Raw genomic sequence first — 69,054 nt, 5'->3', positions numbered from 1 at the left:
GCCCCTTAGTCCATGTCCCTCAAGAGGAAGATGACCAGGAGGAGGAGGTCGCCACCATGATCCTGGAAGACGACTCCTGGGTGCAGGAAGCTGTGCTGCAGGAGGATGGCCCTGAGTCGGAGCCCTTTCCCCAGAGCGCCGGCAAGGGCAGCCCCCATGAGGAGGTGGCCGGAGGGCCACAGGGTGCCCTTGGCCGTCTTCGAGAGCTCTGCCGGCGCTGGCTGAGGCCAGAGGTGCACACCAAGGAGCAAATGCTGACCGTGCTGCCAAGGGAAATTCAGGCCTGGCTGCAAGAGCATCGGCCCGAGAGCAGCGAGGAGGCGGTGGCCCTGGTGGAAGATTTGACCCAGACCCTTCGGGACAGTGGTGAGATGCAGAACCTCGTAGGGAGAGGGTGGGAGCACCCCTCTGAGATGGAAGAGTGTGGTGTTTGCAGAGGAGGAGAAGGTGGTATCCAGGTCTGAGTTCGGGTCAGCCCCATCCCTCTACTCTGTCTGCAGGTGATCAGCACATTGTCACCCCCAAATGCCCTGGTTGTGTGCAGTGACAGTTCCAGAATTTCAGTATAAGAGGGGCTTAGAGGACTATTCTCAGAGCTAAATTTACGTAGTTAGCAGTTTTTTTGTGTGTAGTTGGAGCGGTTGGGAAGCTGATGGAGGTTATGGGGTGAGGGGCTGAAGACCCCCATAAACCACCCCTTGGCACTTTTCACCCGGTTGTGCAATAAACTTCCAAATATTTAAGTTCCAGCAATTAGAAAAACCAAGTCCTGTTTTAAAAAAGTGATTATTTTTGTGAAATCAAGGTGAATGACGAGTAAGCCAGCTAATAACTAGGGACTTATCTGTGGTATAAAGTCATCCCAGGCTCTTAAAAGAGTAATTCCAAACCTGAGCTTTTTGCAACAGTTAATATGTTTGTCTCTTGTGTTATTAATACGTTGTGGGACCCATGCACTCCGTTCAACCACTCTGCCTCCATTCTGGTCTTCAGTTGTAAACTGGACTGCCTTGATTACCAGATATTTACTTCAGATCTACCTGTGCCCCAGGACTGTTTCAGGACCCCCGGGAACCAATGGCTGCCTTTGTGAGGATGTTCAGGGAACGGAGTGGGGAGAGGAGAGGAGAGGTCAGAGAAGGCTTCACAGAGGATGTGACACTTGAGCAGGAGTTGAGCTGGAGGGGGGTTTGGCAAGGCTCAGGGCAGGGGGAGGGTGTGGCATCCCAGTGGAGCTGAGGCTCAGAAGGGTGGACCGGTGTGGGATCGTTCAGATGACCATAAGGAAGGCTGGCTGATTGGAGTGGAAAGTGTGTTTTTAGGAAGCGGTAGGAAGTAGGGTCTGGGGGAAGACTGGGTGAGGCTTAGACCAAATGTCTTTGGCCTCAGCAAGTTCTAAACTAGGGCCCCAGGGGCATGGGAGGAAGCTGAGCTTAGCAACAGGATGCAGGTTTGATTACAGGAGGGAGAGGCCGGAGGGAGGAGAGCAGCCAGGAAGCCGTCTGGATGCTGGGTGGGCAGTGATAGGGGTGGGTCCAAGGTGGGGACTGCAGGGGAAGAGGAGGAGACTGGACGCGTGTGAGAAAGAACTAATAGTAACCCTAGCCAGCATTGATGGATCCTTTTTGTGGGCCAGCCAGTGTGCCTAGCATCTGATATGCAAAACTCACGTAAACTCTCAGAGAGCCTGGCTGGAGAAGACTGAAGGTCAAGGTTAGAAGCCTGAGTGATTCCCCCAAGAACGTGGATGATGGCCTCGGAGGTGCCGAGAGTAACCACTCCCCTGAGCCCCTTAGTCCAGGTCCCTCAAGAGGAAGATAACTAGGAGGAGGAGGTCGCCACCATGATCCTGGAAGACGACTCCTGGGTGCAGGAAGCTGTGCTGCAGCTTGGAGACAAGCGGAATTATCATCACCAGGGAAGATAAGTGACTCCCTTAAGATCGCGCAGCTAGTATGAGGCTGAACCAGGATGCCAGCTCAGGGGTCTGAGGACATGGCTCATGTTCTTAAGCATTTCATCACATCTGATGCAAAGTCATAGTTCCTGGTGGGATGTTGGAAAGGGGCTGCAGATGAGGACTAAGAGAAAGGTGACTAACTCAGAGGCATCTAGTCTAGAGGATTCAGAAGGCTGGAAAGGGAAGGTGGTCTGGGGACAGAGTTGTAACAATGCCCAGGGACTTGGGAGATGTGAGTATAAAGCTGTCCTTTGGAGAAGAGGGCAGTCATGGAGGGCCACCTGTGAGCCCAGGCCTTCACTGAGCACCTTACATGTCCATCTCGCTGATAATCCCATGAGGTGGGCGGAACTGTCATTTTACAGATGAGGAAATGGAAGTTCAGCAAGGTCAAGCTCTTCCTTGAGGTCACACAGCTGGTGAGTGGTGGAGCCAGCATTCAAACTCCAGTCTGTTTGCTTCCACGTGTGTTTGGTAGATCCCAGGTTTTATTTGAAGCAAAATACCTGATTTTCTTTGGCCCTGAAAAATAGCTTTTAATTTTACTCTTCCTACTTAAAAAAGCGAAAGCCTCTCATCCTATTTAAAAACCTTGTTTACTATGTAACAAGTTTGTGATGAACCTCAGGCTCTTCAGTGAGATGCTGAAGAGAGGCCAGAGGGGTGGAAGGCTGAGGAGAAATCTCTGGGGTTACTGTTCAGTTGGGGAAGTCACAAAGCAGGACGTCAAGTCTCATCAGGTGTCTCTGAGAAATGACAGGCTCCCACTGTGACAGCCCTCCCCACCTGGCTTGCTGGAGGGGCTTTGTGCCTTTCATCTTTCACGGGACATCCCGGATGGGGAATGTCCCAGACTGAGTGGGCTTGTCAGTGCTCTCATTTCTGCCATTGAGATCGTCTTTGTTGGTTTTCATTTGTCTAACACATGCTCCTGACCTGCCTTGTGATTACTCAGAGGAACCTCTGCAGTGGTCTCCATCCCTTCTCAAACATTTACTCAACATAAGACCACTTGATCTCTAGTCTGTTTGTCCAGCTCGGGACCTTTGGTCACATTTACCCAGCGCATTTTCAAGGCCTGGTTAGACAGTGGTTGTTTAATATTTGACTAGCAGGCACCTCTGGGTGTTCACAGTTAAAATATCTTATGATTCCAGTTGAGATTGGACCTATATTAATAGTTTAAATGGCAAAGCTCATCTCTCTTTGTGTCTCCTAAGGGCATGTTGATCCCCATACCCAGCCCTATTTCAGGCTCTTGGTATTTCACCTGAACTCTCGCAGCAGCCTGCAAAGGGAACCTGCCTTCAGCCTCTTTCCCCTGCATTGCTCCACTCCTACCTGAGTGATCGGGCACTCTGCTGCTTAAAAATCTTCTTGAGTTCCCCAGTGTCTCCAAATCAACCATGACCTCTTTGTTCTGCTTGCAGCCCGTGGCCCTGTGTGACCTGGCCCAGGTGCCCATGGCTGGTCCTCCTCTGATCCCCTTGCCACAGCTCTTGCTTCATTCAGACCAGATCTTGCTGTTTCTTGAACATAACCTGTACTTGCTGGCATTCACCTGTGCTCCTGAGTTTTGACTTGGAGTGGCCTTGTCCATCCCTGTGTGATAAAATCCTGGTCTTCCTTTGAGTGCACACTTTTGGAGACGTGCTCCATAAAGCTGTCCTTACTTCCGGCCCCTCTTTCCTGTCCCCAGTTCCACCCGCCTGAGAGCATCTTTGATGACCTCTGCTAGAAGTCATCTCCCCCAGAACATTTGGATTCTCCTCCGCTTTTGGCTTTGTATCGTATTCCGTCTTGTTTTCTATTTGTATGAATACTCATCTTATTTCTTCTAGGAACCTATAAAATCCCCAAAGTCAAGGAACCTATCTTTTTCTTAACCTTTTTCTTTTTTTTTTTTAAGCTCTCACAGTACCCAGCACAGTGCCCTATACATAGTGGGGACCCAGTAAGTATTGTCGGGATGAGGAAATGAATCCTTCCAGCCTCCCTGCAGGTGTGGAGAAGCTCACCTGCTGGGTCCATGAAGGAGGCAGATAGCTGCTTCCTTCCAGGCTTATCTGCCTCTCCTTGAGAAAGCCAAGCTAAGTTTTGTTTTAAAACAAAATGGGGTCGGGACTTCCCTGGCGGTCCAGTGGTTGGGACTTCGCCTTCCAATGCTGGGGGTGCAGGGTCAGTCCCTGGTTGGGGAGCTAAGATCCCACATGCCTCGTGGCCAAAAAACCAAAACAAAAACAGGAGCAATACTGTAACAAATTCAAAGACTTTAAAAATGGTCCACATCAAAAATATCTTAAAAAAAAAAAAAATAAGGTCAAGCCCAAAGTTGGCAGAACGTAGCCAGGGATATTTCCAAATCTAGAAAGGGAGACTAGGTAGGACTGCGGCTTAGACCTGGGAGAATTCTCAGGCCGGTAGGCAAGTCAGGCAGCTTAGTCCAGCAAGAGAGCACCTACTCTTAGGTTTTTGTTCTTGGAAACTCTGTATTAATCCTTTGTTTATATTCAGCAAACTCAGTGATTAATCCTTTGTTTATATTCAGCAAACTCAGTGAATATTATCATATTTATGCTGTTAACAAAGATGTTTTTAAACATAGAGAACATGTTTCTGAGTATGGAGGTGGGTGCTATTGCCATTTCTCAAATTCCAAAGGCTCAAGGGTACCTCCCTTCATGGCCTGAGAATAAACCAGTAGGTGGCCTTTTTCACCTGTTGGTATCCAGCCAAACTGGTAGGAGTAGTCCATGGGACTGGCAGCATTTACTTGAAGGGACAAGCTTTGGATTTGGAAGCCTAAGGTATGGTGAATCCACACCCCAGGGAGGACATTTGCCTGGAGGTCTCTTGCACCAGGGAGCTGGTCTTGGATGTAGCCACCAGCGCACAAATGCCAGAGAAAATGAAACTGTTGTGGGCTGGACGTGGAAGCCGCAGTAGGGCATCACTGGTCCTGTGGAGACCATCCATCCAGTGATGTGCTCTTTCTTTTTATTTTTTTAAAAATAAATAAATTTATTTATTTATGTTTGGCTGCATTGGTTCTTCGTTGCTGTGTATGGACTTTCCCTAGTTGCGACGAGCAGGGGCTACTCTTCGTTGCGGTGCATGGGCTCTAGGCACGCAGGCTTCAGTAGGTGTGGCTCGCGGGCTCTAGAGCGCAGGCTCAGTAGTTGTGGCGCACGGGCTTAGTTGCTCCGTGGCATGTGGGATCTTCCCGGACCAGGGCTCGAACCCGTGTCCCCTGCGTTGGCAGGCGGATTCCTAACCACTGCGCCACCAGGGAAGTCCTACACTCTTTCTTTTTAGATGAGATTGGCCCACATGGTTCATGTCTGGCAGCTGTGTTTTTAGCCTGTGTTTCACAGGCCTGTTGAAAGACGATTTATGAAAAGCACTAGTTACCTGTGTTGCTGGCTACAAATTACTGATGTAAAACCCAATACACTTCAATTTTTTTTCTGGTGATTTTTTTCTGGTGAGAATGAGAACCCCAATTTTCCAGGGCAATCTTGAGTATAAAATATTTGTCCTTGTAAAGCATCAAAATGTCTCAAATTCCAATAGCTGGCAGCCAAACTATACTTCTCAGAATGTCTCACATCGGTCTGTAAGAGGCCTGGGCCCTGGGGCCAGAAGTCATTTCTCAAATTGTATGGCCTAATTTTCGGTTCAGAAAGTATAGTCACTAGAGTTGAGACAGCTTGTCCTTGAACTGTTCTCTAATTGCTCTACCCACCCTCATCTCACTTTCTGTATGAAGTAAGCGGAAAAATACCTTTAGAGCCCAGAGACCAGTGGACTCATGCCACAGCAGCCTCCCCAAGATAACCCCAGACCAGTGTGATTGCAGCATCAGGCTGAAAGGGGAAATGCTCCTCTCCTAACAGATTCTTCTTTTTTTTTTGGCGGAATAGCATGGCTTGCAGCATCTTAGTTCCCTGACCAGGGATCGAACCCAAGCCCCCTGCAGTGGAAGCTCGGAGTCTTAGCCACTGGGCCGCCAGGGAAGTCCCTAACAGATTCATTTTATCTCATAGAAGCCCCACCACCCGAAAAAGAAACTGCTGCCATCAGAGGGGAGCAAAGGGGAAATTATGGGGCTCAAAATTGATAGATTCATGACATATAAATCCTCTGACCATTAGTGTGGGGTCCCTGTGCCATCAGCATCATCTGGAAGTGTGTTAAAAATGAAATCCCTGGGCCTCCCTTCAGACCTACTGAACCAGAAACTCTGGGGGCAGGGTCCAGCACGAGGGTTTAACAAGCCCTCCAGGTGATCATGATTCAGCCACCAGTTTGAGAACCACTGTGCTAGACCTCTGGTTCTCAGACTTCTCACTGGGGTCCTGGAACCCACTCCAGGGATTCTGATTTTCTGATTTAGTTGGCATGGGGTGTGGCCCAGGCAAGGGAGTTTTGAAAGCTTCCCAGGTGGTTCTAAGATGCAGTGAAGTTTAAAAACCACTGCTCTAGAGCCTTGTTACTCAGAATGTGGTCCATGCACCAAAAACATAGGTGTCACCTGGGAGCTTGCTAGAAAGGCATACCTCAGTCTCAGCCCAGCCCCACTGAAGCAGAATCTGCATTTAGCAAGATCTCCAGGTGATTCATATGCACTATGAAGTTCGAGAAGCACTCTTCTAGACCAGTCAGGAGTGGAGATTATCAACTTCAAACCTACTCTTGTCCAACAGGTGAGCTGAGAGTCACAGCTGACCTCTCCAGCCATCCTCAGCATCACACCTGGCTTTTGGTGGGCACAGGCAGCAGCTTACCTATTTTGAGTTTGCTGGCCCAGCAAAAATGCTCCCTTGGTGACAGCAAATGAACAAATACTTTCATTTTTGTTAATAAGGGGAGTGAAGAGCGGTGCAGGGTTGTAAAGGTATATGTCTTTTTAAAGCCACGATTCTCAGTTTCAAAACAAAATCGCTTTCAGTTCACTTAAATATTTGAAGTGTATACCATACAGAACTCTCAGAGAGATGTAACATTATAACTGTAACTGTTTGGCAATAATTCATTTAAACTGATAACAGCTCCTTGCTGTTTTTACCAGCGCTTTGTCTTTCAGGCAGTCAGAGCTCAGGGGGAACAACAGTCCCAGTCACTCAGGCGCTGTCAGGTTCCCACCAGTCTTGGCAGGGCAGCGCCCCGGTAGGGAGAGCCCCACTTGGACATCAGCTGTATCAGAATTACAGACCCACTTCTGCATTTTAGACCAGTGGCTCTGACCATGGTGTTGAGACACAGTGGTATGTCACAATCAGGGGGGAGGAACCTTACAAGAATTCTGAGCTTAACACACATTAAAGCACCAAAGTTTGTGACCAGTTATCTCATTGTTATAGATAAATTACAGCAAATTCAGGCTTATCCCCATATTGACAGCAATTTTCCTTACACTTATTCTGGTATGCTTTCTAGCATGGGAGAGAAAGCAGAGGCCTCTAGCCAGGCAGGGGGACACACGTGGCCCTGTGCATTCCATGGGAATGTGCTGTGCATGTGAGTCTAGAGCCCATGTCGAGGGCAGGAAAATACAAGATCCATTGATTTAGACCAAGTTGCAATTGTCTAGTAACCAATAAGGGCCCTATGGCAATTCAGGAATCGTTCAGTGGATGGACCGTTCAGTGGATGGTGTTTGGACAGTGGTCTGACCCTTTTGAAAAAACTAAAACTGGATCTCTACTTCACAAGTTACACAGAAATCAATTCCAGATGAGTTATACATCTATACTGTAAAAGATCTGGAATCACCTATAGGAGAGTATTTTTGTAATCTTGCAGTGGGGTGGAACTTCTTAATCTTAAACAAGACAGATCGTCAAAGCTAAATTGGACTCATGGAAACAGAAAAAAAGTCTTTTATATTAAAAAGATACTGTGGGGATTTCCCTGGTGGTGCAGTGGTTAAGAATCCACCTGCCAATGCAGGGGACATGGGCTCGAGCCCTGGTCCGGGAAGATCCCACATGCCGCGGAGCAACTAAGCCTGTGCGCCACAACTACTGAGCCTGTGCTCTAGAGCCCGTGAGCCACAACTACTGAGACTGCATGCCACAACTACTGAAGCCCACATGCCTAGAGCCTGTGCTCCACAACAAGAGAAACCACCACAATGAGAAGCTCGAACACCGCAACGAAGAGTAGCCCCTGCTCCCCTCAACTAGAGAAAGCATGTGTGCAGCAACGAAGACCCAACACAGCCAAAAATAAATAAAATGAATAAGATACTATGAACAAAGTTCAAAGACAATGCACAGACTGGGAGGAAATATCTGCAACAAAGTCTGCAGTGTAGCAGATAAGAGTCAAAATCTTGCTCTGTAAGAGCATGTACAATTCACAAGAAATTGTCAACCCAGTAGAATAGAAGGTAAAAGATATGATCCGGCAACTTAGAAATGAATAAAAACAAATTATATCCATATGAAAAGATGTTCAACCTTACAAATTACCAGGGAAATACCCATTAAAGCAAGATACTATTCTTTTGCCTGTTAGGCCATCAGAAATTGAATAGTGTTTCTAAGAATTCTCTGCCTTTTTGAGCATTAACTTCATCTTTTAAAATTAATTCCAGAATTTTTCTTGTAAGTAATATATCAACTATTTTAAATTTGGTAAGAGTACATAAAATGATATATAAGAGCCATAAATTCTTTTTTCTTGTTATGGTGGTAAAATATATAACATAAAATTACCATTTTAACCATTTCTAGGTGTAGAGTTCAGTGGCATTAAGTACGTTCACATTGTTGTGCAGCCGTCACCACTATCTATCTCCAGAACATTTTCCTCTTCCCAAACTGAAACTATACCCATAAACAGTAACTCCGGGCTTCCCTGGTGGCACAGTGGTTAAGAATCCGCTTGCCAATGCAGGGGACACGGGTTCGATTCCTGGTCCAGGAAGATCCCACATGCCTCAGAGCAGCTAGACCCGTACGCCACAACTGCTGAAGCCCGCGTGCCTAGAGCCCGTGCTCCGCGACAAGAGAAGCCACCGCAATGAGAAGCCCGCACGCCGCAACAGAGTAGCCCCCGCTCACCACAACTAGAGAAAGCCCGCGCGCAGCAACAAAGACCCAACGCAGCCAAAAATAACTAACTAGCTAAATAAATAAAATCTATTAAAAAAAAACACACACTAACTCCCCTTCTCTCCCCACAACCCCTGGCAACCACCATTCTGCTTTCTGTCTCTATGAATTTGCTCTAGTAGTTTCGGGGGAGATCAAAACATTTAGAAAATGAGACCCCTTCTTTCCTATTTCCTTAATGCCTGACTCATCTCTGAGTTTTCTCTACTGGAGATCTGGCTGTCCAACCGCTTGCTCACAAGCCTGCTTCCTCAGAAGCCTTCCTCCCTGTATCCAGTCTCATCCACAAAATATGCTCATTTTGAAATAGCAAACACTCTTTCTACTGGTGAAGTTCCTTTTTAAAGAAAATTCCCAGCTCCTACCATCTCATCCCATCTCTACTCATTAACATGTTGATGAAGTTATTCCCCTTTTATCTGACCAAATCAGCCTCTGAGTTTTCACTTTCTTAATTGACCACCAACAAAAAAAAGGAGAGAATTGCCTGCAGTTGAATGTACTCTATACTCTTGATTTCACCAGTGCCAGCTTTTCTTGAGGAGGAGCTTGGAGGAACCAGGATCCCTCATCCTTCCCAGCTCAGTGATTTTTTTTTTTCCCATTTGGAGGCCCTTGTTAAGGCAGATCGCCCGAAGGGTGCTCTTTTCTGTCCTTTAGAAAGGCTCCCGTGCCTCTGTGTTATCAGAGATCAACCTTAAAAGAACTCTCAATCTTCCATTGGCCTTCGCTGGAGTATAACAGTCTTGAATCTTTGTCTACATAAAGGAGGATAGGACTGGTCCTTAAGCAGCAGACAGTGAGGGGGTTATTGGGTCTGGGTTCTGCTCAGATGGGCCTCTGCAGTGAGGTGACAGAGGAAGATAATCACAAATTAAGCATCATGTTTAAAGGCCTCCAGATTATAAAGGAATTCTCTCATATTCTTGTCTAATAGTTCAGTACTAATTTTTTTCCATTTAAATCTTTGATCTATTTGAGATTTGTCCTAGTATGGGTCCAACTGAAATTTTTCCATTTGACTTAACTGGTTGTTCCCAGCATCATGAATGCTGGTGTCTTTTGGATGTGGTGTCTTTTCTCCATGGATTTGAGAGGCTACCCTTATATTCAACATATGTTAAATTCCCATGGTCATAGAGATTTTTTTTTTCTGTTCCACTGGTCTGTCTATTCATGAGCCACCTGAATTAAATTCTGAATTCACATGTCTATTGAGTCTATTTCTGGAGGTTTGGTTTTGTTTCATTGGTTTGATTGTCTATTAATGTTTTAATTACAGTAAGTCCCCTACATACAAACAAGTTCTGTTCCGAGAGCATGTTCATTAAGTCCAGTTTGTTCATTAAGTCCAACAAAGTTAGCCTAGGTACCCAAATAACACAATCGGCTATGTGGTATTGTACTGTAACAGGTTTATAATACTTTTGACACAAATAATACATAACAAACAAATAAACACAAAAAATAACATTTTTAATTTTAAAGTACAGTACCTTGAAAAGTACAGTAGTACAGTACAACAGCTGGCATCCAGGGGCACGTTCATGTCTTTGAAAGTTCGTAACTTGAAGGTTCGTATGTAGGGGACTTACTGTATTGAGATTTTATGTTTTAACATTTGACAGAGATAGTTGCTCCCCGCCTTACTCCCCTGATTTCAGTCAGTAATCTTATCTACAATAATGTTTATTTTTGTACTGTTAAAGACTCTTATACTTCAGTTACATGATTTGCCTGTTTTAAATGATAACCTTGGAACTCCCAGGTATACAGATGAGGCAGTTAATGAATATATCCTGTATCCCAGTTTCTTCCCCACAACCCCAATTTTGGTTAGCATGTCATTTCTACATAGCTGTGTAACGTTTACATTCTCTTTCTTCACTCTAATCCCCACAGTAGTTTTAGACATTGTTCTAAAGTTAAATGTATCTGTTCAGCCCCAGTCCTTTTGCTCTAGCATTGCCTTTGTCTCGTGGTTGACCGAAATTCATCTCCCAATAGTTTCCTCAAGAAGGGTCATAGGAACAATATTCTGCGAACTTGTGTATATTCAAAGCTGTTGGCCTGTAAACTTTATGCTTGAAGGACAGTTTTGTTGAACGTAAAATCCTTGACATCCGTTTTCTTTTCTTGCATGTCTTGTAGCTCTTGCTATATGATCTGCAGGGATTGAATGTTACCAGAGAGAAATTTGAGACTGGTTGATTTTCTTCCCCCATATAAGTGATTCGATCTTTTTACCTTGTTGTCCCCTGTCTCATTAGTAACCACCCTGGGTTAGTTTTCCTTGGCACACAGTGTACCTTTCAAGGGTTCCTCTATCTTTTTTTTTTTTTAATGTATTGATGTATTTAATTTTTTGACCACGGGGCACATGGGATCTTAGTTCCCCAACCAGAGATCGAACCTGCTCCCCCTGCATTGGAAGTGCAGAGTCTTAACCACTGGACTGCCAGGAAAGTCCCATCAAGGGTTCTTCTATCTTTATAGATTATACTTGAAGGATTTGTTCTATTCCTTTGGCTTAGTTTCCTTTTTTGAGAACTCTAGTTATATATTTATTGATTCTCATTTTATCTCACTTTGGTTTCTGTCATTCTCTTTAATTTTTTTTTTGAACTTTATTTTCTTTTTATACAGCAGGTTCTTATTAGTTATCTGTTTTATACATATCAGTGTATACATGTCAATCCCAATCGCCCAATTCATCCCACCACCACCACCCCGCCCCACTTTCCCCCCTTGGTCTTTAATCTTTTTAACTTCTTTCTTTGTTTCCATCTCACTTCAATTCTCCTTTTCCCTTCCTGTGCTTTCCAAGGTGCCTATTTTCCTTTGTGTTCCTCCCCGTTTTGTCTTCATTTCTCTGGATTTTTTTCCCTTTTTCCCAGCTCACATTTCCTCTCTTCCTGTTGTCTCTTCCTCAACTTCTGCTTTGTGGTCTTCCTTCATAGAGGCGGTTGCTTCACTTAACATTTTTTAGGGATGAAAAATGGTCACTTTTCTCAATAACAGTAATTCCCGTGATTCACTTGGCAGAGTCAAGGCTCTCTCCGCTGCTTTACAGAAACAGAAAGCTTCCTGCACACACAGCTCATCTGTGTGATTCTATATAATTGTAGCCTCACCTCCCTTGCTTCTCCGAACCAAGGAAGCCAGCCCTGCTCACCCTAGTTCCCAAGTGTACCGATGCACTTGAGGGTGAGTCCCTGACCCTCAGTAAGTGATTTTCTGCCTGAGCTTTTTGAGACACTGCCCCCAAGAGCGCACCCCTCCTACTTTCCATGCTTGTTCTCTTCACTTTTTCCCTCCTTGGCTTCTGCCCGGTCTCTGCTGTTTTTGGAAGCCCTTACATGTATTTTGTTGTCTGCAAATTAATCTCCCTCCTTATCTCACTGAAAACGAAGTCTGAGTTTTTGTTTTCCCTGTTGCTTCTGAGCTCAGCCTGGAACATACCAGTTCTGATTTTAGGGCAATGAAAAACCTTATTAACTACTGTCCTTATTCGAAAGAGAACAACTACTAAGGTCATCACAAAAGGGTTTTGGGTCATGTTAGCTTGAAGAAAACGAATCAGGGCCTCAGCCTGGAGGTTCTTATAGAAGAGATAATAGCAGAGCTCTGTGATAGAAACTTGCAAAAGAGCAGTCTTGCAGGACGTTGAGGAAGCACAGAATTCCTGGCCCTAGCCAGGCGGGAGCTTGCATGGTGCCCCTCATTCCTGTATCCATCCCCTGGAGATCTGGGGGAGGGGGGCCAGAGGGCAATTATAGGAGTCCACAGATTACCAGCGGCATATATGTCAGTGTGAACATGAAATGTAATTATATGCTTAATTGCAAGTTTAAGTAGATCTTATTTTGACTAAAGACATGAGTGGAACCTAGGTTCAACCTGAGAGATGCAGGCCACATTGTATCATGTGCATATACGGAAATATACATTAACTTACAGAGACTAATAATCACTGAATTGAGCATCTAACCTTAAACAGTTTATCAGCATTAACAATGGAAATGTCACTAGGTCTTTGTGTAATTATTTTGCTAATTGTCTTCCTTGCTATGAATGGAACTACTTTCTTATGAGGTCTAAGGTGTGATGTTAGGTCTTAGTAATAATCAGGCTATCACCTTTATCAATAAAAGCATTGACTGACTTCTGTATACTCTATAGAATTTTTTTTTTTTTTTTTTTTTTTTTAGCGTTCTAATATTTCCGAATCTTTGCCAACACTTGTCACTTGTTATTTTTCTTTTTCTTATTTATTTATTTATTTATTTATTTTTGGCTGTGTTGGGTCTTCGGTTCGTGCGAGGGCTTTCTCTAGTTGCGGCAAGCGGGGGCCACTCTTCATCGCGGTGCGGGGACCGCTCTTCATCGCGGTGCGCGGGCCTTTCACTATCGCGGCCCCTCCCGTTGCGGGGCACAGGCTCCAGACGCGCAGGCTCAATAGTTGTGGCTCACGGGCCCAGCTGCTCCGTGGCATGTGGGATCTTCCCAGGCCAGGGCTCGAACCCGTGTCCCCTGCATTAGCAGGCAGATTCTCAACCACTGCGCCACCAGGGAAGCCCTATAGAATTTTTTAAAAGGGTTGAAGATACCTTACAGAAATAGAGCACAAAGAAATTATAGTAAAGAAGAAAATATTGGGAAGGAAAAAATGAAATGAAAGAACACAAATTGCACGCTGTAAAAACATCCAGTATTCCTGCTCTGAGCTTTTGGCTCCAAGCTTCTAAGCAGGCAAGGCAGAGAAGGAGCCACAGTCTGGGGCGTGAGGCAGACACAGATCACTCAGAAGAGCAGCTCCTTTTGATATTTCCATCAGAGAGAAATTTCCTCCTCTGGCCGATCAAGAGGATATTGTGTGGTATAAACAATGTCGTCAACAACTTCCTGGCAGCATTAATGTTCCTGACAGCTGCTGACTTAAAAAAATGCACAGTGTGAGAGTTGAGGATTAAGTTTTATTTGGGAGAAAATGAGAACTATAGCTCGGGAGACAGCATCTCAGGTAGCTCTGAGAAACTGCTCCAAAGACGTAATGGGGGAGGTCAGTATATATGTGATTTTGGTGAAGGGGGAGTATATGCAATCAAGCACATATTTTTTTGCAGAAGGTTTCTGCTAGTCTCGTGAAGGTTACTGCTAGTCCCGAGGAGCAGACGTCACCATGAAGGAATTGAGTGCTTTTCCAGATACGAGGAGATGCAAGAATTGGGCTCATAAAATGGTCTCCTGAAAATATGTGGCTATCTGAAGACCTGTTCTGCCAGTTTTTCCCAGAGCACGGAGGGCCTCATTTCTGCTCTCCACCCTGAACTCCTTTCAGGGGGAGTTGAAAGTCAGCAGCTGCAGCAGCATGTGATTTAGTCCTTGTAGAGGTAGATGGCAAGTGCCAATTCGTAGCTGACACAGCCATTGATTTCTTTCTTTCTTTTTTTTTTTTTTTTTAACTTTTTTTAATATTGATTAACAATGTCGTGTTAGTTGATAGAAGTTCATTTCTTTTTAATTTTTTACTTTTTGGCTGTGCTGTGCGGTATGCGGGCGCTTAGTTCCCCGACCAGGGATCAAACCCGTGCCCCCTGCAGTGGCAGCACAGACTCTTAAGCACTGGACCACCAGGGAAGTCCGTGATTAATTTCTAATGACCCTTCTTAGAGTGTTCATCAGTGTCAGCCAGAGCCATTAAACCAACACGCAGTTCAGTGAACACAGTTCTGCCGGTGTCAGAGCAGTGTGATCCAGGCCCACAGCTCTGCTGGCTTAATCCTGGGATAGACTTTAGAGTCTCTCATTTAAGGAAGGGAATGCATGTTCTTCCAGCAGTCCTCCCTCATGATTTGTTTCACCCAAACGTTTGCTAAGTATTGGGCAGTAGTTTGGCAAGTTTCTGGAAGGTAGATATTTTGTATTACCGATGGGAGATCTATCTGTAGACTCTCACTGCAGGTAGATTTGAGGGCTCTTTTTTTTTTTTTTTTTTTTTGGCTGTGTAGCATGTGAGATCTTAGTTCCCTGACCAGGGATCAAACCTGTGCCCCTATAGTGGAAGTGCGGAGTCCTAACCACTGGACCGCCAGGGAAGTCCCCAAATTTGAGGGCTCTTTTAACTGCCCACTTACTTGTTTCCAGTCATGTGTATACACACCTAGAGTCCTTGTTGCTGGTGCCCTGTCATCTTGTCTGTGTCTTACTTAAATGCCAACTAAAAATATTATAAGCATCAGACATTTTAATGCACAGAATTATTATATAAGCTCCATTTGAAAGGAGACTGAGCTTTAGGGGAATATCTGTGGTACCAATAAGAAACTCATTCATTCATTCATCAAATTTAATAGAGCACCTACTAAGCATCAAGCACCATGGTGAGTATCAGGGACTGTGTACCCTGTTGCTTTCCTTTGATCAGGAATTTGAAAATTCCCACCTGATCTAATTTCCTAGTTGAGAAACAGGTAGAGACCTGGAACCCACATCTTTAAGACTTAGAAATTCTGGGTGATCACCATAAAGATATGAGACCTGGCAACTGGATAACCAGTTAGAAGGAAATAAACCTGTTTTTTTATTTTAAGTTTTGAGGGTTCTCTAGCCTTTTTATTTTCACTCGAAGTTTAATTCATTTTAAATTTCCCCTTTGGTTTTCTTTTCTCATCATTACAGGAAATTGAGTACAAATTGTACAATTTTCTTCATTGTTTCAGATTTTGAGATCCAGAGTGAAAATGGAGAGAACTCTAACCAAGACATATTTGAGGATGTTGAATCACATGAAATGTTCTCCGAAATGCCTGAAGGGGAAGGCATTCCACAATCTGACTGGGAAAGTGACTTGGAGAGAGACTGCAGCTCCCGGGGGCCCCGGGGAAACACCCCAGGGGAGGACCATGGGGAGGTGCCACCCCAGGGCAGGGAAGTTGGACAGCTCATAGGCCTTCAGGGCACCTACCTGGGTGAGAAGCCCTATGAATGTCCCCAGTGTGGGAAAACCTTCAGCCGGAAATCCCACCTCATCACGCACGAGCGGACCCACACAGGAGAGAAATACTACAAGTGCGACGAGTGCGGAAAAAGCTTTAGTGATGGTTCCAACTTCAGTAGACACCAAACTACTCACACCGGGGAAAAACCTTATAAGTGCAGGGACTGTGGGAAAAGCTTCAGCCGGAGTGCAAACCTCATAACCCACCAGAGGATTCACACGGGAGAGAAACCCTTCCAGTGTGCCGAGTGCGGCAAGAGTTTCAGCAGGAGCCCCAACCTCATCGCCCATCAGCGGACTCACACGGGGGAGAAACCATACTCGTGCCCCGAGTGTGGCAAGAGCTTCGGCAACCGGTCCAGCCTGAACACGCATCAGGGGATCCACACGGGAGAAAAGCCCTACGAATGTAAAGAATGCGGTGAAAGCTTTAGTTACAACTCCAACCTCATCAGGCACCAGAGAATCCACACAGGAGAGAAGCCGTACAAGTGCCCTGACTGTGGACAGAGGTTCAGCCAGAGCTCGGCCCTCATCACCCACCGGAGAACTCACACAGGAGAAAAACCTTACCAGTGCAGCGAGTGCGGGAAGAGCTTCAGCCGCAGCTCCAACCTGGCCACGCACAGGAGGACCCACCTGGTGGAGAAGCCCTACAAGTGCGGGGAGTGTGGGAAGAGCTTCAGCCAGAGCTCCAGCCTGATTGCACACCAGGGGATGCACACGGGTGAGAAGCCCTACGAGTGCCTGACATGTGGGGAGAGCTTCAGCTGGAGCTCCAACCTCATCAAGCACCAGAGGATCCACACGGGTGAGAAGCCCTACAAATGCAGTGAGTGTGGGAAAGGCTTCAGCCAGCGCTCCCAGCTGGTGGTGCACCAGAGGACCCACACGGGTGAGAAGCCCTACAAATGCCTCATGTGCGGCAAGAGCTTCAGCCGGGGCTCCATCCTGGTCATGCATCAGAGAGCCCACCTGGGAGACAAGCCATACAGGTGTCCCGAGTGCGGGAAAGGCTTTAGCTGGAATTCAGTCCTCATCATACACCAGCGAATCCACACCGGAGAGAAGCCCTACAAATGCCCCGAGTGCGGCAAAGGCTTCAGCAACAGCTCCAATTTTATCACACATCAGAGAACTCACATGAAGGAGAAACTTTACTGAAGGGGCAGAGAGGGAAGGTGAGGGACTGGCCCAGGAGGGCACTTGCCACTCTGCCCCCAGACAGGGATGTGTCTGTAGAAGAGTCATTCTTCCTAAAGGCTTGTTGGGGATCTTTGCCAGAATCTTACCCCTGCTCACCCTCATTTCTAGGATCCCATCATCTTAGTGGTCAGTCAAACCCCGAGAACAGAGCGTAGGAATGGAAGGTCGGAAAGCTGGGGCTTTTTCTGTCACGTTTCTCGACTTGATTGGCTCCTTCTCTCTTGATCCTCTGTGCCCCAGTTTCCTCTTTGGTAGAACAGGGGGGATATTTCTCTGTGTGGAACGGAAGACAGCATGGCCCGCATTTTAGAGAAATACCAGGAACCTGTTGGTGTTGGCTGGTCGTTCTGCTGCCAGTTGTTGGGCTAAGGTGCCTTCACCCGAGCTGCTAGCATCCCAGGGCCCCTGCCATGGCAGAACTGGCCCTTCCTGCCTTTGTGTCCTGGGGTTTGATTTCGGGTCAAGGTGGTGGGGCTTCTCCAATTCTGAGTCATCCGCATGAAGCTAAAGCCCTTTTCTCGTTCTAGAAAGTGTCAGGAACACCAAAACACGAGGGAGTCTGGCCCAGAACCAGTGTCCCAGTACCTTTCCATTGATAGGAGTTGCCCAGGGCCTGCCAGGGAAGCCATAAACAGAGGAGATGTATGTGTTTGCTCTTGTCTCTGCTTACTGTCCTGGGGTAAGTCGGCTGTGGGTCGGCGGGGACACATTTATTCTTGCAGGGTTTCAGTTTTTGACTGTGAGGTGAAGTCAGAGCCGCCAGCTGCCTCCCCCGGTGGATGGTATTTCTGTCTTGTTCAGGGTGAAACCATCCTGCACTCTGCAGGGTCACCTTGTGTCTTTACCCGCCAGATACATGGCCCCGTAATCATCACTCTGTGCACTTGTCGTTTTTATCTTACATATACAGATCTAGAATTCTGTCTGGTAGCTTTTGTATACAAAGAACGTTATTTTTAAGGAAGTGTTGATTTTGAGGACACATCACCTGTACCCTGGAGAGATTTGGGCTTGAATCAAGAGTTGTGCTACAGATGTCGCCCTTGATCTTGGGATGCTACCAGGGCTTTGTTCTTGGGTCCTTGAGCTGTGAAACAGTAAAGACAGGATGATAGCAGGTGAAGGGGTTTGTTAGGAGGGAAGAGGAGAGTAAATAGGCTTTTCTCTCCTACACAGAGGGCCTGCACTCAGAAGGCACCTTGGTTCTTACAGGGTGGATGCTCCAAATTGCCTAATAAAGTAGAGTCCCATTCTTTTCCTGAGTCTGTCTTTTCACATGTGTTAAAAACCCGAACTTGACAAACCCATATCTCACTTCCCCACCCCACCCACCTCCTGCCCCAGGCTGGAAGTGGTCCAAGACCTTTAGGGGGAAAAAAATCACTTGCTTCAAAGAGCACACCTTTGGGTGAACCTAGTCCTGTGTGCTTGACCAGTGCACACACCTCTCCACTGCTCTTTGCTAACTCTGCATCCAGTCTGTCAACCAACACTTGGAGCGGCAGCTTTGGCTAAGGTGCCAGATGATTCCCAGTGGTCTCCTTGGGAGGCCATCTCCATCCAGAATCAACTAAGTTAGACACAAGGAAGCTCTGGGCAGTAGCAGTTGTTACACCAAACCATGTAGGCTGTGAAATCCCCGTCACCGATTCCATTCCTTCACTTATAGGGCAAACATTTACTGAGGGCGTGTGTACCATCACCATGCTAGGTGCTGGAGAAAGGTTGTGAACAAGAAGTTCCGTTACCCGTCGTCATGCCGCTTTACTAGGAGAAAGATTTCCATCTGTCTGGGAAGATACAAGAGCTGCCCTGCCTGTAAGGGAGAGTGGACAGGAGGGTTTCCTAGGTGGCGTTCAGTTCTGGAATTTGGGTTGTAGAAGATAGTGGTTTTTCTCTTTCCCTTAAGCTCAACTTGAGAAAAGAATTGATATTAAGGTTTTTAAACCTTTCTAACTAAATTTCTTTTTTTATTCCTCCCTACCTGGTATAAACACAAAATGTCCTGGAAAAAAAGGAAACCAGATTAGCTGAAATTGCAGAATTAGACTGGAACCAGGTTGGGGAAATGACAAATGGTGGTTCTAGAAAGGTTGAGAGCCCATTGCTTCCTGTCCTGCTTGCACCTAGAGGGGGTCTGCAGAGGCAAGGAGGGGTCTTCATGCCGGATGTGTTGGATGGAAGGACACGGCCTTCTTCCCCTAAAAAAACGTCAAGAAGCCCCAGCTCCCCCGGCAGATCTACCTCTGCCACATCTTTGTTCACAACTCAATTACACCTGTGTCTCTGTAACAAAGACGATTTCCCCTTCAAGGTACATATATTTAGGGACTGAGTTTTTGTTACCAGTTTGTTTCTAAGTTCATGGGAATAGCCTTGGGACCGTTAAAAACCTACAGTAAATGGTTTTTTTTAAAGGCATCTGCTTTACCCTCAGTGTGGCCCCCAGGCCCACCTCAGCAAGTCTTTCATGTGACTGGTCACTTCCTCTCCCAGGCCCCGCAGTGGCCACCCTGTACCCATTGGCCCTCAGACCCACGCTAGCCCCCAGGCTCTGCTCACCTCTGAGAACCTTGAACCTGCCAAGTGTGGCCTCCCTCAGTGTCCCAACCAACAAACTTCTGTGTATCAAACCCTGTCACTTCCTTGCCTCCGGGCTCAGCCTAGATGTGTGCTTTCAGTTTAATAGTCATCTATCTCCACCAGTCACTTGCCTCCACCTCCCTCCAGGACTCAGGACCTTGCTCATCTGCTATTTCCTCTCTCGATTTCCAGTCTATCCCTCTACTGGCTTCTTCCTGCAACTTACTCACCTCCTGCCCTTGTTCCTAGAGCCTCAAACTTGCATGTTCAGAACTCAAGCCCCCCACCTGCCTCCCTTGATCAGGGTGCTGGTTCCACAGGTGTGTTTCCTCGTTGTGAGTAGCACTGCCATCCACTCGGTGTCACCCAACCCAAAAACCTAGGAGTCGTCCAAGACTCTTCTTCCCTCGAATCCCTTAGAGCCGTTTGGGAACCAAGCCCTTCTCAACTTTTCCCAGCCCCGACCCCCCTGGCCTAGTTCAAATCCCTGCCCGACACTGCAAAAGCCCCCTTCCTGGTGCCCCAAGCTCCCTCTGGCCCTGCTTCCCGCTACTCCATCCTCCATGTTGTAGCCAGAGTGAGCGTCCTTCCACAGCAAAGAACTGAGCCTGTCACTACCTAGCTTAAACCCTCCGGGGCTCCCCCATCCCCCTAAGGAGGCCACAGTCCTTGGAGGGCAGATGAGGTCTTCCTGATGGGGGCCTCTGTGGAACCTCACGTTCATGCCTGGCCTTGCCCTCGTCACCACACCTCTATGCCCTTGACCATCCTGGCCCCCTGGCAGCTCCCCTCAATGTGCCCGGCTGGGCCTCGTCTCTCTGCTCACTCTGCTTCCTCTTCTGGATTGCTGGGCTGCCCTGTCTGCCCAAGGCACACCTGAACATCTTTGAAGACTCAGCCTGGGTACCACTCCCTTCGTGAGGTCTTCCCTGCACTTGCCTGGCAGACGTGACCCCGCCCACCACACCCCTGAGCTCTCCAATTTCGGTGCCTGTGACTCTCATTGCATTGACTTGTTACGTGATTCTGCCCTGTCCCTCTTCGAGTTTTTATGCTGACACCCATACTGAGGTTCCAAACTCTCTCTCCAGCACTCAGAGCAGGGCCTGGCATGTGATAAGAAGTCAATAAATATTTGCCAATTGGGTTCTCTCCATACAGGTGTATGTAAATGCAAGAGGCGGATGGAGCCCAAAATTCTGACCCGGAAAATGGGTTAGGTTTCCTACACTTCCCTTTGGTAAGATGATTAAGTTAGTTTTAACTTCAGTGACCTTTCACCTCAGTTACAATTTATTGGTATCAGTGAATGGAGACACAGCGAAAGACATTTATAAAAACCAACCCACCGGGCTTGCCTGGTGGCGCAGTGGTTGAGAATCTGCCTGCCAATGCAGGGGACACGGGTTTGAGCCCTGGTCTGGGAAGATCCCACATGCCGCGGAGCGACTAAGCCCGTGAGCCACAATTGCTGAGCCTGCGCGTCTGGAGCCTGTGCTCCGCAACGGGAGAGGCCACGATAGTGAGAGGCCTACGCACCGCGATGAAGAGTGGCCCCCACTTGCCACAACTAGAGAAAGCCCTCACACAGAAACGAAGACCCAACACAGCCAAAAATAAATAAATAAATAAATAAATAAATAAATAAAATTTAAAAAAAACAAAACAAAAACCAACCCACCAACCAGCATCCTAACGAAAAAGCTTTTATTTTCAAAATGTCACAGATCATCAAAACTCAGTGAAAAACATGCATCCCCTTTCTTATAGCTGAGTCCATAGTACACCATCTATTTCTCTTCTCTCTGGGTAAGCAGTGAAGCTTGGAGACTTTATTCTTACTCTCACCCTTTTAATCCCAGGGTATTCGTATAACTATATCCTGAGACAGTTCTTCTTGTTTTAACTTTTTGTTGAAACATAACACACAGTGACTTCCCTGGCGGTTCAGTGGATAAGACTCCGCGCTTCCAATGCATGGGGTGCGGGTTCAATCCCTGGTCAGGGAACTAAGATCCCACAAGCTGCCCGGCACAGCCAAAAAAAAAAAAAAGGAAATATAACACATAGATAAGTGTACAGCTCATAATTTTTACAAACTGTATACACCTGTGTAACCAGCACCCTGGTCAAGAAGCAACTTAGCAGCACCCCTGTCAGGTCCCCTCTGGGTCAGTAATTTGTCTTCTCCTGACCCTGTTCTGAAGTTTGCAGTGGGGCAGGTGGAGTGTTGGGAGCTGAACCGACCTGGCTCTAGACACACTTGTGCCACTAACCACACACCCTCACTTTTAATAGAGATTTTACATTTTGAGGCAGGTCATCATGAGACTTCCTCTTGTTTTTCATGGAATTTTATTTCCTTTTGGGTTGCATTTCTGGTTTACAATAAGCCATAGTAGCTTAGTGTAACACAATTTATGGAAGGGTTACTCTGCACAGGCACTGTGCTAAGCTCTTTCCACGTGGGTCTCAATCCTGACAACAACCCTATGAGGTAGGTAAGTATCCCTACTTTACAGATGAGGAAGTGGAGACTCAGAGGAGAGGTTCAGTATGTACCTTGCCCAGCACCTGTAGCTTAACCACTCTACTCCTGAAGTCAATTAACCCCGCTGCATTATTAGAGCCACGAGAAACACCTAAGGAACAAATGGAAAGAATAACAAAACATTAAAATAAAAACAGCATATTGGCTACTCCCCTAATATCAAGATGATCCACAACTGTAACCGGTCCTTCCTTGCACGTGACTGGTGGTCGCCCTCCCCAACCCTTTATCCCTGATGGGGAGTCCTGTCTCATAACCAGGGAGCTGTGCAGGGGCCCGGTGTGCTGGGCTTGCCCTTCCCACAGTCTCTCACAGACCTGGAGTTTTTCAAATGCAGGGCCATTTTAACCTCCCTGCTGCCTGGCCCTGTTAAGCTATTTCAAATCTCTGGACAGAATATTAGAGTCTTTCCTTTCTCTCACTCTCTCGACTTGATAAAATAGCCCATGGCCACAGAGGAAGTGAAAGTAGAGTCGCACGGATGATGCTCAGATTTTGAGACAGAAGGTTGCAGAGCCTGGTGGAGAGTAGGGCCTGTGGTTAATTCCCTTCGGCTCTCCACCCAGTCACTGGTGCACCTGAGCTCTTGCCTCTGGCATCAGCAGAGGCTGTGGCTCCTGGGCCTACCTGCCCCTCACTCCCTCTCCCCTGCTCACTCTTCCCAGTGTCCCAACTCTGTGAATTTTCCATGCATTCAAAGGCCCACGGCAGCTGTAGAAGAATGGCTGCTGGGAGGAAGAAGGTCTGGCTCCAAGGAAACACTTTGCCCAGGCCCCTCACAGCTCACAGGCCTTGGTAGGCACAGTGTCTCTGCCGTTTGTTTACACTGTCGGTGTCGGGGCAGGAGGCCTGCCAGGATGCCTTGGGGTGGCACATCTTGGCAGATTTACCACTCACGAGTTCCAGTCCCCAGGTTTCGTGGTGCAGGCACCCAGAGATGACCAGACACTGGGTGGGAGGCTCCTGGTAACTAAAGTTCCAAGAGACCAATACTCCAGAAGCCCAGTTATTATTCATTTACATTGGGGATCTCCAAACCCAAGCCACTTTCAGAGCACCCCTTGTTCCTGGTCTCCAGTGACTGAAAACTGAAATGGTGGCTTTGTGATCAGACGGTGGCTGGTGAGCACGGATTGAAAGAAAGGGGTCATGTGACACACCCCCCTCAGGTGATGAATGCTGCACTTCAAAATCCCCTTCTCTTCCCTGCCCCCCAGCGCTGTCAGCTCCGTGCCCAAGATTGCCTCATTAACTCTTTTTTTTTTTAAATTAATTAATTTATTTATTTTTGGCTGCGTTGGGTCTTTGTTGCTGTGCGCAGGCTTTCTCTAGTTGCGACGAGTGTGGGCTGCTCTTCGTTGCCGTGCGTGGGCTTCTCATTGTGGTGGCGTCTCTTGTTGTGGAGCACGGGCTCTAGGTACGCGGGCTTCAGCAGTTGTGGCACGCGGGCTCACTAATTGTGGCTTGTGGGCTCTAGAGCGCAGGCTCAGTAGTTGTGGCACACCAGCTCAGTTGCTCCGCGGCGTGTGGGATCCTCCCAGACCAGGGCTCGAACCCGTGTCCCCTGCATTGGCAGGCGGATTCTTAACCACTGCGCCACCAGGGAAGCCCTCGTTAACACTTTTTTCCAGGTTTCCCTGATGAACACGCCCCCTTCCACAGATAGGTTAGTGTCACTGGTTAAGTTGGAGTTAAGTGGACAATCCAGTGGGCTTAGGAGACAGTGGTCTCCACTCAGTACATGTGGCTGTAATTAGTTGAATTCTTAGAGGATACGCTTATTTCTTTCATCTCAAAATCCTTGTCTCCTTACACACTGCTTGTAAATCCCTCTGTGCCATGTTTTTCTAAACATATCAATGGTCTAGAAACCACACTCTTGCTGAAGAGTTTCAGCACTATTGTCACCTGCCTCTCTCAGTTGTCCCATGTGATACCGCCTTTCTGAGTCACTAGCTCCTGCTTGTCTCCCTCCTGTTCCTGTCCTGAGATCTGTGGCGCAGCGGATTGGGTATTGGGAGCCAAAGACACCTGACAGGCCTGGTTCTAGACACCCCTGTGCCCCTAACTAGCAGCACGACTAGGGCAAATCACTTCTGGAGATCTCGTTTTTCCTCACCTGCTCAGCTGATGCCCGTGCTTGCCCTTCCCATTCCAGAAGGCTGCTCAAAATCACTCGGTGTGGTGGTGAATGTCGAAATCCTACTGTCTGTGGTAATATTGATCACTCAGATCAAATGGAACCTGCTTTCACCAAAGAACGGAACTTTCTAGGTTTCTGAGACCAACTGTCCTCTGAGGGACCAGAAAGCTTTAGCTGGGAAAACATCTCATCTGTGTAGACTCTTCGGGGGCCTCTAGTCCGAGTTCTTGGGGAGTGTGGCTCGCAGCTCGAGGGCACGTATGCAAGTCTTCTCGTTTGGAGGACTGGATGTGGTGTTGACGGTGAAGGTGATAGGAGCTAGGTTTGGGATGACCCTTTCCAGGTTTGATTTTGCTTCCAGTGAAAGTTCCATTGGCTCAGGAGATCCCTGAGTTAAGGGAATGGCACATGGAATACTTGGATTAGTCATTTTCAGTTTTCTTTCTGTAACAGTGGAACCACTTTTTCAAGTGAAATCTTGCAACAATAGAAAACATGTGAAAGCAGAGATGCTCTGGTGACTGGATGGTGAGAACCCAAAGCGCTCTCCCGGGCTGGGTCTTTGCCCCACCTCACTGGTCCCTGAGGCAGCTCTCTGGAACTTCTGGGCTGGGCTGGTTTGAAAGCTAGCTGTGTGTGCATGCTGAAAGCGCTGGCCTGAGTTTTCCACATTAGCCCTCTTGGAACTAAAATCAAGAGGCTAGAAGGAATCTCCATGGCCCAGACTTGTAACTGGATTTAGGACTCTACGGAGAGCCCCTCTTGTTGTTCTGTCCTTCCCTTGCCCCACCGCAGGCTGTCCCTCCTGGGGAGGATTGTAGCTTCACCCACCTTCTGTTGAGTTTTAGACCTTTTATCGGTTAAATAGGGAGTGAGACCTAACTATGCAAAATTTGTTGTCAGAAGCAAACCAGATAAAATATGCAAAAGTGAATTATAGTTTCCTGCCCCCTTTCCCTGAGGGTACACCTTCTTTCCCCTTGGGCTCTCCCAGCTGCTCTCCAGTATTTCCTTCCAGTCATTTACTTTGAAAGCACCTCCATTTAGCACTTATCACACTGCATTGGAGTTGTTCACCATTTCATTTTAGAAAATGCATTCTCTGCCAGACTGCACTCCTTAAGAGGAGGAAGTGTTTCGCTTGTCCCAAAGTATATGCTCTACAATTGATTGTTAAATGAATAAGCGTCAATGATATTCATCTTGAATCACCCAGGACCTTGCACGCAGGAAATGAGGAAGTGTGTGTGTGTGTGTGTGTGTGTGTGTGTGTGTGCGCGTGTGTTAGGCAAGGGGGAGGATAGTGGTGAAGCATTACCACAGTGGGCAACTATGCCAGAAAAGTCCTTTAAGAGGCAAAACATCTGAATTGGAGTCTCAACGCCACTCTAAGAGAGACCTGGGGTCCAAGCTGCCTGGGTTTATTCACCTGTATAATAGGATTAAATATGGATTAACAGGGATAAACACCCGCTTTCAGCTGTAAGGGAAAACGCTTTGGAAAGGGTCTCTCTTTCAGTGGTCCCCGGGCGGAGTAAGGCGAGAAGCCGCCACCTCCCCAGATTCTCACGGAGGTAGGAGAAGCAAGGCAGGACTACACCCGCTCCACGTGCGACGATTATAGTTGCGGCTCCGCACCCCCAAATCCGGCGTGTAGGAAAGTCCCACCCATCGTCAATGATTCGTCTGAAACAAATGGGCACCCTAGCCATCCGCATAGATTACTGGTTAATCCTGCTGTCAGTCTGCAGGCCCTGGTGGAGGTCTATGGGAAATGTAGTCCTGCCAAGCCCCAGTCTTTCTGGGGCTCGCATTTCCGCTCCCGGTATTTATGGCTGTCCGAAGCTCCGGACTTGGGGTCTGGGCTCGGGGTGGGAGTGTCGTGTGGGGACTTTGCGTGCCCACAGAGAAGGTACCGCGGAGTCGGGGCCCTCCAGTGGTCGCAGGGCCTCGGCGGACGGGAGCGGCTCTCACCTCGGGCCTGGGCCCGCGCAGGCTGGGCGTGACCGGGCGGAGACCCCGGGTCCCCCGTCCCCGCGAGCAGACCCCGGGGCAGGATGCGCACCTCATGCTGGCGGCGTCCTCCTTCTCCCTGCCCACCTGGCCCGGCGGGGATGACCCTGGCCCCGTAGCCAACGAGGCGACCCTGTCCCCAGGGCCCGCGCGTTTACCCCATAAAGCTTCCAGAGAAGGTCGCCCGCGGAGCAGAGTAGCCTTCCAGTGTAAGTCACGCTCTGCGGGCCAGTCACCCGGTCCACCGTCACCGGGCTGAGCCACTGCCCATTTCCTGCCAGCTTTGTGACCTTGGTTAAGGTCCTGGGGGTCTCTGAGCCGTGACTACCTCAGCTTTGAGGGAGTTGAAGCCTGAATATCTCTTAACTTCCGTTCCAACTGTAACATCCTGTGAGTCTGTGATCTTATTATCCTTGCTGTTATATCTTGTAACCTTAACCAGGGTAAATCTCCCTGTTTGGGAGAGAGTTATGATGCCAAGACTGAGGAATCCAGAGAAACAAATCTGAGAACCCACCCAGAGGCGAGGACAGTTGAGGTTGGAGCCGATGAATCTCCGAAGCTTAGAGCGGGCTCCACTCAGGCTCTGCTCTCCAAGATGCTGCTACCTTGTGTGCCGTCTGGCTCTTGTACTGCGTGTACTTGGCAACACTCTGAACACCAGTGGCTTGGGAGAATGGGCAGTTTATTGTCCCCATTATCTCCATCAGCTCATCCTCATTCTTCAGTATGGGTCATTGGCATTTTCTTGGCGTTAAGTAAATCGCTATGCAAACACAGCTTCACGCTCCTCTGCTTTCCAACCAGACCACCAGCCCTTGACCCCTACTGTCAGACTTCTGGAGCTGCCTCCCCAGTGACAGAGGGCCAGACTCCATGGGCATCAGGACATGGGGAGGGAGGAACAGGAAGATTTTTCTTCACCTCAATCCCACTGGGCTAACCCTTGTGATTTTCACTAGAATTCACTCTGTAATGTATGTCTCTGGCTCTAGAATTTCAAGTTCTACTTAGACTCCTATCTAAAGGTGGCTTCCCAGTGAAGTAAAGGAAGAGGTTTGAACTTCAGAGCACAGCTGCAGGGTTCTTCTCTGATCTGAACAATGGCTGTAGCTGTGGATGAACAAATCCAGACTCCTCAAGTACAAGAAGAGCTCCAAATAGTGAAGCTGGAAGAAGATTCCCACTGGGAGCCGGAAATTTTCTTTCAAGGGAGTATCCCTGGACCAGAGACCTCCTGCCAGCACTTTTGGTATTTCCACTATCAAGAAGCATCAGGACCCTGGGAGGCACTCATCCAACTCCAGAAGCTCTGTCATCAGTGGCTGAGACCGGAGAAGTGTACGAAAGAGCAGATCCTGGAGTTGCTAGTCCTGGAACAGTTCCTGGCTGTCCTTCCCCAGGAGATCCAGATCTGGGTTAGACAAAAACATCCAGAGAGTGGAGAGGAGGCAGTGGCTCTGGTGGAGGACTTGCAAAAAGAACCTGGAAGACTGGGGCTGCAGGTGAGATATGGAAACTTATTTCTGAGTAGTTAAAATAGAGGAATGTGAGAGACAGAGCCACCTTGGGTTGCCAGCAGTATGGGTGATGTGTACACTTTGCTGTTGGTGTCAGCATGGAATTTGCTTATTCCCTGGGCCTGGTAGCTGCAGCTTTCCTTCCATTTTCAGACTGACTTTTCAGAGGACGCACAACATTGGTTGCTCTGAGTGTCGGTCCACACCAGTAAATAAGAGAATTGTTTAAAATAGTTTGAGCACCACTCTGATCCAGAAGGAGCAGATACAACCTATGTTCTCTTTGGAGAACAGCTCTCATTCAGCAGCAGCCACCCTGAAGCAAGGGGTTTCACTGGTCTTTATTGACATTATTGAACCTTTAGGTCCTGTTGCAAAATAGCTGCCTTGTTGCTTGCTCTCTCTGTATTGTTAGTTTTGCCTAGAGGTTGACAGGAGCAGCCCTGGGAGAGCTGAGTGGGCAGATTGCAGTGGGCCTGGGTTCCAGATCTTACCTCCATGGCATCTCCCACACATCCACACTCCTTACTGCCCCTGCAGTGATTTGCATAAGACTGAGTTCCCCCTTTGCTTCTTTATGTCTGGGGATGATTACGTTTTAGTGCCTACAGAATTCTGACCATTTCCAGTCCTTGAACAGGGACAGGAGGTGCTGTCAGAGGAGAAGGAACCCTCAGGATCTGTACTAGGTCCCCTAAACATCCATCTAAAGCAAGCACAGACAGAATCCATGTATCTGTTCCAGGCAGTGGTGAAGAACTCACAGCCAGAACCAGAAGACCAAATGAACCACAGCCCCAAAGTAAAACTTGGATCCTTCCGCGAGAGCGGTAAGCAGCAGCAGTGTAGGGAGGGAGAAGGGACCCTTCTGTGGGGAGGGCGTGAAACCCGCTCTGAGTGCAGGAAGTGGGGTAGCGGGTACAGCTCCTTTCCCTGGGAGGGTGTGGCATATAAACTGAGGCTGACCACATGAATCTATGGGATCCTCAACAGGCACCTCCAAAGGGAAGAAGAACCTTGGTCGGCATGTTTTGTAAAACTACACAGCAGAGCTGGTGGCACCTCTCCTTATGTGAGTGAGACCTTACTGGTCCCAGTAGGTAAGGCGTGGGTACCAATTTTAGGCCTGGGTGGTAGGAAAGGCACAAGGTAGGGCTAAACTAGAGTGCAGTAATTCTCAAAACAGGTACGTGTCCCCAGACCAATTCAGATGATTCACATGTGTTATCAAAACTGAAGAATAAAAGCATAAAACGCTGACAGTCAATAACGTGGATGGATATGGAAGGGAAATCTGGAACTCTCCTTTGAGAAATGTGTTGTTTTGCTTTTTCACCAGTCCTTCTTTGATGGGACAAAGCAGACACTGAGAGAAGGAGGAAGACTCTTCTGTTTCCAAACCAGTTGGGCTGGTCCCTGGGAGGAGCCAAGAAGCATTCCCTCTAATGGCTCCTTTCTCTTGCCCCAGGCCTGCCTGATCCTCAGGCTCTGGGTCTTTCTATGGAGAACAGCTGTGACCAGGGGACCATGAGCAGCTCCCAGGTGGGCCAGACATTTCTCTTATCAGGTCACCTTCTGCTACTGAGTGGGGCCCTTTGCACCAATTCTCTTGCCTATCGGAAATTCCAAAGGAATTTTACCCAGCGGGCAGGCCCAGTAACTTTATAGATTAGGCTCCAAAATTTCATCAGCTTGCAAAATGTTGCCCAAATCTCCTTCCTTGTGTAAGGCAGTGCCACAGCTGAGGTAGTGAGGGGTTGTATTAAGTCATTCTTTTCCTTGACTCTAAGATTGCTTGTTTGTCTTAAAAGTAATGGTTACTTCCTTCTTTCGGTATCTGGATCTTTCCCTCATGGTATGCAGGATTGTGTAGTGGGAGAAAAACAAAAGCTTCAGATTCAGACAGTCCTGAGTTCAAATCCCAGCTCTGCCGCATACTAACGGGAATTTTGAGCAAATGTGAAGTTTCCAGTGCAGTGCCTGGTGTTCAGTAAATGGTAGCTTAGTTCTTCCTTTGCTTTCTCTCCTCCCTGTCTCACTCATTGAATTTATTTATTTATTTTAATTAATTTATTTATTGATTTTTGGCATGTGGGATCTTCCCGGACCAGGGCTTGAACCCGTGTCCCCTGCATTGGTAGGTGGATTCTTAACCACTGCGCCACAGGGAAGCCCTCCCTTGGACTTCTTTAAAAAAATTAATATCTCCCCTCCCTGGCATATAAAGTGCTTGGGATTATTAGATTCACCCAACCATTATGTCTTCTTCTTGTCTCCCTGCAAACAGCCTTTCCAACCCACAGACCCTGTGTGAGCTCCCACGTGGAGCAGGAGGAAAACCCACAGAGCCCAGATCTTCAGTGCTCCAGAGAGAAGGAGAGTGTGAGACTCCCTGGTGGGTTGGGGAAGAGTCAGGCCTGGCCAGGTGCCCATCTTGAGAAAAGACAAGACAGGGGATGAGCTGGAGTGGCAGGGCCTGAAGGATGAGAAGGTGGCAGGGATGCACTGGGGCTACGAGGAAACCAACATTTTCCTGGGAATTCTCAGTGAGTCCTGGATTCATGAGAAGCTCTGTACGTGCCATCGGAACCGCCAGGTGTACCGGATTGTGGCTGAGCGGCTGCGAGAGCGGGGCTTCCTGCGGACCCTGGAGCAGTGTCGTTACCGGTTCAAAAACCTCCAGACTAACTACCGCAAAGCTAGGAGCACCCACGTGCTAGGAACCTGCCCCTTCTACAACAAGATGGATGCCCTGATGTGTCCACAGGCCGCCACCCCCATTCCAGGGGTGGCCGGGGGTCTGCTTGGGCAGAGGTACCGTGATGTGGAGCAGGAAGAACTGCAGAGGGCTTACTGGGAGCAGGAGGAGGCGATGCTGGCCAAGGCCGTGTTAGAAGGTGGGTCAGAGAAGCAGGGGTGGAACCAAGGCCATCCAGCAGCATCTTTAGAAGAAGGGCATTCAGGAGCCATAATGGAGGATTCTGAGGGGGGAGAACTGGGCACTGAAGAAGCGTCTGGAAGCCCTGGTATCCCAGCCCTGTTTTGGAGTCCTACTGGTAAGCCCCTATCACCAGCAAGACGGGAGGGCTCTGGTTGTTAGCAGGGTTTGGGGAGGGCCTCATCGCAACCAGCTATTTCAGAGGTGCTATGTGGATTGAAGGCATATTATAATAGTTTGGAAAGGGCAAGGAAAGACTATTTTTACATACAAAAGGTGGAGCGCTTTGTTCATGTGTGTAACTGAGCAAAAGGAAGAACCACAATATAAGTATGATGATCATCAGCATAAAAATAAATATGCGTGTGCATATTGTTGGATCCAGTCCTGTCACAGAGGGAAAAACCTACTTGATTACTTCTCGGGAAATCACTAAAATGCTGTTGTAGGAAGTGGGGGGATCTTCTGCTATATTCATTACAAAACCAGCAGCATTAGCTTAGCTTAGCTCTGTCCCTTTCCCCAGGTGTGCACTGGGGGTATGAGGAGACTAAAATTTTCCTGGGAATTCTTAGTGAGCCCCACATTCATGAGAAGCTCCGCACCTGCCATTGGACCCGCCAGGTGTACTGGATTGTGGCTGAGCGGCTGCGAGAGCGGGGCTTCCTGCGGACCCTGGAGCAGTGTCGCTACCGGTTCAAAAACCTCCAGGCTAACTACTGCAAAGCCAGGAGCACCCACACTCCAGGCACCGGCCCCTTCTACGATAAGATGGATGCCCTGATGAGTCCCTGGACCCTGGCCAACACCTTTGATGCCTTTGAGGTGGCAGGAGGCGTTCTGCGGACTAGAGGGGACTCCAAAGAGAACCAGAAGGCAGTGACAGGGGATGGTAATGAGATGACAGAGGAGCCCAGGAGCCTCGGCCCCCGGGCTTTGAGGGGGTACCCCAATGGTAAGCTCTCTTCCCCGAAGTGCACTTCAGAACAGTGGGAGAGAGGAAGCCCCGCGGGAAGATTAGGGACCGTGAAACAGGAGACATGCTTATCGTCTGTCACTCTGCTATCACTAGTCTGTATCGGAATGGCCTTGTCAGGAGGAAAATTGTTGATTTCTATAGAGGGACACTATTTACAACCTATCTTTAAATACTGATAGAAACCAATAGACTAAGGAAGATGATTTTGAGGGTTTTGCTCTGCTCGACAGCAAAGGGATCTCCCTGCCTGCTTTTAGTAACAATATTAGAGAAACAGGAGAGTTACTTAAAGTTTCAGTTGTTTGTTTCCACCTAAAGTGCCCCATAGATGTGAACTCTGCATATATTATATACAACAGTCTGCCACTTTAGACTTGTCTGTTCCCGGGTACATAGGTTAAACACCCTGAGCCCCCATTTTCTTATCTGCAAAATGGACACAGTGATGGTATCTACCTCCCTGGGTTGTTACATTGTTTGCATTCAGCAAATGTTAGTTCTCATTGTCATCATTGCTATAATTATTGTTAAAATACATAAGCACATTGCCCTGTATGCTGAACTTAAGGGGGAAAATTTCCTAAGTCATTAACTTTTTCTTTTGAAAACTAGACCTTTCTGAGACGTGCTTCCATTCTCATCCCACCTACCACTTCCAGATATGAGAACAGAAGGCAAATTACATAAGAACCCCATGTCCCTTCTTGCTTTTTCTTGGGCGGGACCTCCAGTTCCCCCGTCAGATGGGGTCTCAAGTCTGGAGGGAAGTGAAGAACTTTGGAAGGACAGTCTCCAGGATTTCAAGGAAATTCGGAAAACTTCCTGTGCAGGTGGGAAATGAGTGAAAGCTAGTATCTCACCAACAAAGAAGTCAGACCTGGAATTCTGAACATGGACAAGCCAGCACTGGGCAAGGGCGGGAGAGGAACCCAGGCACTTGATCTTCCCGGGTTATTGTTCTGTGGTGCTGAAACCACAGGAGTTGTGAGAAGAACAGAAAAGAAAGCCTGGTCTCTTTAGTTACCTTGGAATGTGTAGCTATAAACAAAGTATTAGTGTTTATGATTTCTCTCTTAAATTTCTATCTGAATTATAATTTTAATTAACTATCACTTAACCAGGTTAGTAGAAAAAGGGAACATGGATGACCCCAAATTAAAACTACAGTCAACCTTAGATTATTGGAGGGGTGAATTTCTCATGATTAAGATGAGCTCCCTTCCGTGGTGGGGCTCCGTCATTTTGTTGGAATTTCAGGCGATCTGATAAATAGAACTGTTCTCCTGCTCAGGTTCTAGACTGACTGAAAGAGACATGAGTAAGACATTGAGATCAAAATGGAAGCTTTCTAAATGGTGGAGCTCTTGAGGGTGTGGCTTAGCTGTGGGGTCGCACAGAGCCCCAGAACTGAGCTGCAGGCAGCACTGGACAACCACCGCCTCGCCCTGCAGGGATAGAGCCTTCACTGCTGATCTTCTGAGCCACGTGCACCAACTGTTTGTTAACCAAGGAAGTCATTCCTCCCACCTGTAAGGAAGGGGATGGAGAATGGCCAGGAGAAGTATTCTAAGGCACGTCCCTCTACCCAGAAGGCAGTATCAGGAAGAGAAAGGTGGCTTTTTAGTACCGATTGCCAGTTCGTAGGTGATGGGAGGAGAGGGGGAGCTGAGCTTGGGGACAGAGCCTCTGAGGAGGGGGGAGCCGCTCTGACTGAAGAGGAAGAAGTGCACCTGGACCTGCCTCCAGCCTTTCTCCACGTGACCTTCCTGCTTAGAAGCTGGGGGAGTGAGTGAGGCCTGGATGTCTGCTGGTCTTGACAATGGTTCAGCCATATTCTAGCTTATTTGTTCCTGGTTAATGGAAAATTGATTAAGGTCTGTCACCACCAATAACTTGTTTTTAAGTGACCAGTAAGGACCTCTTTCACATTGTTTCTATTCTTCTGAATCAGAAAATAGGTAACCTTTGCAGTTTCATTTCATTCTTTCAGATCTTGAAACAAGGACAGAGAATGAGGAGGATTCAAGCCAGGACATTTCAGAGGCAGTAAAACTACCTGGGGTGTTATTAGGAAGATCCAACATGGATGTTTCCCAATACCTCAACTGGAGGAAAGACTGGGAAAGTGAATATGGGGCAGAGAAGCAGTGAGAAATATCCTTAGAAGATGGACAAGAGTGGCTCTCTCCTCCAGAAAGAGACTTAGGTAAATTCATAGGTCCTCAGGGAACCTATGTTGGAGGAAAACCCAATATATGCTGTGAATGTGGAAAATATTTCGGCCTGAGCTCACACTTAGCTATCCACGGATTAGCCCACATTGGAGAAAAGAAACCCATAAATGTGGCCAATGTGGGAAAAGCTTTGGCCAAAGCTCATATCTGGTTTGCCACCAGAGAATTCACACGGTGGGGAAGCCCTACAAATGCCCCAAATGTGGGAGAGGCTTCAGTGATCATTCTGACCTCATCACACACCAGAGAATCCACACAGGAGAAAAGCCCTATAAACGTGGGGAGTGCTGCACAGGCTTCACGCAGAGCGCAGGCCTTATTACGCACCAGAGGATCCACACAGGAGAGAAACCCCGTAAGTGTAGTGAGTGTGGAAAGAGTTTCGCCAACGGCTCGCACTTTGGGACACACTGGTGAATGCACACTGGCGAAAAACCCTACCGGTGCCCCGAGCGTGGGAAAAAGTTCAGTAAGAGTTCCGCTCTCACCAGCCATCAGAGGAGAGAAACCCTATGAATGTCTGGAATGTGGGAAACGTTTCAGTGACCGCTCAAACGTCATTACCCACCGGCGAATCCACACTGGAGAGAGACCCTATAAATGCGGGGAATGTGGGGAGAGCTTCAGTCAGAGCTCAAGTCTTATTATTCACCAGAGAATGCACACGCGAGAAAAACCCTATGGATGTGCTGAGTGTGGGAGCCGATTCAACAATAGCTCACGTATTAGTGCACGTCGGAGAGCCCATGCCGGGGAGAGACTCTAGGTGTAGGGGACCTATCTTGAAAACACTGCAGAATCTACCCCAAAAAAGGGTTTGTATGGCCCTGGATTCTATACCACGACACCCACAGGAGAAGGAGAGAGAGCTCAAATCCCAGTCCAACAGGCTGTACTTTGTTTCTCTCACTCAGTACCCACTGGGCTTATGGAATACCACTCAAGCCCTTCCTGTCCATGCTGTTAAAATGGAAGCTGATTTCCAGAGGATTCAGAGACTAGTTCTGAATCTGACTGTATCACCATCTCAATGAGTCTTCACTGTGATTCTGTGCCTTAATTTTCACAGCATGGTAATGTGAGGGTGAGATGCTTATCCTCCTTCCAGGACGGAGGCGGCTCTGCCCTCCTGTGGTGATGGCATTAATAACGTAGAACCAGCAGTGGCTGAGGAGTTTCCTCCCAGCACTGGGCAGGTAGACAAGGATTTATTTATGAACTAAATACATTTCTAAAGGTCTTCCCCTGTTCTCCCTCGGGGAGGACTGGAGCCCAGGAACTGTCTGTGTGTCCCTACATCCCCTGTCTTAGATTTACATGGAGTTACTTGAGAGGAAAGCATTCTATTGGGTTATTTGGAGGAGGGAAAAGGAGGAAAGATCAATGCTAAAGGCTGACTTTCTAAACCATACCCTACTCTTCCTCCAACATATTAGGTTGAACCATGGGAGATTGCCATTTTTGGTCTATAAAACTAGTGATTTCATGATTCACCCGAAGTCGAATTTTTGCATGGTTGAATTACTCCAAACTGCCAGCAGGGCTGCTGCAGAGCTTTAAAGCTCATACCGTATCCTAAAAATGTGAGACCGGGTCTAGAGGATCGTGAACCAGGGTAATAAAGTGGGTAAGGTCTTTTCTGTTTGTCAATATGTCCAGAGCAATAACTAGGAACCATGGCATTGATTAGGAAGACTCCTGGTTGGAGGATTTACCGCTATATCACCTGCCTCTGACAAGCTCACTAGTTCCCGTCTGTGCTCAGGTGTCCAGGTCCTACAGGGGAGGCCGAGAGCAGGTCAACAGGTTCTGGAGATTTGGGCATCTCTGTGGGAGCAGAGTCCCTGGAGGGCCTCTGACATACAGAGCAAATGGTGCTTGGAAATAAATGGAACACAGTTTTTCCCTCTTAAAATAATTTCCTTGTGTGTTTGATTTTAAAGTATTTTCCCACAACTTTCCAGAAACCCGTCAATTATAAAACAAAGCACAATCTACACATAGTACAATTTTATCTAAGTAGATTTATAAAGTATGATTATGAAGTAATTAGTCTTTCTTTAAAAAAAAACATAAAAGAACTTATCTAAATAAGTATCTGTCAAAAGTAGTCATTTTGATGCACTGTGGACTTTATATGTTGTTGCATTGTCGAAGACATCCTTTGGGTTTTCCTTTAAGAACTGTCTTCAAGCCGCCTTAGAAAGCCTCGTGTCCGTGTATCTCTAGCACATAGAGATACACGTGAGGAAGGCTTGATAAACACCGACAGAAAAGACAGCTTGCTTATTGTCTAGCCTGATCACCTCCCTTATCCACGGGAGGTGACTCTGCCCAGTATCTCCTTTCCAAAAAGGGATTGACATCCCTTCAAAGGATGTCAATCTGCTGCCATCGAGGAGACTTTTCAAAAAGCCTATTTTGGGAGATGGTTTTTCCAGGTAGCCCTGGGAGTTCCCTGGTGGTCCAGTGGTTAGGACTCCACGCTTCCACTGCAGGGGGCACGGGTTCAATTCCTGGTCGGGGAACTAAGATCCTGCAAGCTGTGCAGCATGGCCAAACAAACAACAGCAACAAAGGTATCCCAGAAATCTGAGCTTAGAGTTTTTTGTGTAGCCAGGAAATAAATCTGATACGGAATATTTTCAATAATTTCACCCTTTTCAATGAGAAAGTCTTCACTTAGGTGGAAATTCATCATACTAAAACCTAGTGTAGCTCTGCATTATAAAAATACTTTGGAAATAACCAGATTTCCTTTTAGAAAACTTGCCATCATACTTTGGAATGATCCAGAAGATTCAAATATAATATCCATACAATTTCATCTCACATGTGTTTTTCCCCTTAGCAAAATAAGGGAAAGTTGAGCTGGAGATTGTAGATATTTCATATGTATTTTACCGTCCTTAGAGCAATGTGACATGTTAGTTGCTTTAAGTAACGTTTGCTGTTAGTACTCCTACGTGGAGTACTTAACAACAGTGAGTTAAGTGTGGGTTAGTAGTCGCATGGAGATGTTTCCCAGTGAACCAAATGTAATGTGATTTTTACAGTGTCCTAATTTTTAATTTGAAACTGTAGCCATCCATTATCTTGCTCAAAAGTGTTTTGATTTACCTTTTTGCCTACCACTGTGCTCGGCATGAGCTAAGCTTTAGAGGCTCTAAATTTTAACTCAATTCAAACTCATAATTATGGCTTTAAAGTATCCGAACCAGACAAGCAGGGTGGCTTTTGGAAGCTATTTACTTGAAAATCCCTCAAGAAAAAAACAATAAAAGTTGTAACTGGGGATGCATAAAATTCACTTATTATAAAAGTTGCAATAGGTGACACAAATTATGCATTGCCAAATTTTTACCGAAGAAACTCATAGCAAAAATACCTGTCCTTATTCTCATTTACAGATAGCAAGAAACACTGGAGTTGGGTCTCAGGGCACTGATCCTGCTTAGCCAAAGCTGATGCAAAATATTAACCCATTAAATAAATGAATTCTAAGTGAATCCTGTAAGTGGAATGGTCAAAGGGAGAGACATTTTAATCAAATTTATCATGAGACTCTACGCCCCAGGGCGGAGACCTGTGTGAGACTGATGTCTCCAAAGAGTATAATAAGCCACATGGGACTTGCAGACACCACTGTCTGGTGAGCGTGACCCAGGCCTCCCAGCTGACTCAGCCCAGGGCAGGGGGCTCCCACTCGCCTGCTTGGATAACTTTGCACCACCCTCAGACAACATGACCTTCTCCCTTCACTTCTCAACACAGCTATAAGCAGTCCTCCAGTCAAGAACGCAGAGTGAATATTCTAGTAAGAGCCAAGTTTCCTGACATTTCTTGTGTGTCAGGCCCCTAACCACGTTATTGCAGGGGCTCATTTACCCATTTCAGCCACTTCATGAGGTGCTACTATAATTAGGCCCATTTTACAGAGGGGGAAACTGAACACAGAGCTGGGACTTGGGCCCTGATCTGTCTGACTCCCAACCGTGCAAACTGTTGGTAGCTACAGCATATGTGGGGTCGGGCTGTGAAGTCAGTACATAAGGGAATGACTGTGTATGGTCAAAGTTAGTCTGTGCACTCCCTTCCATAGCCCATTAGGGAAGGGCAGCCTCTCTCAGGCCTGTGAGGTGCTTGAATGCTGAAAGCCCATAGGACAAGGGCGCAGCCAGAGGAGGGTTGGAGGGGGGCCGGGCCTTCTAAAGCACGGAGCCCTGGCATCCACTTTTTAAAAATTGTGGTAAAATAAACATAACGTAAAATTTACTCTTTTAACCATTTTTAAGTGTGCAATTCAGGGGCATTAAGTACATTTGCACTTTTGTGCAATTATCACCATTATCCAACTCCAGAACTTTTTTTTTTTTTTTATTCAAGACCCATTTATTCTCTAGTTCTGCCCACATGGAGCCACCCTCCTTGAAAAGGGGTTGAATCCTTCCGTTCACTTTAACACCCTGTGCTGAAAACATGTCTTCCGAGGTTTCAACCCCGAGATCCACAGTCTTAAAGCACTGATTCTTAAACCTCATCTAGATTTCTCCCCTTGGATGGGGGGAGATGACCCAAACACAGAGAAGAACAGCTCAGGACTGTGAGCTCTGCTCGCCCAGAAGACCTTGCAGCTCCCCTGACCAGCCGGCTGGAGCCAGGATTAGGGCCCTGAGACGAGGGGCGCCTGCTGGGCTGCTGCCACCGCAAATGGGCCACGCTGCCGTTGGGTGCCTTCCTGCCCCACCGCCACCGGCCCCCAACTCCTGTCCTCTTCATTAGGCTGGCTGTCACCTTCAGTTTCCCTGGAGTCTGGGGATTCCAGACGGTCTCTGCTCACACTTCTGGATCACGCCTGCTGCCTCAGAACTGCTGATTCACACTGTCCTGAAGCCAGTCCTAGGGTGACAAGAGCCACACCTGCAGGTCTATTCCACTGACCAGACGCACAGGACCGAGCTAGGCTCAAGGGCCTTGGTCTGGACTGTGTCGGCTGGTCATTCTTGCCTAGCTTCACAGGCCAACAGCCGCTGTCCTTCCTGTACTTTCTTGCTCATCACTGCACCAGCGGGTCACTCCTACCTGCTGCCGTCACACACCTGGCAACCTCGTTCCGGGGCCAGCCAAGAACTGAGACCCCAGCAGGCCCCTAGTTCCCAGCAGGCAAACGCCCCATTAAACTACTGCTGCCTAGCCGTGTTCTCGAGGTTTCAGAGCCGGGAAAGTGCGGAGAGGATAGCAATCCGCGGCGCCCCCAGCCCCAGACCCACGATGCTCCGCGGAGGCGCCGGAACCTCGCCGCACCCACCCGCGCCAATACAAAGGAGCTCTGCGCCCGCCTGTCCCGCGGACCCGAGCGCACATCCGACCACCGCGACCCACGATGGAGACGCGGAGGGCGGGGCTCGGCCGGCGGCGGGCGCCGGGGCGGGCGGGGACCCGGGCTCTGGCCCCGAGGCCGCGCGGACCCTGTACGCCGCCCGCCCTCCCGGAAAGCCAGAACTTTTTTATCATCCCAAACTGAAACTCTGTACCCATTAAAAAGGAACTCCCCATGCCCGCCTCCCCCAGCCCCTGGCAACCACCATTCTGTTTTCTGTCTCTATGAACTGGCCTATTTTAGGTTCCCCATGTAAGTGGAATCATATATTTGTCCTTTTGGGTCTGGCTTAGTTCATGGCATCCATTTTGCCCAAGTCTAAGGGTGGCACTGGGCAGAGAAGATCTAAACCACTCATTGGCTGGTTACACTGAAATGAATCCAGAACAGCAGATGAGCTATAAAGGCAGGCTGCCGCAGGTGTGAGCGCTGTATCACAGGCCCTCACTCTTCCTGCCTGGAGGAGGCCTACAACCCCTCATCCAGACCATGGCCACGGCTACCCGCCCTCTCACTCCGAATCCTTGAGGGACTCCCAGCTCAGCGCCTGGGCACAGCACGCAGGACCAATGCTGACCGGCTACGGCCCATTTTCTCAGCTGCAGTTCCAACTTCCTTTGCTCCTCAGCCTGGGGCTCTGCCTTTTCCCACTTCTGTCCTTTCCTTTGCTGTTTCCTCTGCCTGGAACACTCTACCCTCTCCTTGGCCTGAAGAAAAGATACAACCCAAATATCACCTTCCCTGATCACACCTGGTCTCTAGCCAAGTGGAGGCGGATACTCAGCCCTCTGTGCTCCTAGAACACACGACCCCTTCCCTCTATGGGTGTTCCCCCCAAATCCCCCACGAGTGGGGCTATATTTCTCTATCTCTGTATCTCCTATCCCCGCATCCAGCATCCAGCATGGTGCTCGGCGCACAGCAATGCTCAGTAAGTGCTAGTTGAGAGAATCAGAACCTATAGCGTCACCTCCTTCTCCCACGGCTGTGGGAACACCTGCTTCCCTCCCTAACCTCCAGTGACTCGACTCGTTCACAATAACCAGTCACAGAGATCACGTGTGGGAGGGGCGATTCATGTTTCCTTCATTCATTCAACCTGTGCTGTGCTCCTGTCTCCCTGTCTCAGCCGGCCAGTTTCTTTCTCACCTCTGCTTTTCTCCACAGGTGTCCCAGTCTCCGAGGCGTGGCCTCTTCCACAGACCCTTGTTCCTGCACCCCAGAAACCCAGCCCCGCCCACGCGGAGCCGACCTTGGCCCTGACTCCACTCTCCCTGGTGGACTGGAGTTCTGTGTTATGTAGTTCAAATTCTCTGAGAGAAGTTCAGATTGGCTCATCCTAGTGAAAGGATTTGGGTCCCTGAGTCACACATCCCTCCCTGGGCCAAGCCGCTGTGGCCGGGCGGGGGTGGCTGACTCACACTTTCAGACGACCTGGAAGAGTGGGAGGCAGTTCCAGAGAAGGGCCTGGGCTGAGGCCCTAAAGACACAGCCTTTAAAAGTATCCCTTGCTCCCCTGGACACGCCTCAACATGCCTCCTCCTCTGGCCTGGTGACACCCTTCTCACCTTGACACGTTCTGTTCTGGAACACATCCTTCTGAGCACACATATGCAAGAGCTGCTCCAAATCGAATTACTCACCTTCTCTACGTTGCTATTTGCAGGGTTTCTTGCTCGCTCCTCTTTCATCCTCTCTAAATAGCTGCTTGGTCTTTCTTGTATCCTTGAGCTTTTGTGAGGCCAAAACAGTTCCTGAACTTTCTCTGCTGTCCATGCTGCTGAGTGTTCTGTCCCGCTGCCAGAGTGGATCCTGTGCTGATGTCAACGTGAATCGCTGATTTTCTTTCGGTCCCTTAGGGGTTCTCTGGGGCATTTTCCTAGAATTGCTGAGAGAACCCCAGGAGTTCCTGCCTGTAGAATATGTCCGTTCTCAAAGAAGCATTTTGGCAGTTGGAGGTGGGGGTTTGTGCTTGTCATAAAAATTGGGGGCACACCCAGTCTGCGGTGACGGGGGCCACGTAGATGCAATGCAATTGTTGAGGCAGTCCTGCACGAGGGTCCTGCCGCGCATTCGTGGAGGGTGGTGATCCTCAGCCTGGTCCACAGACTTGCAGCGTGGGCATCACCCGGGAGCTTGTCTGAAGTGCAAATTCTCCACCCCCACCCTCAAACTTGAGGTGGCTTTTTAATGTGGTGACTTGGCTGGGCGGAACCACATGCCCCAGAATTCACTCCCCTGTGTGTTTCCGGGTAGAGTGGGCCACGAGAGACGTTCCTGAGTGAGATGTGGTGGGTGGAAGGGAAGCCGCAGCCGTTCTGGTTTCACGCTCGGGCGATGGGGCAGGTGCGGCTGTGACTCACGGTCAGTGTGGATTATATGCCTGCAGCTGCTCCACCTTCCCATGATCTTCCTTAAGCTTCTCCCACCCCTAGGCCGGGGGCGTGTTTAGCTCAGTGATGAATCGTGCAGGTGACCTGCATCAAGACTGGAGACAGCGAGAGTTGACAGGTTCCAGCTGGTCCTTGCCGTCCCCTTCCTGCCTGCCCTGTGGGCCCCAAGCTCCAGCAGCAGATGGACGGGAAGATAGCAGCCTTAGAGACTGTGGGCCCAGCTCCCACAGGTACTCTGTGTGTGTGTGTGTGTCTGTGTGTGTGAAATAACTCCTATTGGTCTGCTTCTCTCACAACACCCTGGGTAACACTCCTAGTGATCAGAAACTCTGGGAACGGAGCCCAGCAGTTTGTGTTTTAACCAGTCCCCTAGGTGATTCTTATGCATATTACAGTTTGAGAACCACTGATGTAGGGGAAAACCTTTTTACAATTATGTGTGCCTAGAACCTAACTTTTTTTCCCTCTCTTTTTCAATATTTTATTTATTTTTTTATACAGCAGGTTCTTATTAGTCACCAATTTTATACACATCAGTGTATACATGTCATTCCCAATCGCCCAATTCATCACACCACCACCACCACCCCCCACCGCTTTCCCCGCTTGGTGTCCATACGTTTGTTCTCTACATCTGTGTCTCAATTTCTGCCCTGCAAACCAGTTCATCTGTACCATTTTTCTGAACCTAACTTTTTACAAATACACAAGGAAAGTTTTGCACAGCTTTAATACACCTGAATTTCCCAGGAACTCAACTACTGCGTAAAACTGGAGAAAACAGTACTTTCTTTTGTTTAGAACTTTCCAAAGAGTTGTTCACCAATTCAGAAAAATCATGTCCTTGACTCTTGGGTGTTAGTCACAAATGCAGCACACCGGTCTGGGTGTATAATCATGGCTGTCCTGCTCTTGATGATTTTACTACATACATGCAAGCATCTGATTACCTCATTATGTGAAAGAATGAGCATTTATATTGAAATACAGAATCTTTTGTATTTTATTCCCTTATATTTTATAGTGATTTTGATATTAGGTTTGTAAACAATCAATATTCCCTGTAAAATTTTATTTCAGGATAGTATAGCGGTGTTTAAAATATTGGTTATATACCATACCACCCAGCAATCCCACTACTGGGCATATACCCTGAGAAAACCATAATTCAAAAAGAGTCATGTATCACAATGTTCATTGCAGCACTATTTACAATCGCCAGGACATGAAAGCAACCTAAGTGTCCATCGACGGGATGAATGGTTAAAGAAGATGTGGCACATATATACAATGGAATATTACTCAGCCATAAAAAGAAACAAAATTGAGTTATTTGTAGTGAGGTGGATGGACCTAGAGTCTGTCATACAGAGTGAAGTAAGTCAGAAAGAGAAAAACAAATACCGTATGTTAACACATATATATGGAATTAAAAAATAAAAATAAAAAGGGTCATGAAGAACCTAGGGGCAGGACAGGAATAAAGACGCAGACCTACTAGAGAATGGACTTGAGGACACGGGGAGGGGGAAGGGTAAGCTGGGATGAAGTGAGAGAGTGGCATGGACATATATACACTACCAAATGTAAAATAGATAGCTAGTGGGAAGCAGCCGCATAGCACAGCTCGGTGCTTTGTGACCACCTAGAGGGGTGGGATAGGGAGGGTTGGAGGGAGGGAGATGCAAGAGGGAAGAGATATGGGTATATATATATATATATGTATAGCTGATTCATTTTGTGAATAAAACAGAAATTAACACACCATTGTAAAGCAAATATACTCCAATAAAGATGTTAAAAAAAAAAATAAGTGTTTTCACCAAAATCTTAATATAGTTTGTCTATGGGGAATAAACAATAAAAATGTTCCTGGTTTGTAATCATAAAAAAAACCCCAAAAGGGCTTCCCTGGTGGCGCAGTGGTTGGGAGTCTGCCTGCCAATGCAGGGGACACGGGTTCGAGCCCTGGTCTGGGAGGATCCCACATGCCGCGGAGCAACTGGGCCCGTGAGCCACAATTACTGAGCCTGCGCGTCTGGAGCCTATGCTCCGCAACAAGAGAGGCCGCGATAGTGAGAGGCCCGTGCACCGCGATGAAGAGTGGCCCCCGCTTGCTGCAACTAGAGAAAGCCCTCGCACGAACCGAAGACCCAACACAGCCAAAAATAAATAAATAAATAAAGAAATAAAGTAGCTATAAAATTAAAAAAAAAAAAAGTTTGGAAAAAAATTATTTACAAAATTGTCCCCCCCCCACCACCAATATTCTTTTCGGTGTTATTCCTTGAGTAGTTTTTTCTTTCTTATTGGATAGTTCAGATTTTCTACTAAAAAAAGAAATTTATAAAAATCAACGTATATTTTCAAGAAAATTAACTGTTTATCTTGAGATTTTCAAATTAATATCATTGTGCACACTATATTCTCTTATAATTCTTGTTCTCTAGAGCTGTTGTGATATCCTTGTTCTATTTTCTTTATTCAGTTTTTTCCTTTTTCTTGCTTGAGGAGGTTTGGCTGTGGTGCCAGTCATTTGCCTGTTTGTCCTCAGATCCATCCCGGGCCTGTCCCCTGCTTGCTGCATTTCCCAGGCTCCCTTGCTGACAAGCTCCTGTCAGGTTTGGTTCATGGCACAAGCAGGATGTTGGAGTGTGGAAGGAGAGAAGCCTGGGGACTTCTTTCTCTGTACTTCCTGCAGTCTAGCTGTTTGCAGTCTCAGATCCTGCCACGGCCCCAGCCACAGCCAGGCAAGATCACTGTGCTCAGTTCCCACTGGGAGGCCCCATTCCTGGGCTCTGGGCAACACACCCACCACCTCCTTTAGGGCCTCACTTTCCCTTACATCCTCTTTCAGATACCACATAATGAAATTCCCTCCACTGAATTATCTGGTGTGGATTCAGTCTTCCTGGCTGGACCATGACTGACTGATGTATCAGTATTTTTCAGAAAAGTAGCTTTTCTTCTTTTATTTTTTTTTAAGTTTTCTTTTTTTAATTTGGCTGCGTTGGGTCTTCGTTGCTGCGTGTGGGCTTTCTCTAGTTGTGGCGAGCGGGGGCTACTCTTCGTTGCTGCGTGTGGGCTTCTGATTGCGGTGGATTCTCTTGTTGCGGAGCACGGGCTCTACGTGCGCGGGCTTCAGTAGTTGTGGCGCATGGGCTTAGTTGCTCCAACAGCATGTGGGATCTTCCCGGACTAGGACTCGAACCCGCATCCCCTGCATTGGCAGGCGGATTCTTAACCACTGCGCCACCTGCGAAGTCCCTAGAAAAGCAGCTTTTCAATTCATGTATCAATTCTACTATTTTCTAAATTATTCATCTCTTTTACTTGGTGAAATAATATAGTTTAGCCAGTGCTATGCTGGTAATCCAACTCTCTTGAAAAAAAAAAATCCCTGATTTGTCATATAGGTTTCCTCTTCTATCTGAAAGCAGAGTGTTCCTGAGAAGCTTAAGCCGAAATGGCGCACAGCAAAGAAGAAATTACCTTTTTCTGGAAATGAATCTATAGAATCAGTTCTCATGGGGCGATGGAGGGGAAGAAAAGGATTAGAAAGAAGACTCCAGACGATTGTAAGAAGGATCACATCTTGAGTCTGAAATTTTTAAATTACACCTGAAATTTTTAAATTACACCTCTCCAAAATGTAATGCTCATTCATTACATTTGTTAAATTAATTTAAAATAATCATTTCATTGGAAAATTTATTAGGTTTTTCTTACTTCAAAATAATTCCTAAATGCTATGGGCTAAATTATACCCCCTCCCACCCCCATAACCCCCAATGTAACTGTATTTGGAGATAGAGCTTTTAAGAGGGAATTAAGGTTAAGTGATGTCATAAGGGTGAGGCTCTAATCTGAAAGGACTGGTGTCAAAAGAAGAGGAACAGAGACCAGAGCTTTCTCTGCCTGAGCAGAGAGAAGAGGTCATGTGAGCACACAGCAAGATGGTGGCCACCTACAAGCCAAGAGAAGAGGCCTCAGGATGAAACCCACCTAGCCAGCACCTTGATATTGGACTTCCCAGCCTCCAGAACTGTGAGAAGTAAATCTCTGTTGTTTAAGACCCCAGTCTGTGGCACTTTGTTATAGGAGCCGAGCTGAAGAATACACCAAATAGGCCCAACTGAAAGCCAAAAAACCAGAGCCCACAATAGTCAGTTTGTTTGGGGTGATGAAAAGTTTTGGAAATAAATAGTGGTGCTGGTCATGCAACATTGTGAATGTAATTAACGCCACTGAGTTGTACACTTAAAAATGGGGAAGGGGCTTCCCTGGTGGCGCAGTGGTTGAGAGTCTGCCTGCCAATGCGGGGGACACGGGTTCGAGCCCTGGTCTGGGAAGATCCCACATGCCGCGGAGCGGCTGGGCCCGTGAGCCACAATTACTGAGCCTGCGCGTCTGGAGCCTGTGCTCCCCAACAGGAGAGGCCGCGATAGTGAGAGGCCCGGGCACCGCGATGAAGAGTGGCCCCTGCTTGCCGCAACTGGAGAAAGCCCTCGCACAGAAACGAAGACCCAACACAGCCATAAATAAATAAATAAAAATTAAAATAAAAAAGCAACAGTCTTTAAAAAAAAAAAATGGGGAAAATGGCAAATTGTTAGATATATTTTACCATAATCTTTAAAAACTAATAAAGTAATATACCAAAAGCCATTAAATTGTACATTTTAAATGGGTGACTTGTATGGTATGTTAATTATATCTCAATAAAGCTATTTTTTAAAAAAATCAGAGCCCAAACTGTGACTAGTAATCAAATAATTTCAACAAGAAAATTGCTGAAAATCCTTTAACAAATGTGACAGTGAGGAATCACATGCAGGTACACTTTCATATTTGCTACGGGCCACCAAAAGAAATGTCCTTTGGGCCTACTCCCCTGGGGGTCAGGGGTTGGAAAGCATCACCCTGGTGAAGGCCGTGTTCCAGTGAGAACCGCCCAAGAGGAGGGTGGCCAGTCTCTGCCTGAACGCCAGCTGCAGGTGGTACTGATGAGAATGCCTAGCTCCCCACCCTGGCTGTTACCACCTTTAAAAACAGCTGCCCCCAAACTTTTAAATATGTGAAGAGTCTCAACCTCACACATAAGAGAAATGCAGACTAAAAGTACAAATAATGATTTTTCATTTATCAGACTGGCAAAGGTCAAAAAGCCACTAAGGAGAGTGGTGGTGAGGTAACAGAATCAGACCGATCATCATCGTTGCCGTCATAAAGTGGCACAATCTCCATGGAGGGCACTTTGACGGTATTTATAAAATTGAAAAATGCTCACATCCTCTGCCTTAGCAGTTTTAATTTTAGAAATGTATTCTATAGACATATTGTTCATGGATACAAAAGTTGTACACGCTACTTGTAATTTCAAAGGATTAGAAAATTTTAATTGCCACATAACAGAAGCCTGGATATATAAATTATGGTTCAACTGAACAATGGTACATCATACAACTGGGATAAAGAACCAAGCTGCTCCTCTGTACCTTCTGAATTGTGTACCATGTAACCTTTATCAGCTGTTCAAGGCAAAAATGTTTTAAAATTTGACAATTTAGTAGATAAAAATGGCATAATCTTATTTTAATTGCTATTTCCTTCATTGCTACTGGGGTTGACTTTTTTCATGATTATCTGTCACTATACATTTTCACTTCTGTAAAGAAGTTCACAAAACCTGTTCACATCCGTTGGCTCTTCAGATTCCATGATATTGTGAATGCAGACGGGGTAAAACGCTGCCATTTTACACTTGGGGGAAATGGGGCTCCCAGATCTAAGAGTAGCTACCAAATATTTATTGTGCCATGCATCCTACCGGTTACTATTATTATTTTTATTATTTATTTGGTTGTGCTGGGTCTTAGTTGCGGCAGACGGGCTCCTTAGTTGTGACATGTGAACTCTTAGTTGCAGCATGCATGTGGGATCTAGTTCCCTGACCAGGGATTGAACCCGGGCCCCCTGCACTGGGAGCACGGAGTCTTAACCACTGTGCCACCAGGGAAGTCCCCTTACCAGTTATTTTTAAATATGTTACTTCTAACTTTCCCAACAGTCCTGCCAGGTAGTTATTACCAGTCTCATTCTACAAATAAAGAAACTGGGACTGAGAGGCTGGTTAACTTGCCCACGGCCACTCAGCTGGTAACAGGGCTCTGTGGTCACTTGAATCCTGAATCAACATCCTTGCTATACAGCAGCTTCCCAGGGCCTGGGCGGAAAGATGCTGGAGTCAGCAGGCAGCATGGAGGTCCACCCAGTCCCATACGTGCAGAGAGGCATCACTTGCTGCGGACAACAAAGTCCTCGGTTTGCAGGGGTGCCAGGTGTGGGTGGTGACCAGTGGAGCAGTGTCTATCCCATTGCCGTCTAGGAAGATGTGACCTTTGTGAGTGAAGACAGGTTCTACTTGGCGCCCCGTTCCACCCCAAGACGTGACGTCATAGACCTGGACCGTCCCATCAAAACCTGAGGAAGAACAAGAAAAGAGAGCACTGACGCTGAATCTCTGAATGCTCTACGGAACCAAAACAGGCTAGAGGATGAGGAATCAAATAGCCACAAGATACTTAAAGGCCAACTGAGGGAATTCCTTGGCGGTCCAGTGGTTTGGACTCTGCGCTTTCACTGCTGAGGGCGTGGGTTCTATCCCTGGTTGGGGAACTAAGATCCCACAAGCTGCGCGGTACAGCCAAATAAATAAATAAATAAAATTAAAGGCCAACGGAAGGGCATGTAACATCTGCCGTCAATGTCGGCGGCTGATGACTCCTCAGAGCATATAACAATAAGCATCTGTTGTCCATCTATCACGTGCCAGGCCCGAGGCTAATCTTGCATTCTCTCTTTTAACCCTCACAACTGTATGAAGTAGGTACTATTATTTTCCCAAGAAACGGAGGCTTTAGAGACTTTTCAAACCTCTTCCACTTGCCCCCAATTCTAATCCCTCCACATGTGAGTCCCTCTCAGCAGATGGCCTTGTCTCCTACTTGATGGGGAAAGAGAAGCCTTTAGAGAGAACTACCCAAGCCTGGTTCTGCTCTTCTGCTCTTTCTGGATCCCGCCATGACCAATGACCCTCTCTTGCTCGCTCAACTGTTCTTTCAACCTCTCCCCCCATCAGAGGATCCTTCCATCGGCTTTCAGATACCTCATTACACACCCTCATTCAACGAGATACTGCTGGGCCAGACCCAGGAGCCTGCTGACCTAGCTAGCTTGCTGTAATTCTAAAAGCGAAAAGACTGAGCGGCACCGCTGAGACCCTATCACCTCTCCCTGGTGCAGCCCGTGGCTGTCCTAGTGTCTTACCATCCGCAGCCTCTCCACCAACCTCAGAACTGAATTCCTGCTGGGACAGGAAAGGCCTGCTACCAACGTGGGGAAGTCTGGTAGCCAGGATGTGGAAGGGCCGCCACTGAAGAACCTGGAGAGCTAATTTGGAGCTTTTCTGTGAGCAACTTTAACTTCTGGGACCAGATTTACTAAGGGACTACGGGCTCCTTCCTGAGCACTCAAGAGTCCCCGGAAGAGAGAGATCAAGTGACAGACACAAAATCCTCTCAGCAGTACCTGAAATGGCCAAGCAGTTGTCCAGGCCTGGAGCCCAAGTCACTCGCAGCAGCTCTGGGTCAGGGCTAGGCGTGGACACTGGGCACTGGACCAAGCTGACCGGCTGGCAGAGATCCCGGGGGTCAAGAAGACAGAGCTGCCCGTCCGAGCCAAGGCTGGCAATGCTGGGCCCAGGGCCCCGGCCCCCAGCTTCTGCACACCACCTCCCTCCAGCGGACCCAGAGCTGGGCCTGAGGTTCTCTGACGGGGTCCACTTCTGGCGGGTGTCGACAAGCCCCAGGCGGCCCGAGGTGCAGCAGAAAGCAAAGGTGTCTGCGTCCAGGACCTGCAGGCTACTCAGCAACTCGCCGTCACTGACACCTGGATGGCGGGGCGAGAGGAGAAAAGTGGCTGCAGTCAGATGGGTCCAGCGGTTTGGCGGCGTTGGCTGGTCCAAGCCCCCTCCTCTGGGCAGCTCCCCACTGGCCCCCGGCCGAGCGAACCATTTCCTGCCGCCTTCTCATCTCACACGGTCCGCCTGGCTGATTGTGTGCTGGTCCCGGACTGCCTTCCCCAGCCCCGGAACGGGAGCCCCCGAGGCCTGGCCTTGCCTCTCACTCATCTCGTTTCCCCAGCAGCTGGCACACAGGGTTGGATTCGGCTTCCAGCGCGGCTGGGTGGGGCTTGAGGAGCCGGCAAGGGGCTGCGGTACCTGAGCTGTACGTGGTCTTCTGTGATTCCAGATCCACCACCTTCAGACTGCTGAGCCTGGCCCCGTGGAGGACTCCGGGCGCCGCCGACGAAAAGATGGCCACCCTGGGCCAGAGACGCCCCTCCTTCTCGCGCACATCAATGGTGCTGACAGCCTTGATGACATCTGGGGGAAGATGGAAGCGGCTAAAGTCCAGAATGTTAATGCAGGTTTGAAACATTCCATGGTGAAGGCCTGCCAGAAGGTCAGGGGAGACGGGCTCACAGCTGGCGAGAGAGGATGTGGAGACATAATCACTGTGCGTTGTGTTTACTTTTTGGAAACTGTCAGAAGCACTGTAGTTTCTCTATCATTTGTCTTATGAACTGTTTCGCACATGGGAGATAAAGAATCACAGCAGCCATCTCAAAACCTCCCAAGCAATTCTGGCTTTTTATAGTTTTGCGGAGAACAAATAAAGGAAGAGAAAAGGAAAGAACACGCCGATGATGTTGTTTACACCTTAACTGAAAATAACAGGAACGGAGTTCATGAAGTAATATTATTTCTTCAAAAACATGTCCCATGACCTCAAGCAATTGGCCGAATCCTAACAGGTCAAGGTTATAACACAGATGTCTTTGTCTTCAAACATAAACAGGGCAAGAAAGTCTACATCTTTTTTACACTGAACGTTAAAAAGACATACTTGCCCTCAGGTTAAATCAAATTTTAACTTTGTTCACCTCAGTCTGCTTCGACAGCAGACAGGTTCCCGTCTCTGCATTCTCCATTTATAACATAGTTCAGAACAAGTAGTTTGCTGTACAAACTACTTAAAGGGAGATGCATATTTTCCATTTTATATTTTCTTGCTCCAAGAGGGAGCTCACTGTTTGGTTTCACATTCTCTGAAGAAAATGGAGATCTATGTATTTTTAAATTCTAGAGGATAGGTAAGAGGATGAGGAAGGGACGGATGAGAGAAGGAACACTAACACGGCTTATCAAGCGAGCACGTGGCAGTCAGTTCCCTGGAGACAGTTCACATACAAGGAGTCACAGAAGGTGCGGCCAGGCTGGGCTAGGATGCAGAGGCCCCTTGAGTCCTGCTCCCCAAGCCACAGACTCTCAGTGCACTTCGTCTAGACTTGTTGAACATAACTGCTCTACCCTAGGAGCCGCAGAGGTCGGAGCAGACAAAACAGCTGAGCCTCAGGACCATGTGTCTCCGGGGAGTGCCAGTGAGGCTGTGATTCAAACCAGCCCAGCACAGCTTGCCTCATTCCCCCGGGCCCCACTTAAGCGGCTCCCTCTTCCCTTTCCACAGACTCTGAGGAACCCGGAACAGATTCCCCAGGACCTGCTGCTCTGAGCCAGGGGTAGTTCTCAGATATGATTTGTCCCCTGATGGCGGGGAAGGAGGAGGTCAAGGGAAAGCCTTCAAAGACCTATTTCAAAGATGCAGTGGAAGACAAAGGCTTCCGAGCTCCTGACTGAAGGGTTGTGCTCCGTAGTTACAACAGGAAAGAAATGCAGGTTCCTCCTCATCCCCTCTCTTGTCAGTGTCAAAATGCCCCCTTTAGGAAATCCACACCAACTAGCCAAATGAAAAGAAAAACGACTACAAAATCAAAGCAAAAGATGCAGTGAGGCACCTCCAAGAACTGGGCAATAAAAGAAAGAAGGCTGTCTGAAGATTAAACCAACAGAACGGGTCAGAGCTGCAGTAGGCACACTCCTTAAGGAGTCAGAATGGCTCCAGACCTGCAGTACTGAGCTAACATATTACCACGTCAAAAGGAAAAGTGGTGGCCATGAGAGGGGGCTGTTCAGCCACAAAGGCAAAGAAAATGCTGGGGCCCGTCCACGGCAGAGAGAGCCACTCCAGACTGAAGTTAACTTCCAAGTAGAGGCTTCGGGAGACATTCAGCTGAGGCTGTTAGGTATGTCTCCATCTAAAGACATTCTCAGTGGACCCCTCAGCCCCAGAGCTGAGAGGGGAGGCCACAGGCCCTCCCTCCAGGGGCCTGGACAGCACCTAGGCCTGGGGAGCCAAGCCTTCACAAGTTCTATACTCTCTGCCTAAGACAGCTTATGAAAACACCATTTGGAAGCCTCGGAGCTGATTCCTCTTGTTATGGTTATGTTTATCATGCAGGCTTTGATTAGGTTAGGTCTTCTATAGGAAAAGAATAAGGATCTGGAATATTCTACTTTTAGGGATACTTATTTTTTCATTATAAACTAATAAATCTGCGTTCTGGTTTATACAGCAGTCCTGTGAGTCTGGTGAGCGCGTCTGCCCCTAATAACAGATTAGATTTGTTCTGAGTGTGCTGACAGAATCAGGTTTCTGAGATACCAAAGCTGTGGGTCAAACCTGGACCTTGGAAAATTCACCAAGATAATGCTACATTTTTAGGCGTCTAGGAAAACAGCTGGTCAGCCTTCCCCAGATTCTGGAATATTCTGCACTAATATCCAGGGGAAGGTAACGATCTGATTTCCTACTCTCATATGGGTGTCAGAGCAAGTCTCCTTGGGCCTAGCTCTCCTGGGCCTGGGGCTACAGGTTCTACATGGCACCTGGTACCCCAGGCACTGTCAGGGCAAAAGAGCTCCAAGGCGCCCCCTCATCTTTAAACCATTGCTGCCCCACGCAGCCTATTTTTAGAGAAAGATAAAAAAACAACTATAGGGGCTTCCCTGGTGGCGCAGTGGTTGAGAATCTGCCTGCCAATGCAGGGGACACGGGTTCGAGCCCTGGTCTGGGAAGATCCCCATGCTGTGGAGCAACTAGGCCCGTGAGCCACAACTACTGAGCCTGCGCGTCTGGAGCCTGTGCTCCGCAACAAGAGAGGCCACGACAGTGAGAGGCCCACGCACCGCGATGAGGAGTGGCCCCCGCTTGCCGCAACTAGAGAAAGCCCTCGCGCAGAAGCGAAGACCCAACACAGCCATAAATAAATAAATAAAATTAAAAAAAAAACAAACTATAAGTTACTGACATAAGGATCGACATAGAGATCACTGGAACCGAATGGAGAGTCCAGAAATAAATCCTTATATTCACAATCAACCGATTTTCACCAAAGGCACCAACGCAGGTCAGTGGAGAAAGGCCAGGCTTTTTGACAAATGGACAACCAGACATTCACATGAAAAAGATGAACTTAGACCCTTCCCTCATACCTACCATACACAAAAGTTAACTCTAAAGAGATCACAGACTTAAATGTTGGAGCTAAAACAATAAAACTTTTGGAAAAAAAACACTGGGGAAAATCTATGGATTAAGTAAAGATTTCTTAGATATGACACTGTTTTATTATTAAAACGGACCTCATCAAAATTTAAAACTTTTATGCTTCAAAGGACACTATTAAGAAAATGAAAAGACAGGGAGAAAATATTAGCAAAACATATATCTGATAAATAACATGTATCTAGAATGTACAAAGAACTCTCACAAGTCCATAAAGACAAAACAGCCAATCAAAAAGCGGGCAAAATATTTGATAAAATATAAGCACCAAGAAAGCATGGAACATCTATGTGAGTGCTTGCTGTTATATCCCCAGAACCTTGCCCAATGCTTGGCACACTGGAAGCACACAATGAATAATGACTGAATGATGAAATGCTAGCTACTGCTACAAATAACAGTAATAATAATAATAATAATAATAATTATTATTATTATTATTATGTACCCTTTCATAAGTAGATCTTACTTCCAGGAACCAGATCTAAGCAAAATGGTGGCACAGACTATGTTGCCAGTAAGTAAATACCCTACGACCTTTTTTTCAGAGCCCTTACATACTATACTGAGATCAATTATTATTATCTAACTATAGTTACCACCAGGCATAGTTATAAGCACACTCTGAAGTCAGACTAGATTTAAGTCTTGGTTCTGCGACCATCTTTGTGACTTTGAACAAGTTAGCCTCTCTGGGGAAGAGTTTGTTCTCAGACTCATGAGAATTTAATGAGATCACACATGGAAAGTGATTAGTACAGTGACTGGAATATAATATACACTCATTAATATTACTGTTACATCTTATAGATTGTTAATTAATCCAAACAAGTATCTATTAAAATGTACAGTGAAACTGGAATATCAAAGGGCCTGTGACAGCATGTTATCTCAGCCTGCTGGCGGAAAAAAAATAACAACAAAACACCCTTAGGAAGATTCAAATAGGCATTTTACCAAAGATACATGAATGGCTAATAAGCATATAAAAAGATGCTCAACATTATTAGTCATTAAGGAATTGCAAATGAAAGCCACATGATATACAATTTCACATCCATTAGGACAGCTTTAATTAAAAAAACAGACAGGGCTTCCCTGGTGGCACAGTGGTTGAGAATCTGCCTGCCAATGCAGGGGACATGGGTTCGAGCCCTGGTCTGGGAAGATCCCACATGCCACGGAGCAACTAGGCCCGTGAGCCACAACTACTGAGCCTGCGCGTCTGGAGCCTGTGCTCCACAACAAGAGAGACCACGATGGCAAGAGGCCCGCGCACCGCGATGAAGAGTGGCCCCCGCTTGCCACAACTAGAGAAAGCCCTCACACAGAAACGAAGACCCAACACAGCCAAAAAACAAAATTAAATAAATTAATTAAAAGTAACATTAAAAAAAAAAAAAGTTACTGTTGACCCACATCCTTGCCAGTAAAAAAAAAAAAAGACAGATAATAAAATGTTGGTGAGGACATGGAGAAACAGGAACCCTCATACACTGCTGGTGGGAATGTAAATGATGAAGCCATTTTGGAAAAGAGTTTGGGAGTTTCTTAAAAAATCAAACATAAATTTACCACATGATCCAGCAATTTTATTCCTAATGTCTATCCAAGACATATGAAGACATATGTCCACACAGAGACTTGTACATGAATGTTCTTAGCAGCATTATTCCTAATAACCAAAAATCAGATCCATCAACTGGTGAACAGATAGACAAATGTGATACATCCATAAATGGAATACTGTTCAGCCATAAAAAGGAACAAACTGCTGATACACGTTATGACATTGTATGACGTGGTGGACCTCAAAAGTACTATGCTCAGTGAACGAAGCCAGATACAAGAGACCACATATTGTATGATTCCATTGATATGAAATATCCAGAAAAGGCAAATCTATCATAGAGACAGAAAGCAGATTAGTGGTCGCCTGGGGCAGGGTGTGGGCATGGGGGTTAATAGTAATTGGCATGATGGATCTTACTGGGGTCATGAAAATATCCAAAACTGATTATAGTGGTGGTTGCACAACTTGTTAAATTTACTAAAAAAAAAAATCACTGAACTGTATACTTAAAATGGGTGACTTTCGGGCTTCCCTGGTGGCGCAGTGGTTGAGAGTCTGCCTGCCAATGCAGGGGACACGGGTTCGAGCCCTGGTCTGGGAGGATCCCACATGCCACGGAGCAACTGGGCCTGTGAGCCACAATTACTGAGCCTGCGCGTCTGGAGCCTGTGCTCTGCAACAAGAGAGGCCGCGACAGTGAGAGGCCCGCGCACCGCGATGAAGAGTGGCCCCCACTTGCCACAACTGGAGAAAGCCCTCGCACAGAAACGAAGACCCAGCACAGCCAAAAATAAATAAATAAATAAATTTATAAAAAAAAAATGGGTGACTTTCAATAAAATTATGAAAAAATAAACAATCATAACTACAAATAAGGATATACACACACCTGGAAGCTACAGCATCAGACAAGTGACAAGGAAGAAACAACAAAGGAAAGTCCACAGGGTCAGCGACCTCAAAAACCAAATGAGGACCAGAAGCCCCTTCCTGCAGCAATGAAGCTTGGGGAGAAGCCAACAGCTGCTACCGGTTTCTGGGAAGCATCCAAGTGAGGCAGAGGACCACACAAGCCAAGGGGCAGTTCCAAGAGCGGCTGTCTTTGCCTCTGAGGCCCGCTTCCACGCTGGTCAGCAATGGTCTAACCCAAGGAGGGATGGCAGGGGCTGGATCAGGGCTGCAGGCTCCGGCGCCTGCCTGACAGGGGAACCGCAAACCTCCTGCTGGAGGGGATACTATGAGGGAACTCCCCCGACTCCCAGAGGAACAGGACTAACGCTTCCTGCGCCTTTCCCAACTTTCCTGTTCCCGTTGGGCAGCAGAGTGACGTCTCTGAGTGGGAGATTGGTCAGCCCAGCCTCGTGCTCACTCACTGTTTTCCCTCCCTGAGAGCAGCATGGCTGCAATGAGAGGTGACCTCCCTGCTGCCCTCGCTCTGCCCCTGCCCGGGGTGGGAGAGGCCCGAAGTTCACCAGGTGCTCTGCCTCTGGCTGGGCTGGTAAACTCAATTCCTGAAGCAAGCTAGAGGAAGCTCCACTTGGGGCTTGTGTGCACTGCTGTGGCTGCTAATTCACCTTTGCTGCATTGAAGCAGATACTGCATTTTTAAAAGAATTTTTTGGCCACGCCATGTGGCATGTGGGATCTTAGCTCCCCGACCAGGGACTGAACCCGTGCCCCCTGCAGTGGAAGCGCAGTCTTAACCACTGGACTGCCAGGGAAGTCCCAGTAGATACTGCATTTTAATTCCCACTGGCTCTGAGTCTGTTTCTTAACTGGCTCAGATTAGGGATTGGGGGTGTGAGAGTAACAGGCTTTCCTACAAACCCAACCCCGCCAAGTCAAAGTCACTTACCGCTGTCCTCCGCAATCTGCCACACCTGCAGGTAACAACCGGGAAGGCCACTGGTCACCAGCAACCTATTCAGGATGGATAGGAAATCTCAGCCCAGACAGCGGGGAGCTCACCCACATAGCCCTCAGCCTCTCCCTCTCCAGCCCACTCAGCTTGGGATTCCTACACTCCCCGTATCAGGAGAGCTTACGCAGGGAGGGGTCCTCAAGATCAGTCACCCCCACTTAACAGAGGAGGAGCAGGCTTGTTCGCCTTTAGGGACAGGTCCACAGCTCACAGAGAGTCGTGGGACTGAGCCCTGGCTTCCACGTGGCATGACGTGTGCTAGAGGACCCAGCAGGCAGCCTGAATACAGAACCCTCACCCAGAGGCTCTAGCCTCTGCCAACTGAGCTACTAGCCCCAACTACCCACCACCAGCTCTCTGAGAAACTAAAAGCATCCCTTCTACTTTATATCTATTCCCTAGAGCAACGCCAGCAATCTGTGGGTTACCATAGTCAAGAGGTCCGTGAGGGACCGTAAAGCCACCGAGCACTGGTTTCTTTGTATTCCAGATCTGTGTGTGCACGTGCCCTCCCATGTGCCCCTGTGCTGAGGTGGGACGGGGAGGGGTGGTGATAAAGATACAGGATACCCCTAAAGTTCCAGCCACTCCATCCTGAATGGAAGGTCTGGGTCACAGAGCTGACCATACCTGGTGTCTGGCACATACTTCAGATCAAAGACAGACCTGTCTGAAAATCCTCCATGGCGTACCTTGAAATCTCTTTCAGGGAGTAAGCCCTAAAATACAAAGAGGTGGCCAATCAGATAGGGGACCACTCTCCAAAGGAACGTTTCAGACAAGTTCTAGGTAAGGAGCCATTTCCCAGCCTAGCAGGAAGCCACGGAAGCCGCTCAGGTGGCAATGATGCTTCTCTGGGCAGGGCCTCAGGGTGCTGTTATTTGCAAATGTTGGTCTCAGCTGCCTACACAGATAGCTTCCTTTCTTTCCTGCACATCCAGAACCTTTCTTCTAACCTTTCACCACAGCACAAGTGTTATATTCCAAGCCTTCTTAGAGGAGTCACAGAGGCTTAACAGAGAAAGGTGGAATGTATCAGCCAACTAACACAGCCCCATTCCTCCCCACACCTCGCACTGGAAGTTAGGTGGGTTCTTCCAGCAATAAAAATACAACTGCCAGGACTTCCCTGGTGGCTCAGTGGTTAAGAATCCACCTGCTAGTGGTTAAGAATCCGCCTGCCAATGTAGGGGACACGGGTTCGAGCCCTGGTCCGGGAAGATCCCACATGCCACGTAGCAACTAAGCCCGTGCACCACAACTACTGAGCCTGTGCTCTAGAGCCCGCGAGCCACAACTACTGAGCCTGCGTGCCACAACTACTGAAGCCCACGCACCTAGAGCCCATGCTCCGCAACAAGAGAAGCTACCGCAATGAGAAGCCCACACACCGCAACGAAGAGTAGCCCCCGCTCACCGCAACTAGAGAAAGCCAGCGCAGCACCGAAGACCCAACGCAGTCAAATAAATAAATTAAATAAATAAACTAATTAATTAAAAAAAATACAACTGCCAATTATCCAGTGCTCACTGTGTCAGCCACCCTGTTTAGTGCTTTACTCTATCATGTTGAATTCTTACAACCACTCTGTGACCTGGGCACTATAATTATCCCTGTTCTAAAATGGCAAAGCCAAGGCATAGGGAGCTTAAGCAACTTTTCTAAGGTCACAGGGGTTATGTTATACATCTGAACCCAAGTCTGTCTAACCGAAGTCCATGCTCTTAGCCACTAGACTCTACTATCTCCACGTGAGGAACCAGAGGCAGGGGAGGAGGAGGTGGCCACAAGAGAACAGAGGGAAAGCCAGGGGTGAGGTGGGAGGTAAATCAGGTCTCTCATCAAGGCTCAATTTTGGTGAGCTCCTGACTTAGCTTCAGGGGTAGGGATGAGGAAGATCAAGAACATTAGGAAGGCAATTTACCCAAGGGCAATAAAGGCCGGACTGATCTAGCCAATGAGGCTGAAGTGCTTTTATAGTAACATTAGGCAGCTATCAACTCTTCGTGACACACTCTTTTCTCTTGGCTTCTGGATCATTGGCCTTTTCTGAGACTCCTCCTTCTTCAAAGACTATTCTTTCTCAGTACTCCTTGTGGGTTCATCATCTTCCTCTACCCATTTCTTAAATGTTCTCCCTGAGGTTCTGTCTTTAGCCATCTTCTGCTCTTATTCTTTATATACTACACATTCATCCTAGGTGATCTTAACCATTCTAAGGTTTCAACCATCCTTCATACTCTAATTGCTCCCTAAATTTTTTTTTTTCCGGCCATGTGGCACGGCTTATGGGATCTTGGTTCCCCGACCAGGGATCGAACCCAGGCCCCCTGCAGTGGAAGCGTGGCGTCTTAACCACCGGACCACCAGGGAATTCCCCCTAAATCTATTCTTGATAAAGTATAATTGACTTCTTGCTCTAGGAGCCCTCTGTAAATCCCAGGACTTTCTGTACAACTTACCTCTGTGCACATTTGCCTCCCTTTATTAGACTATAAGGGCAGGCCCAATGCTTACAGTTTCTCTCTTTCTAGTATCCAGGACAATATTTAGTAGACAATAGGAGCTCCATAAAGATTTAATAAATGAGTAGAAGTAGACACATATACTCAGCATAAATATTTCAAGTTACCTGGTTTTCTTTTACAGAAAGTCTGAGAGGTAATATCAGATGAAGAATCTCATTTTTTTTCAGGCTTTCATAGCCAGCAACCAAGATTCCTGGAAAAAGAAGCAGAATAAGCTGTGACAAAGTGCTAGAAAGATTCTGGACCACGGCTGGGTCCAGACACTCTGCCAAATCTTCCAAAGCAAAGATAAACTCTTCTGCCATTGGTATGCAGCCTTGTACTGAGGGATGGAAGAGATCTAGATTTTCATAAGAGATATATAATGCTGATGGGGCATGAAATTGCTACAAGTGACCAAGAGGCCCTCAAGCTCCCAGAAGAGTGGTTGGGTCCCTCTGGGCTGAGCTCCTGAGTTCCAGCTTGAGGAGTGGTTCTTCAGGGCCAGGCAGGGCATATCACCTTTGTCACCAATCCATTCAAGGACTCGAGTGGCTCCCGAGAGGTCGAATGCATGGAAATCCTGGTACCTGCATGATAGGGACACAACGTCACACGATGCATGGCACTTTACAGCTGTTAAAGAACCTGAGATGTTAGCATGGGTTGGCAGTTGGGGGCCCAGGCTCTGGAATCAGGCAGAACTGGGATCAAGTCTTGTTACACATTTCATCCCCTGTGTGACTGGGAGCAGGCCAGTCACAATTTCCCTGAGCCTCGTCCTCATCTGTAAAAAGGAACTCCTAGAGTACTCAGACTCCCCAAGGTTGATGTGAGGAATCGAGATAATCTTTGTTTAAGGTTTAACTCAGATCCTGGCGCAAAATAAACAGTCACTTATGTTATTATTGTCCTCCACAAGCACTGCCCCTACTAGTACTTCACACAAATTGCGCACACAGGACGGTGCCATTTCCCAGCTGCGGGAGCCGAGGCCCAGGCGGAGTCCTCCGTACAGGTCCCGCCCCACATGCCGCGAGTTCCCTGCGTGCTCCACGCCACGCCCGTCCGCCCCCAAGCCAGCTCCAGGCCCGGATTCCACGTCCCACGCCCACACGATTTACAAGCGCAAGGATTCCACCAGCCAGTCCTCCGCGGGCTCCATGGCAACTGTCGCTTCCGGTACCCCACTTCCGCCTCTGAACCTTCCTGGGCAAGCGCGGCCCTCTCGCGAGGAGTGGGGCGCGGCCTGGTCTGACCCGGGGGCGGGGCCTTAGAGGTGCCCTAGCGCCGCCGTGGACATGCAGTACCCTTAGCTAGCTAGGTCCGGGATTCTCCGGATAAACTCTCCTGGAAACAAGACGCAAATTCAGGGATTCCCAGGATGTCAGTTCCGGGCGGGGCCTGAGGGACCAAATACACGCTCGTTTTATGACCTGGTATTTGCAGATCAGAGGAAAAGGCCAGATAAAATACAGGACGCCCGGTTAAATTCCAATTTTAGGTAAACAACGAATAATTTTTTTCGTTTAAGTATGTCCATGCAATATTTAGGATATCTTATACGAAAATATTATTCATTGTTTATCTGAAATTCGAATATAACTGGGTGTCCTGTACTTTTGTCTGCTAACTGGCAATCCCACAAGGCTAGAGAAAAGAGTAAGGGGACCTCGGGTCTGGATCCCAGCTCAGCTCTCTCCTTGGTATGTGCTGGGCACTCCCCTCAAAGCTTGGCGTGAGGATGAAATCAGGTAAGCAAAGCCCTACCGTGTAGTGTATGTAGGTGGGAGCTTTTACAGGTGGGAAACAGGAGAGACTTGCCTCTGCCGGTAGGTGGCAGAGGCGAGAGTAGAAAAGCGCCTGGCAGAGGACCTGGCATACAGCACGTGTTGAGTACCTGCTTCCTGAATGAGTGAATGAGTAGGAGTCCAGAGTCAGTGCCAGACTGGTGCCACGGAGTGTCCTGGGCTCTTTGGGCCCAGCCCCATCTCACGGAACACTGGGTTTTTCAGTCTCCTTTCCCTCCCATCCCCTCCAACATGGGTAGAAAGAGAGGACCAGACGGTCTATGTAAAGAGCAGGGTTTTATTCACAACTTCAACAGGGAAGCAAGAAATACAGCAGGGACATCATCTGCATCTGCATTGGCGATATTCCTGGCAACCCAACCAGAAATCACAGTAATGGAGTAACAGAGATGTGAGCCCATGATTTACATCCAGATGGGGCTGCCTGGGTCCCATTCAGCACCTTCCCTGGGTGGGCACAATCTAAGCCATGTCATCTTGTCTTCCTGATGAATGGCATCACTTCTGCAGCATTTGCACCAGCACCCTCCTGTGCTGAAGAGGAACACACAGAGGAATTCACCTGGTCAGGGGGACAGATGATAGGGGCATCCTGCCATTCCTAAGTGCTAGGCATCCACAGAGGTAGGCAGGGGCAGGCCCCCCAGTGCCTTTCTCCCTGAAGGGCCTGGGAGGGGTCAGGGTAGTGGTTTTCTCAGAATAACAGCCTCAACCTCACAGAGTGGTCATGACAGTCAAAGGAGATCATAGAAGTAAAGTCCAAGTACCATGCCTGGCCCTGGGCCGGACAGTGTTTTTACTCCCCCACCCCCAGCTCTGCCCAAGACCTCACTTCTGAAGTCCCACCCCCCAGGGCTAAGTACTGCTTCCTCTGAGATTCTCTAGTTGGTCTTCATGTTTCAGGCCTTTGAGACCAGCCAGTGGCCCCGGAGGGGACATTGTCTGCCTTCAGACTCAGCCAGCCCGAGCACCTGGCCCTTACATCTGAGGTCTCCAGAGGCTGATGGTTCTTTTTTTTTTTTTTTGGCCACACTGTGCGGCATGTGGGATCTTAGTTCCCCACGGGGCTGGGGATGAACCTTCTGTAGGGAATGCCCCTCCCTTCTTTCAAAATGTACATACTATATGCTAGGCACGGTGGGGGACACAAAGTTAAGTTAGCCACTGGTGCTGCCAGGAAGCTCACAGACTGGCAACAGTTCCTGTTTATTAAGAGCTTTCTATGCATTAGGCATCATGCTCAGCATGTGACACAAATGGTCTCATTTATGAGGAGAGGGGCACTTTTGTTCCCATGTTATGGATGAGGAAGATGAGGCTTGGAGAGGTTAAATGACATTTCTAAGGTCACACAGCTACTAAGTAGCTAGCTTATGAGCCCAGCATGCTGTCACCAGAGCTCACATTCTACCACATCACACTGCCTTCTTCACATAGCAACGAAGTACCAGGGAAGGTGGTGTGGGATGGGGACAGCGCCAGGAACAGAGAATGGAGGAGCTGCCCCTCTGCCAGGCTGGAGGTGAAAGCTGGCTTGGCTCCACCTCTGGGGCCTTGAACCCCATAGGTCAGTGGTTTACAACCAAGGGTGATTTTGGCTCCCTCCCCTGTCCCCTCCCCAGAGGACCTCTGGCAATGTCTGGAGGCATTTTTGGTTGTCCTAACAGTATCTATCCATACTCTAGTGGATAGAGATGAGGGACGCAGCTAAGCTTCCTACAATGCACAGGACAGCTCCCACAACAGAAAACTGTCCAGCCCAGAATATCAAGTGCTGTTGTTGAGAAATCCTGCCACTGGTCACTGAGGCAGACGAGAGACTGGGAAGAGCACTGGTCAAGGTGAACAAGGTCTAGACTCTGTCTTGGCTGCTGACTAACTCTTTTCATCCCTTCTCTGAGCCTCAGGGTCCCAACAGGCACATACAGGGCACAGCAAAGGTGGACAGCTGGGGTGGGGCAAGTCTGCGTAGACTGGGGTGGAGGTAGCGGAAGGTCCTGCTGGAAGAAGCTGGATAATCCCAGGCTGTGACTTGAGACTGGGCAATGGGGTGAGGGGAACGTCTTCCCCTACTTTTTGTTCCATGGGGTTTGCTGGGAAGGTCAGCTTTCTTTCTTCAGAATCCTCTCCGTTTGAGCTCTAGATCACAGGGAGAGCCTAGAATCTCTGGCTTTCTTGGGTGGGCCTATCACACCCTGGCTGAGCACTCACACCGTAAGCCCAATGCTGGATCCAGGGGCAGCCCTGGCTGAGCCTCTCCTGGGCCTGAGGTGGGGGCCTGGCTCACCTGGGTGTGAGGTGCTGGGCCACTGAGGCTCATGCCCAGAGCTTTCTTTTGCAGGAGGATCCTGAGCAGATCATGACTCAGCTGCAGTCTCTGGTCCCTCAGGGAGATGAGGGGAGCTGTCCCCAGTAGGGATGGGCTGGGGGGCTCCAGACTCTTCTTGCCCATGAAGTGACCTAGAAAGGAGATGTCGAGGCACAAGGAAGTCAGGGAGCAAGGATCCTATCCCAGTGGGAAAGCTCCCCATCTCTCCCACTTTTCAGTTCCCATGGCAGGAGGGTACACAACCTTCCTCCTCCTCGTCACCAGGAGCCACAAAGACCACGGGTGGTGGCAAAGCCTGTACCTCAGCTTTTCCTGAGCAGGTAGATGGGATGGAGGGGGTGGTACAGCTGGAAGGAGGGTGGGATGCCCCAGGGCCAGGAAGAAACTCTGCCAGTTGTGCTATCTGCTTAGAAGAGGGACGGGAAACGGCAGAGAAGGAAGTGGAGAACAAGAGGTGTCTGGAAGGTGGAGGTGCAGAGAGAAGACACACCAGAGGTTAGAAGATTCAGTAGAGTCTTGTCTAAGAGAAGGGGCACGGGCTGGCAGGTAGATTTAGGATCCAGCCCCAGCTCTGCTTTAAACTGGCTGGGTGAGTGATTTAACCAAGTCATTGGGTCTGGGTCTGAAGTTCCCCATCTGTTAGGTGAGTTCCAGGGTCCCCTCTAGCCTGGACACTAGTGTCCATGGCTGAGGAGAGGGCAGAGAAGGAAAATGGGGTCAGAGCAGGGTGGGGGGCGCTTGCCCATACCGCGAAGACTTACCGGTGGCCCAGAGGTTGCCCCGCGGGTGCACTCGGATCTTGCTGGCCCGGCTGCGGGGCTCCGGGAGATCCCAGCTAAACGGGGCGGCGCCGGCAGCGAGCAGAGCGAAGAGCAGAAGGCCTCCGAGCAGCCGAGCGCCCCGCGCCCGCAGGGTCATGGCTGGGTGCCGGCCGCGCCTCTGTTCAGGTGCACTTAGCCGGGGCTCAGGTCCCTGACGAGCGCCTTCCCTCCTTTTAAACCCGCGCCCCTGGGGGCGGAGCCTGCCCCGAAGAGCCCGCCCCCGGCGCGCTCGCTGCCGCCCGTGCTCCGCCCTCCCTCGACCCTCTTGTCCGCGCCAGCCCTTGGGCGGGGGTCTCGGTCAGGGGCCCCTTCCACAGCCCGCACGGCCGCACTCCTAACCCCACGTGGGCACCGCTTTCTCAGGGCGTTCGGGCCCAAGCCCACCACCTTCAAGCTGGGGACCTGGGCAAAGCCGGCTCCCCTGGCCCTCCCTCACCGCTCTCAACGGCTTTCGGCCAACGAGCGGTTCCTTCACCTCTGAGCCTCTTTCTAAGGGTAGAAAAGGGGGCGAGGACGCCTCCTGTGTAACACAGGCGTTACAGTGCCCAGCATAGTGCCAGGCACCAGAGGAGCTCCATAAAATGCCAGTCGGCCCTTCCCTCCTGGGGAATCTGACCGGGTTCACCCAGCTCTCTGCCTTCTCACAGCAGGTGCTCAGGGTAGGAGTGCAGAACGATGGATGGCCGAGCCCTCCCCTCCCCCACCCTCCCCCCACAAATGGGCGCCCAGCTTGGGAGAGACTGGCTTATCAGTTGGCCAGGAGGCAGATCTTTGGGTCAGGGGAGTGAAAAGAGCACTGGACCAAGAGTCCATATACAAGCTGTGTGACCTCACTGACCCTCACCACCTTCAATTGTAAAATGGGAAAAACCACATTGCCCTATATATATATATATTTTTTTAAATTATTTATTTATTTATTTATGGCTGTGTTGGGTCTTCATTTCTGTGCGAGGGCTTTCTCCAGTTGCAGCAAGCGGGGGCCACTCTTCATCGCGGTGCGCGGGCCTGTCACCATCGCGGCCTCTCTTGTTGCGGAGCAAAAGCTCCAGACGCGCAGGCTCAGCAATTGTGGCTCATGGGCCTAGTCGCTCCGCGGCATGTGGGATCTTCCCAGACCAGGGCTCGAACCCGTGTCCCCTGCATTGGCAGGCAGATTCTCAACCACTGCGCCACCAGGGAAGCCCTGCCCTATTTTTAATAGTTTTACATTTTTTAGCCCAATTATTTTGTGGCAGGAAGCAACAGTCCTATAGGACTCCCTCTCAAAGTCAGCTCTCTCCTCCTCCAAAGGAGCTGTCCAGACTTGTCTTGGAAAGAAATTTTAGGTCAGTGGAAGCACTTAATGAATAGAAGACACTGTGCTCCAGAATAATACATTTATTTTTGCTTAAATGTTTACTGAACACCGATGTTCAGAGCACTATGCCAGGCACAGGAGGGCAGGGACACAAAAGATAGTGCCCTGCTCCCACAGGAGTTTACCATCTCATTAGAGAGAGAGAGTACAAAAGGAGTGAATGATGGAGGAGCAGGGTACTGACCAACCCCTGGGCCCTGGACTCTTCTCAGAAACACTGCACAGTGTGGCTGTGACCGAACCTACTCCCCAGTCTGGCTCAAAAACGGTATTTGCTATTATTACTCTTGCCATATCTAGCTCAGCAAGGCCTGCTAGCTCTGTGGATCACCATCTTAAAAGGGGAAGCATGTATGAGAAGCTGGTTGTCATGCTGAGCTCCCAGAAAGCACGACACACAGGACAAGGACACACCATTTCCGGCAGAGGCTTTTTTCCCAATCTCCTTGCTTCTCATCTCCCACCCTGGCATTTACACCTCTCTGTATTCTTGTCACTGCTTAGCCATGGTGTACAGATATAGCTCTTATCACCTTCCCATAATAATCATTCCCTTTTCAACCCCCTCCCTCTCCTCTGCATCAATCACAGCACCCATCCTATCTTCTCTGGTCCTCAGTCATAGAAATTAGGAGGTGGTACTGAGTGCTGCCTCACTTAAATGCTTGAAGGAATCTTATTTGGTAGGTTTATCTCTCCTCATTTTATAGCTGGAAGCTGGCTCAGAGGTTGAGTCACACTGGAATCAGGCTTCGGGTCTGTTCAGATCACTCTGTCACGCCCCCAGAGTCATCAGGGACACATGCTGCTTTCCCTAAACCACACCCACTCCCGTTTTACCTTCCCATTTAAATATCAAGTTGGTTTAGATTTCTCAAGGGGGAGATGGAGCAGGCACTGACTGAGAGTTTCACCTCTCTTCTGCAGGTGACCCTGGGACCTTGGTTCTGCTCTGACAGGTTCATTTATACTTAAGCAAGCCTCCTCTGACATAGCCTGCACTCGCAGCTCCAACCACAGCTGCGAAAATGACCCCAGGTGCCCCTAGGATCATTTTATCTGTCAGCCTAGCACAGGAAAAAAGGGGCCTCCGAGGACCCTGGGGAAAGAAGCAGGGCAGCAGCTCCACAGCCAACTATCAAACACTGTCCCAGGAATGTGAAGCATCAGGCACTGCAGAGAGGCGGGCTTGCCCAAGACAGCACTTCCAAGTCAGATCCCTCATGGAGCGCTGGGCTGAGTTTAGAATGAGGATCTCAACTGCAGACTGCCTGTTCCCCAAGTCCTCTCTCCCACCGGGAAGAATGACAGTGAATCACATGCACATGCATGGAGAAGCTCTTCAGAGCTCACTCTTTTTAACAAATTTATTTATTTATTTATTTATTTTTGGGCTGCGTTAGGTCTTCGTTGCTGTGCGCAGGCTTTCTCTAGTTGCGGCGAGCGGGGGCTACTCTTCGTTGCGGTGCGCGGGCTTCTCATTGCCATGGCTTCTCTTTGTTGCGGAGCACAGGCTCTAGGCACGCAGGCTCAGTAGTTGTAGCTCGCAGGCTTAGTTGCTCTGTGGCATGTGGGATCTTCCCGGACCAGGGCTTGAACCCGTGTCCCCTGCATTGGCAGGCGGATTCTTAACCACTGTGCCACCAGGGAAGTCCCCAGAGCTCACTCTTGACCTTCTGAGGTTTCTACAACATTCAAGGACATTCACAGACGATGTAGAGAAGATTCAAAGGACAACCCAAAAGATGATTAAGGGATGAAAGATACACGGCAAATCCTCTTATAACCAACACCAACAAAACATTTAAACTGCACCATGTTTTTAATTAAAAATTGCTCGAAATAAAGGACATATATTATTGTTTGCTATATTTCATTAAATTGGAATCAATTACAAATAATGTCTTTTCACAGCTGAATCTGTTTTGTTATTGTTTTCCAAAAGCACTTACATGCATGCTCCTTTGATCACCAACACTATTTTGATGTAGTAAAGACTAGTATTATGCCCATTTAATGGATGAGTTAACTCAAGTAAAAGCAAGTTAGCTGCAGACAAACTAAACAAATGGAGAAAACCAGAGTGTAGACATCAAACACATGAAAGGTACAGAGGACAAAAGAGAAAACAAAAAGCAGAAATTTAAATTAGACATAAATGAGCCTAGAAAAAAAGGATGACAAACCTATTAGAGCTGCTCAGAATAGGATGGTATAAAATCACTCTTCTGGCAAACCTCTGAGCACAGATCCCATTTGTATGGGTTGCAGAGAGAAAGAGAAATATTCTGGGGTATCTCAGGTCCTGCTCTTTAGTTTCAGAAAGGGGAAGGGGCTGTAGAATCAGGAGAAGAGTGTAATCTTTAAGAGAGGAAGAAAAGAATCAGGGATATTTGATGCAATTTTGCAAAGTCAGAGGGAACACATAGGAACTAGCTAGAATATCAGAACATTAACCATTGATAAGGAACTATTTCAGAAACTTAAACTGCCAAAATACAAAAAAAACTTTTAAGGCAGTATTCAAAAGAAAAGAGAAGATTCATCTATTGAGAAAGTGATGACGATGCCAACAGTGGCTAGAAAGCTAAGCAGCTGCTGCTCAGCTAAATGGCACAGACACTCAGGGAAGTTATGAAAACCTAACCAAGTGAGAAGCCCCAGGCCCAGCATTCATAAGATTATTTGGGTTTAACAGTCAGGTACTTCAGGGGGCATTTCAGTAACTGAAAGATATAATCTTTAAACTCCAAAGAGGTTTAAATGCTTGGAAATCTGCCTGAGAATCTCCCTATTTCTAGGAGATTTACTAATCTGAGCAAATCCATGAAAGAACAACCTAGGGCTTCTAAAGAGGAATACCCAAGGGCCTTGCAATTGTGGGGTTTATTCCAAATAAAAGAGTCTCATTAGATTTTACAAAGGTAGAAGAACTGGGTATGACACCCAGCATTGTGAGGTGATAAAAGCAAGACTTCTGGCTCTGCCATCCATGGACCAGAAGATCCTGGGCAAATCTCTTAACTTCTAGTTTCTCTCTTTTGTAAAATGGAGTTATTCTGAGGACTAAAGGAGAAAAAGTAAAAATCTGTTATAAATTCAAAAGCATTTAGCAGAGCACTGGAAAATTCTAAGTACTCAGTATTATTAGCTGGATCCTAGGAAAAGCAAAGCCTGCTTTAA

The 69,054-nt window shown here is 48.0% G+C and overlaps 5 protein-coding genes across 9 annotated transcripts in view; 3 read left to right on the top strand and 2 right to left on the bottom strand.

The window, feature by feature from the left end:
• The window catches only part of ZSCAN2 (zinc finger and SCAN domain containing 2), a 21,321-nt gene extending 2,306 nt beyond the window's left edge, over positions 1 to 19,015 (top strand). For all 4 annotated transcript variants that reach the window (XM_007194299.2, XM_057544402.1, XM_057544400.1 and 1 more), the window contains 2 exons: positions 1 to 366; positions 15,804 to 19,015. The exon at positions 1 to 366 is cut by the window's left edge. In XM_007194299.2, coding sequence (XP_007194361.2) covers positions 1 to 366; positions 15,804 to 17,245 — 1,808 coding nt within the window. In that variant the 3' untranslated portion in view covers positions 17,246 to 19,015. The remainder of the gene's footprint in view (positions 367 to 15,803) is intronic.
• Positions 19,016 to 27,591: 8,576 nt separating this feature from the next.
• Positions 27,592 to 29,214, top strand: LOC103018377 (putative SCAN domain-containing protein SCAND2P). Its single transcript, XM_007194300.2, has 3 exons — positions 27,592 to 28,082; positions 28,843 to 28,927; positions 29,091 to 29,214. The coding sequence occupies exons 1-3, from the start codon at positions 27,681 to 27,683 to the stop codon at positions 29,132 to 29,134; spliced, it is 531 nt and encodes a 176-aa protein (XP_007194362.1). The 5' UTR covers positions 27,592 to 27,680; the 3' UTR covers positions 29,135 to 29,214.
• Positions 29,215 to 30,501: 1,287 nt separating this feature from the next.
• Positions 30,502 to 36,148, top strand: LOC103013797 (zinc finger and SCAN domain-containing protein 20-like; the record flags this gene model as incomplete). The annotated part of the gene is made up of 2 exons (XM_057542666.1): positions 30,502 to 31,153; positions 34,005 to 36,148. Coding segments are annotated over 2 exons (813 nt in total), but the record flags the coding sequence as incomplete, so codon positions are not given.
• A 6,709-nt stretch (positions 36,149 to 42,857) lies between these two features.
• On the bottom strand, positions 42,858 to 60,764 carry WDR73 (WD repeat domain 73). Its single transcript, XM_007194298.2, has 8 exons — positions 60,675 to 60,764; positions 60,073 to 60,140; positions 59,676 to 59,764; positions 57,673 to 57,761; positions 56,977 to 57,041; positions 50,303 to 50,467; positions 49,612 to 49,971; positions 42,858 to 48,504 (listed from the first exon to the last, which is right to left on the bottom strand). The coding sequence occupies exons 1-8, from the start codon at positions 60,713 to 60,715 to the stop codon at positions 48,269 to 48,271; spliced, it is 1,113 nt and encodes a 370-aa protein (XP_007194360.1). The 5' UTR covers positions 60,716 to 60,764; the 3' UTR covers positions 42,858 to 48,268.
• Positions 60,765 to 61,603: 839 nt separating this feature from the next.
• NMB (neuromedin B) lies at positions 61,604 to 64,668 on the bottom strand. Of its 2 annotated transcripts, none has more exons than XM_028161971.2 (3): positions 64,452 to 64,668; positions 63,649 to 63,821; positions 61,604 to 61,890 (listed from the first exon to the last, which is right to left on the bottom strand). In XM_028161971.2, exons 1-3 carry the CDS (start codon positions 64,606 to 64,608, stop codon positions 61,834 to 61,836), a joined length of 387 nt encoding a protein of 128 aa, XP_028017772.1. In that variant the 5' UTR covers positions 64,609 to 64,668; the 3' UTR covers positions 61,604 to 61,833. The 2 variants fall into 2 exon arrangements, with proteins under 2 accessions (XP_028017772.1, XP_007194358.1); XM_007194296.2 differs by having other exon boundaries at positions 61,605 to 61,895.
• Between the last annotated feature and the right edge of the window lie 4,386 nt (positions 64,669 to 69,054).

Source organism: Balaenoptera acutorostrata, chromosome 3, assembly GCF_949987535.1.
Source record: "Balaenoptera acutorostrata chromosome 3, mBalAcu1.1, whole genome shotgun sequence".
Taxonomy (NCBI): Eukaryota; Metazoa; Chordata; class Mammalia; order Artiodactyla; family Balaenopteridae; genus Balaenoptera; species Balaenoptera acutorostrata.
This window is presented reverse-complemented; position numbering and strand designations above follow the sequence as displayed.

Excerpts from the sequence above, each read along its gene's own strand:
- LOC103018377 (XM_007194300.2), top strand. The coding sequence starts at position 27,681 with ATGGCTGTAGCTGTGGATGAACAAATCCAGACTCCTCAAGTACAAGAA. Across the intron at positions 28,083-28,842 it reads CTGGAAGACTGGGGCTGCAG|GCAGTGGTGAAGAACTCACA; the intron begins GTGAGATATGGA and ends TATCTGTTCCAG. Across the intron at positions 28,928-29,090 it reads TGGATCCTTCCGCGAGAGCG|GCACCTCCAAAGGGAAGAAG; the intron begins GTAAGCAGCAGC and ends GATCCTCAACAG.
- WDR73 (XM_007194298.2), bottom strand. The coding sequence starts at position 60,715 with ATGGAGCCCGCGGAGGACTGGCTGGTGGAATCCTTGCGCTT. Across the intron at positions 60,141-60,674 it reads CTGGTGGAATCCTTGCGCTT|GTACCAGGATTTCCATGCAT; the intron begins GTAAATCGTGTG and ends CCTATCATGCAG. Across the intron at positions 59,765-60,072 it reads TGAATGGATTGGTGACAAAG|GAATCTTGGTTGCTGGCTAT; the intron begins GTGATATGCCCT and ends TTCTTTTTCCAG.
- NMB (XM_028161971.2), bottom strand. The coding sequence starts at position 64,608 with ATGACCCTGCGGGCGCGGGGCGCTCGGCTGCTCGGAGGCCTTCTGCTC. Across the intron at positions 63,822-64,451 it reads GGGCAACCTCTGGGCCACCG|GTCACTTCATGGGCAAGAAG; the intron begins GTAAGTCTTCGC and ends TCTCCTTTCTAG. Across the intron at positions 61,891-63,648 it reads GCCCAGCACCTCACACCCAG|GAGGGTGCTGGTGCAAATGC; the intron begins GTGAGCCAGGCC and ends TCTTCAGCACAG.